Source organism: Argentina anserina, chromosome 6, assembly GCF_933775445.1.
Source record: "Argentina anserina chromosome 6, drPotAnse1.1, whole genome shotgun sequence".
Classification (NCBI taxonomy): Eukaryota; Viridiplantae; Streptophyta; class Magnoliopsida; order Rosales; family Rosaceae; genus Argentina; species Argentina anserina.
The window spans coordinates 6,702,658-6,753,633 of record NC_065877.1 but is presented as its reverse complement, the minus strand read 5'-3'; the positions used below and the strand labels follow the sequence as shown (position 1 = coordinate 6,753,633).

The 50,976-nt window shown below is 37.3% G+C and overlaps 7 protein-coding genes, 1 non-coding gene and 3 pseudogenes across 8 annotated transcripts; 4 read left to right on the top strand and 7 right to left on the bottom strand.

The window, feature by feature from the left end:
- The first annotated feature begins 8,852 nt into the window (after positions 1–8,852).
- On the top strand, positions 8,853–11,597 carry LOC126799780 (uncharacterized). The gene is made up of 6 exons (XM_050527045.1): positions 8,853–9,327; positions 9,804–9,888; positions 10,116–10,291; positions 10,429–10,486; positions 10,587–10,628; positions 11,235–11,597. Exons 1-5 carry the CDS (start codon positions 9,199–9,201, stop codon positions 10,601–10,603), a joined length of 465 nt encoding a protein of 154 aa, XP_050383002.1. The 5' UTR covers positions 8,853–9,198; the 3' UTR covers positions 10,604–10,628; positions 11,235–11,597.
- An 842-nt stretch (positions 11,598–12,439) lies between these two features.
- LOC126799781 (uncharacterized) lies at positions 12,440–13,106 on the bottom strand. The gene is made up of 2 exons (XM_050527046.1): positions 12,715–13,106; positions 12,440–12,611 (listed from the first exon to the last, which is right to left on the bottom strand). Exons 1-2 carry the CDS (start codon positions 13,034–13,036, stop codon positions 12,595–12,597), a joined length of 339 nt encoding a protein of 112 aa, XP_050383003.1. The 5' UTR covers positions 13,037–13,106; the 3' UTR covers positions 12,440–12,594.
- A 576-nt stretch (positions 13,107–13,682) lies between these two features.
- TRNAP-AGG (transfer RNA proline (anticodon AGG)) lies at positions 13,683–13,754 on the top strand. Its single transcript has one exon. It is a non-coding gene; the product is annotated as a tRNA-Pro (tRNA).
- A 1,185-nt stretch (positions 13,755–14,939) lies between these two features.
- On the bottom strand, positions 14,940–15,797 carry LOC126799777 (putative receptor protein kinase ZmPK1). The gene is given in 3 exon segments (XM_050527042.1): positions 14,940–15,359; positions 15,361–15,593; positions 15,595–15,797. Coding segments are annotated over 3 exon segments (810 nt in total). The 5' UTR covers positions 15,787–15,797; the 3' UTR covers positions 14,940–14,974.
- On the bottom strand, positions 15,788–17,715 carry LOC126799773 (putative receptor protein kinase ZmPK1; annotated as a pseudogene).
- Positions 17,716–18,221: 506 nt separating this feature from the next.
- LOC126799770 (rop guanine nucleotide exchange factor 7-like) lies at positions 18,222–21,498 on the bottom strand. The gene is made up of 7 exons (XM_050527036.1): positions 20,706–21,498; positions 20,478–20,594; positions 20,233–20,387; positions 19,901–19,975; positions 19,530–19,820; positions 19,071–19,430; positions 18,222–18,975 (listed from the first exon to the last, which is right to left on the bottom strand). The coding sequence occupies exons 1-7, from the start codon at positions 21,280–21,282 to the stop codon at positions 18,427–18,429; spliced, it is 2,124 nt and encodes a 707-aa protein (XP_050382993.1). The 5' UTR covers positions 21,283–21,498; the 3' UTR covers positions 18,222–18,426.
- Positions 21,499–26,731: 5,233 nt separating this feature from the next.
- LOC126796756 (uncharacterized) lies at positions 26,732–29,318 on the bottom strand. Its single transcript, XM_050523491.1, has 4 exons — positions 29,286–29,318; positions 28,414–29,209; positions 27,253–28,292; positions 26,732–26,992 (listed from the first exon to the last, which is right to left on the bottom strand). Exons 1-4 carry the CDS (start codon positions 29,316–29,318, stop codon positions 26,732–26,734), a joined length of 2,130 nt encoding a protein of 709 aa, XP_050379448.1.
- Positions 29,319–31,351: 2,033 nt separating this feature from the next.
- Positions 31,352–32,188, top strand: LOC126796755 (glutathione S-transferase U8-like; annotated as a pseudogene).
- A 6,092-nt stretch (positions 32,189–38,280) lies between these two features.
- Positions 38,281–39,339, bottom strand: LOC126799779 (universal stress protein PHOS32). The gene is made up of 4 exons (XM_050527044.1): positions 39,064–39,339; positions 38,823–38,932; positions 38,593–38,711; positions 38,281–38,516 (listed from the first exon to the last, which is right to left on the bottom strand). The coding sequence occupies exons 1-4, from the start codon at positions 39,236–39,238 to the stop codon at positions 38,435–38,437; spliced, it is 486 nt and encodes a 161-aa protein (XP_050383001.1). The 5' UTR covers positions 39,239–39,339; the 3' UTR covers positions 38,281–38,434.
- Positions 39,340–42,157: 2,818 nt separating this feature from the next.
- Positions 42,158–43,438, bottom strand: LOC126796754 (DNA repair protein XRCC4-like; annotated as a pseudogene).
- Positions 43,439–44,708: 1,270 nt separating this feature from the next.
- Positions 44,709–45,692, top strand: LOC126796753 (uncharacterized). The gene is made up of 2 exons (XM_050523490.1): positions 44,709–45,185; positions 45,351–45,692. The coding sequence occupies exons 1-2, from the start codon at positions 44,709–44,711 to the stop codon at positions 45,690–45,692; spliced, it is 819 nt and encodes a 272-aa protein (XP_050379447.1).
- The last annotated feature ends 5,284 nt before the right edge of the window (positions 45,693–50,976 follow it).

The following is a 50,976-nucleotide window of genomic DNA, read 5'->3' as shown; positions in this document are numbered from 1 at the left end:
AAGGCCATGATAATAATGCAAATATGAACTGGCTGCAAACACACAAAGATCCAAAGGTTTCATGGACTTGTGTTCAACGGGTTAAATTAAGAGGGCCCCAAATTGACTAACCGCCTCAAAGACTGGGATTAAGAGAGAGAAGCTTCTATGAAATTATAGGGCATCCCACCCCGTGCCCCGTGGAGACGTAAGAAACTTGAGAAGCGTGTGGTGCATAATTTTACGAGTGTTCCGACCCTCTACTACTCTAGAAGCCCATCATTTCATTACTAATCAATTCAATTCACCAGAAAAAGGCCACTGTTAATCAATATGAACAGAAAAGGCCAACCTCTCCTTCTAGATTGATAAAGACATGTAAATATTTCTTATATAATTAAGGTATACCATCTTTGTTTATCTTTGTATATATTTTCTGTGGTCTCATATTAATATAGTTCTATATCATATATATCTACGTACACCTAAGTAACTCAGATCGAGATCAGATATGGCTGTGTCCAATTCCAGTAGCTCTTTGCTAGCTTTGGTGCTTCTTCTAGTTGCTTGTGCTTCAGAGAAGTCTTTAGCTGTTGATGCTAGGCCACTGTCCCTCTTTTCACAAGAAGGTAAGAGCTTTGGCTCTGATTAAGCATCCTAAAATCTCTGTTTTTCGAAGATTGATTAGTGGAGAACTAATTAAGATCGTGATCTGTGCTGTAGGATATTCAAAGGTTTTTGGAACCCTTGGAATAGCTTGTGAGTGTTGTGATGGAGTTGGAGGTAAATGCAAAAGTAGCTGGACTGGTTCTTGCAGTAGCCTCAAATGTCTTCCTTGGAAGCAGCATAATATACAATTGTTGAATTAAGCAGATGGCCTTGATATTTTCCCTTCTCTTCTGCTCTCAACTTTGTAAATACCTATATGCAGATTTATGTTGCATAGAGTTTTTGCCTTCTTAATTTTTTTCCCTTACCTGGGTTTTACATGTCTTGTGTTAATTACTGTTATGCATATATATATATATATATATATGCAGATATATGTAGATATATGTTCTATTAATGAAGGTCCAGCAACTATAATCGAATTGATGCTGATGGAACTGGAATATATGTTCCCTGATTATCTGGTCTCAGTTTATCTAAACTTCAGTCATTTCTATACAATATCCTAGATTCATATACAAATTGATGCTGATCATGATTAAAAGAGAAGCTAATTTGTTATCTGATCATCAAACTTTGTTGCTACGTGCTAGTGATAAAACTATCTATGTAGAACCCAAGATAGACTACGGGAGTTTCCCATTGACAGAGAATGGAAATCTGAAAAAGACCAGGCTATGATTTCTTCAATGGAATGACTTGGTAGTTGGTCTCCTTTCTTTGTGAAACTAGGACCTTTATACAGTCTCCTTATCATAAGTTGCCATTTGCTAATGCTTCTATGAACTCATAAAGAGTTTGGCTTACACACAAAAGCAGGATCTCCACTCGATTAAAACAAAAAATTGTCTGTAGAATTCTGAATTTGCTGATTCCATATCCAGACTATTCCATAGAATGTATACCAGTTAGGTTAACATTATTTCATATTAAATGACAACATTTTGATACAATTTATGTTATATTTCTTTTTATGATCAGTAAATAACTTAATATCAAACTGATTCGAACCAAGTTATGTTAAATTGGGTAAAAAATACTCAGAATCATATACAAGTAATGTAACCTGGTTACATGTCACTTAGTTGAATAAATATATGTTGACTCCATTTTTTATAACCCAAAAATAAAGGACTACTTTAAAGTTTAGAAGCTCAGGGCAGTGAGCTCCATTCTTTTTCTTTGCACCTTGATGTCAAGTTAATTAAAACATTTTTCAAAGAGATCTGGAGAATTGGACTCAAATCATGATAGTTTACAACAGCCTATGCAGTTTACATCTACAACTTCATAAACTCATATGAGTATTGTTAATCTGCTATGTTTAAGATTTTCTAATCTGCAATGTTTCCGGTTTAAATTAGCCTTTAAATTATACTCATCAAGCTTTTCTTCCCTTAAATCTGTGACGACCGAAAGTCATTTCGTAGGCCCAAGCATTTTAGGTGTTTTGGTATGTTCTAGTCTACTAGGCCCAAGTTCAAAGTAGTTTCAGATGTTCCGCGGCTCGCTGTGCTTTCATTTCCTCTCCTTTTCTACATTATTTGAGCCTTTTGAGTCATTCATTCCTGTTCTTGGCAAAACATACTGAAAAGTCTCAAATTATTGTCTATCTAAATTTTTGCTACGAGCAAATATAAAGAGAAACCAGTGGCATAAAATGACCTGGAGTTGAGTCATGAATGCACAAACTAAGGACTATTAACTGAACGATGACAAAAAATGTTGATATTAATGTTCATAATTCATATGTGAATGTGACACATTCAAGTGGCAGATATGACTTATACAATGTAATCAACCAGGCATTACAGGGTTTTCAAAAGTACCATTACTTTCGGTATATTTGATTTTTTTTAATAAAGGGTTTGTGCGGCTACCCTTAACTTTTAATTGAATTTGATGTTAATAATCTATCTAGTTTTCGCTTTAGGAACAATCGATCATCCATGTTTCTATAAGTTAACAAAAAGATTGACTGTTAAGAAAATATGTAGAATGATTGATCGAGAAAGAAACAAAACTGTAATCAAGTTGGAACCAAACTCACTTTATGGTAAATGATTGATATATAACTTCACACAAAAGCGTCATCAACGTACATAAGATTCTTTTGAAGAGTTTCGATGAATACAGCACAAAGAAATAGTGTTAAAGAATAATCCATAATTTTTTTTTTTACTTTTAGTAATGTATGCTATTATTGTTTCTTTCTTTTCCCCAGTTCCTCCCTCTCTCTCTCTCTCTCTCTTTTTTTTCTACCTGTGTTTTTCCCCTCTTCCATTCTATTTGTATCAGAACGTAATGAAAGCACAATAATACTAAACAATTCTTTGGTTTTATAATTTTGAATAAAACGTACAATTCCTTGTTTTTGTGTAGCAAAAGAAAATTTGCAATAACAAGAGCGTGGCCTGTCATTGTCTGGGTACGTAGAATACCAGCTTGGAATTGAGTCATGCGTTCATAAAAGTTATGACTCTTGATGAGAAATATGTTTCGATACAAATGCATGCTGGTAATTAAAAGAGTGGAATGCTTTAGGTGCCAATGAACATTACAAAGTGATGATGAGCAAGAACTTTGATAGTAAATCTTGCATTTCTCATGGCGGAGGGTGAAACTTCTCTTTCTAATGAGCAACGAACAACAAATGAGAAATATAATGAGCAACTCTTATAACTAAGATTCTACTATCTCAGCATGATAGTGTGGTTTTTTTTAAGTGAATCAAGTTGGTTCATATTCACTTGTGGGAATTTAACAAGAGTCTATACAAACGACACTTAGAAATAAGAATTTGACCGGTGAATAATCAAATCTTACTCAGGCATGCATAACTCATTATAACCCAATCAACTTACACAACAACCCGGCCAACTTTGGGTTATGACTGATGTAATAGACTAGGTTGGACTAATGCACGAAAAACGTGAATTTCCCCAATCTTCTCTTGAAACAATACAAGTTCCAAAGGGAACAAAATTTAACGCAAAAGCATAGCACAGAAACGACTTGCGTTGCGGAGCCATAGAAAAAAAATCGGAGGCAAAGTGAAAAAGTACACGCGGACCTCGCTAGGGGGACAAACTGATATCATGCATCGATCATCTTCATGTTGTTAACGTGGGTCTTTTGGATTCTTGCACTTTTTTCTCTGCTTTTAGGCTTCGGTTCTTATCCTTGGCATCGTAAACTGATAGGTTCAAAGAAAGGGCATGCGTTTTGCGATTGTTCTCCTCCTCATATCTAGTTGCTGCTCTTCTTCTTCTTCTTAATTCTGGTCTGTATATTAATCATAACTCATGAGTTGGTGGTGTTGTTAAGATCGGATCCACCATTGCTCCATCTCTTATCCCTAATTAGTTTATAAAAAGAACACAACCTTTCTGGCTTTTTGACTAGATTGCAGGACTGAGGGGCCCTGATTGATTAGATATCAATCGAAATTGCACAAGGAAGATTGTATTTTGTGATGGATATAAGCGAGAGGCTTGTGATAATCGATGCCCTGACGTTTATCACACCAGCTTAAGTATCTGTCAATGCTGTAGGGTTCTATGACTCATATCATGTATGGATAAATGGAATATATGATATAGATACATGGATAAGATGGATCAAGTGAAGTCACATGTGTAATTTATATCCTCAAGGAATCCACTAGTAGTTTGGTTGTCGATGATTGTTTTATGCTTACGATCATGAGATTACGAGATGTTTTTTATTTTTATCAAGATAAACTCATTAAAAAAATGAAGTTACCAACTGATTCAGAACCTTGAACAATTATTCCATACTAGCTAGGAGTGTCTAAACTCTCGGCCACAAACGAAATCGGTCTCAACACAAAGAATAGAAGCCTTCAATAGCTAGTTGATGAGCTGCTCTCATAAACTATAAGAAATGAAAAGATGACAATGTACATGCGGAACACAGTCAAGGCAGTCATGAGAGCCGAATAGGCAAATCAGCATGCCCTTCTTTGACGAGATATTTATTTGATCGTGATTCAAAATTACATTAGATTGATATGATTTTCTTTTCAAAATTTGGTCATTGTTCCTTGGAAAAATAGAGGATATATGTATCCTGTTTGTAATAGAATTCCTCCAAGAATGAGAAATTTTAAGTTACAACAAGCAGCAAAGGGAAACGATATTGGAATAGACGTTTCCTTTTCTATTATCTAGAGAATATTTTAGTCTTCCAATTTCATCTTGTCCAGGGAAAAGATGAACGTACTCATCGACGTATAAGTGAATTTGTTGTAAACACAGTGATTTACGTGGACAAGTAAGAAACCAAAAGAGAGAGATAAGCAATCCGCCAAAAAGAAACAAATTGTTTTTCAGTAAAATTGTATTTCTAAAGAATGTCTTTACGTGCAAATATGAACTCACCAGAACTGGAAATCTATGAGCTTTTATTTCTCCTTGGCACATTGAAGCCACAAATAGATAACCCTTCTACAAAACATGCCTAACCAGAGGACTGGAAATCTATGAACTTTTACTATCGAATCCAATATGAGGACTCGGTAAATCAATATATGATGCTTTTCCACTAAAAACATACTTGAGATTGATGCGGTTTTGGTCACCACCTCATTATCTCGTATAATGAGATGATGAGATGTATGTGTCGGTATGTCATTTTCTCATATGTTCCAGGGAGAGTTTTTTTTTTTTGGAGAAGTTCCGGGGAGAATTTATGTAGCTGAGATTTTGAGAGTGTGATACCTATAACATAACAAGTAATATCAAAGGTTAATATTAATTCTTTGATTATATTTTTTCAGATTACCTTCTCCGTCTAGATTGATTCCAAGTATCTTTCCTAATTAGATTGATTTCCTTATCTCTACACAGTAGTGACAGTACTGTGCATGTATTTTAACAAACACTAAATAACAAAAAACACTTCTATTAACATCGACTCTATTTGCCTTTTCATAATGACATAATAGAAATATCGCTAGATATGCAATAAGATTACGCATTCCTTGAAATGAAAATTTTCATGAATAGTCTACTGTGATCTGCTAATGTAGCAATGCTGCAATAAACTTTATGGGACTTTGGTGGTGTTTTTGGATGAAGAAATTCTAAATTTTATAGAATTTATAAATGATGGTATCTTAAAATTTATAAATCTGAAAATCCGTCAATTGTAAATTCTAGGGTTTTGATATATTTAAGTGAGATTTGAAATGAGTAATAGATTAAGAAAGTTTGAAACGAATTAAAAAGATGAAATATTAAAAGATGAAATAATGGAAAGGAATTTGCAAATAAAACATATTTTGTGGGGAATTTAATTGGGGAATTTGAACAACAAATTCATTCTTTTTATTTTTCACATAATTTTAAAATTTCCAAGTTATAGTTGCCAAACAAGATAATTGTATTTTAGAATTATAAAATCCCCACTTTCAATTAAATTCCATCTTTTTTTTCTTCATCAAAACACACCATGGAGATTTTTACTTCATAGGAATGAATTTTTGTCATGAATAGTCTGTTAAAGAAATGCGAGACAAAATGAAATTGAAGATTTTAAATTATATTAAGTTGTTTACTACCATATAAAATTTGAATTAGGAATATTCTGTCATTAGGAGATTAAGGCTATGTTTGTTACCCCGGATTAGTTGGGATTGGGTTATGGAGTGAAACGTGTTAGTCCGAAACTTATGTTTGGAAACACACGGGATTAGCTTTAATGAAATTAGCTAATCCGCGCGTCTCTTATTTTCCGGATTACAGAGAGGCCCCGATTTTGGGTGGACTCTCTAGCACACGTTTCGCCCTCCACCCCGCCTCCTCAGTCACTCTCACCTCACCTCTTTATTCTCTCCTCGTCTACTCACTGCCTCATCGCCTCCTCACTCTAGATCGCCCTCACCTCGCCTCGCCTCCTCACTCTGGATCACTCTCACGTCGCCTAGATCACTTTGCTCACCAGGTTCTCTCTCTCTCTCTGTATCATCTGGACCATCATAGAGATTGATTCATCTATTTCTTAGCAGATCCCCGAGCTCTTGTGGTCCTTCATCCCGTGCATCGTCGTCCGATCCAGTTGCTCGGTACCATCGTTGACTCATCTCTGGTTAGTTCTTAATCCTTATCTTCCATTGGAAATGTTTGATCTGTTTATGATTTGGGTTATAATTTGATTTTTGATTTGGGTTATCATTTGCTAAACTAACTGCTGGAGCATCCCAGACTGTAGAGGTTAATTGTTAACCAACTCTTAAATAAGCCAGAACTTTAAGAAAGTCAGTTTTGCTCTGTTTAATTTAGAAGAAGAAGAAGAGAAAGCATCAGAAGTTTGGTACCACAGTGAGATGATCTTCCTTGCCTTAGGGAGAATGTAAAACGAGATGAGGAAGTTAAAGCCTATTTATGTTTTCATAATGAAGGCTAAAATAAAATGTGTGCTCCTTAACATTAATGAAGTAGCATCACAGTAGACTGAAATTCAACTAAACGTGATATAAAACTCCCGATCGAGTCCATGAAATATTTGCTAAACAAAAAAGAGTCATTATAGTTTTGCTGCACAACTTGCGTTCTAGTTGTTACAAATTTACAAAGGTAAATCTAGCTCAACGGACCGTATGAAAACCACGCGGCATAAAATTGCACACACGTATGTACAGCGTACGGCGATCCTGAGTGGTATACCAAATACCTCTATATTGTCCGATGTAGGACGAATGAGTCGGGCACGCACTTTAGCGGACCCTTTTTGATTTTGCGTATCATCTAGTCTCGATTAGACATGCAAACCACTGAAATCCTTGTCCTTTGCACCGACGTACAAATTTGGATTCAAAGAAATTTGACTCAAAACCTTTGATCGAATCACATGCATGTAATGTTGTTTGTGAAGATATTGTTTCGATCCAAAAAGGTTTCCGTGAAATAAATTTGTGGTTAGATGTTCATTTTGTAAATTGATCCTCAAGATTTTCAACTAACATCATTGTATCTTTCTAATCATTGTTTTGATTAGTTCAGCAACTACAAATAGTTAGACAATGTAAAGAATAAGTAAAACCCTTTCAGATAATACATGTATGTAAGCACATAACATATATATCAACTAATATGAAGCATCTAATTATAATATATATATATATATCAACTTTACCAAATGTTGTGAACATAAATAAGTTTCTTTATCGAATTAATGTTTGTCTCTTTATTGAATGATTACATCAATATGTAATATGAGGTTGAATAAATAATGTTGTATTGTGTGATTCACGCAAAGTATAATTTAGAGAGGTGAAACACTTTTTACCAAAAATGTATGCCTTGATGTGTATCTGACACAATATAAAACGACAAACAGATAAAACAGCATAACACATGTGGCTTGTCAGTTCACATAACACACGCATGTGAAACATTATTTGTCGGGTATAAGTGTGTAACAATAAAAAAAAGTTACATGTGAACTATAATTTAGACATCGTAACTAATATCAACATAGTTAGACTAATAATTTTATTTCATTTCTTTTAATTATCCTTACTAACAACACGATAATGTGGACATGGGGTGATTATGACAATTGATCATGAGTCAGAGTTGACATTGGATAACAATTATGAAGCTGCCTATAAACACAATATTTTATGCAACTACATAACTTGTAACTCGTATTCCAAATTTAATCTTACGAAACAAGAATGATAACCTAACACTCTTAACTAGGCAAATTGTGTAGAGGCTCGTAAACTCATTTGCTTTGTCCTCTGAGTTTCTAACTTTCGAATGCCAGTCAAGTCGTAAAGGGGATGGGAAGGGTGGGAGAAGACCCATCTCTATTTTGGTCCGACAAGATGAAAAGATAAGGTTACCTAGGTTTGGCTCTCTCTCTGCCTCAATCAATAACCATATACCTTAGAGTTCATATGTTGTCCAAAAACCAAATGGAAAAAAGTCAGAAAAATAGGGTTTAAGCAGGGCGGGGCGGTTATTATCCACTAAGGTAATCGTGGCAGTGATGCATTGGTACATACTACGAGTCCACGTGGCGAGAACCTGTAACCCTCCGGACAGGTTGAAGAACCAGAAACAGAGACGTAATAAGCAGAGACGTAACAAAAACAGAGGAGAGATTGTAGGCGAGAAAGGAGAGAAAAGAGTATCAGAGTACGAGATTTTCAGACTGGGAAAGAGATTTTGAAATGGGGTAGGCGTCGTTTTTGGCTTATAAATTGGGTGGGAGCAACGGTTTCGTTTTTACTCGATACTCCTCTCTTTGATTTTTCACGTGTCCTTCCCCCTTGGCTCTCTCTCTCTCTCTCTCTCTCTCTCTCTCTCTCTCTCTCTCTCTGTCGCCGTTTCAGTTTCCTGGTTTTGTTTTTCAGCGTAAACCATTTTCAGGGCCCATTTTCTTATTCATTAAGCTTCTCTTTTCGTGACGGTGCTCTGTGCTTCTATATAAACCCAACACCACACTCTGTTCGGGGCACAACACACAAGAGAGACAGAGGGGTTTTCGGGATTGTGAGGATTATCAGATAGACAAGAAATGGAGGGAAATAAGCCAACTGACTCGTCTTCCACCTTCACTTCTGAACCGTTTGGTTCCAAAGACTCATCCACCTCTTCATCTGGGATTTTCGGGGCCATTTTCGCGCCTCCCATGAACTCACCTAAGGTATTGCTTTATGTTTTGATTGTGACGTTTGATTCTATTCAATTGATCGCGTGATTGTTATCTCCTGCATTAGAGGATGTGTAGAGGTGAGTTCTGTTTTGTTTTGTATTGGTAATGGGGTATGAATCTCATGCCTGTTTCAGATTGAATATAGTTGAAAGTCCCCGCCTTTGTTGGATTGTATGTCTTTTGGTATTCTAAAATCTTCATGAGGTTTATCCATGTTTTCTTCTCCCAAATCTAGTGAAGGTTTCAGTCTTGATATACAAGTCAGCCTTCGGTTTCTTGTACTTTTTACCTGAATTGGGATGGGGGCTTACATTGGGTTTTATTAGCAGAGGGTAAGGAATCATATAACGCAAAGGTGGTGCATCAGTGCATGTATGTTGTTTTTACCATTTTGTGTGAATTGTTTACATATATTTATTGTTTGTTGTACTAGATTCTGAGAAAGGTCTGTTTTGGCTTTAATTTAGGTGCTAAGCAGGGAATCTCTGCGTTCTGAGCTTACTAAGAAAAAAGTCATTGATCAGCCGATGAACTTCAACTCAGCACAGTCAGGTTTGCATGGCTTTCTCTGGCTCATTGTTACAAATCAGAATTCAGAGCCAGGTTAATTTACTAGGCTTGTCTGTCACTGCTCTGATGGTAGAAGAGTATCTATTTAGTTCTTGTTTTTTTTTTCTTTCAAATGGCTAGTGTGTTATATATACTTGGTCTTGCTTCTGATATGTAGATTTAGTAATTGTTGGCTTTATTTGTGTCTCTGAATCTTGTTATTTGTGCAGGTGATTACTCTAATGGAAAAGGTGAGGGTCAGAGCAAACAGAACAAGGACATGAGTTCCTACTATCATGATCAGAGAGTGCAACAACCATGTCATCTCAGTTCATCAATCTACTATGGTGGGCAAGACATCTATCATCATCCCCAGAATAGCCAGGACTCTGGAAGTAATTCATCGGTGAGTTCTTTAACTTCTTTTTACCCTATTCCTGTAAAATAACTTAATTATGGTTTGATGCAAATACAGAAGCTTCTTATTCAGTCATACTACAGAAATTCCATTATAACATGACGTTTATTTCGTGTTTGCTTCAGTACAAGAAAGATTGGACCGACGACGATGGCACTGCTTGCAGAGGAAACTGGTGGCAAGGTAAGGACCTGCAGTTGATTATTGTAAAGGTGTATGAACAAGCCCAATCAAGCTCTATTGTTTTGACATTGCATTTTCTGTCAACTTTCTCCATTTGTAGGGTCTCTCTATTATTAAGGAGTCTATCACCATCCTCATCCAGGTAAAGTTTTAACACTAGGAACTTCAGGTCATAATATCTTCTTCTTTGGCGTCTACTTTGTTATCTTTGGTTGTCTGTAAACTTGCCTGGACTACAAGTATGGTAATTCTTTATTATCAACTGAATGTTATTTGTATTAATTCTGTCCTTTATGGTAAGGAATATTGCTTTACAAAAATTATTCATTAGCTGTGGTTAGTTAAACACCGTGATACTCTGCTTTACCCAAACTCATGAATTTTCATAAAAAAAATTGAAAGATGCATAGCATGATGGATTCAGTCTTTGAATAAATTCATACCCTTCCTGCCAATGGAACATTGTTCCATGTTTTGGTGTCTTTCCTAGTTTGAAGTTGATGTAACAGAATAGTTTTCTGTTTGCAAGTATTCATCGGAAGGCATACTAGGAAAAAGAGTAGCATGAATTTTACCGAATCACATGAATTCAATAAGAAAATAAATGATGCTCAAGTAGCATGATGGATTCTGCTTTGAATAATTCTTTTAATTCCTGCTAATAGAAAATTGTTCATGTTTTTGTGTCCTTCCTAGTTCGGAGGTTGATGTATTGAATTAGTTTTCTGTTTGCATATATTCCTTGCAGGCATAATAGGAAATAGAGTAGTAGCAGCAAAAGATCGTTGTCGAAGCTGGTTTCTGATCTTTTGCTCCGGCCACACAGCGATCCGTATGAAATCACAGTTTATAACTATACATATGTATGCATCTTTTTTAGGGTCAATGTAAAGAAGGATGTAGTATTCTCCCTCCTTCCCTTTCTCTGTCTCTAAATGTAAAATGTTCCGTTTAGTATCCTCCATTTCTCATCAACTACTACATCAGTATCATGTACTGTAGTTGGAGGGATCTGGATATGTAGTAACTACAGTTTATGCTCATCTATGTACTGTTGAACTTCTAATGTCATTATGTCAAGGCTTGGATGAATGGTTTTCATCTTTCTTCACCGAGTTCTATTGTGTTAACTTTTCGTTTCTTTCCAGTTCTGATACCCTAACTAACGAGAAACTCCTGCACACTTCCAACTACAGTTTAGCACTACTGCATATTATGATGATTATCCCTACAGTTTCTTCTTCTTCTTCTTCTTCTTCACCTCAAAACTGAGATCCTAAAAAATTGAAGTGCCACGCACTACAAACTACCAAATCAGTCTTCAAAGTCGGTGTGGTCCAGAATCCAAAATGAACTTGGCAACCCGCCAACCTGTCAAGCTGCATGACCTCTAAACTGTCCTTTCAATTTTCTTATCCGACCTTGAGATTGTGAGTTGAGGTTATTCCCCTATCCATATATGACCTACAGTTCAAATCAGTCCTTATCCCATGTCTGGTGGAATATTCCTTTCTGTGGTAGTTAGTTTCAGTCGTTAAAAGAAGCACATTGGATGTGTCATGTGAGGAGCATAAAATTCATAGTCGGGTCTGATTTTCATGTTGCTATGATTTTCATGTTGCTATCGATCTTTGTCTGTAAATGGTTCTTGTTGTCATCCATGGGCTTTGCAATTCCACGATCTTTCCTAACAACTAGTTTCTTTGAATTTCTGACGTATAATACGCCAAAGAATCCCAATAGATGTAAAAGTATTCGATTAATCCCCTAATGCATCACCCTTTAAAATTAATCTGTTAGATTAGATGTACTCTTTAAACTAATCTAAATATCTAATGTTTCATGTTATCAATACTTTAATAATTAGTTTTAATAATTAATTTTAAAGATCAAGAGCAAATGAGGTAGATACCAAATAGAGGAGAAAATAATGATTTAAGCACACTGAGAGTCTGATACTGAGGTTCCATAATGTATTTATTGAAGGTACAGTAAAATTATACAAGCTACTAGCATTATTAAATCACAAGCAGTAAGCTCTACTTGGTGACACTAGTAGCCAACAGTTCCAATACAGGGCCTTCTAAATCCGTTTCTCTAGATCCAAATCATGGAAGGGTATAAGCTGCAAGATTAAGTAGCATTGTGTTAGTAGGGTTCAGTAATATAAAGTCTAAAATTGACAGTATTACATGCAACAATTTAGTAACATTATATGAGATAGTTACCTCCACACTTGTAACCGACTGGGCGGTTGGCAAAGTTGCAGCGTTTAGGAATGGTAATGGCGACTTCAGGCTTCACACCGGAGTATTTAGCAGTGTCGGAGAGCAGAACTGCGCAGAGACAGCTAGGGTTTGCCCCTATTCTCTTCACTTGCTTGCAACAACCATCAGAAACAGAAGCTTTTGCGTCTTGTGCAGCAATTGCACAAGGGGCAAGGTTCATTGCCTCCTCATCTGGAGTCGACTTTCCACACGGACTCGCCCCATTAACCTTGTTGAAGCTAATAGCCACTGCAAGCAATCCCAGAATGCAAATGAACTTCATTGGAGTCTCTCTCTTTTTTCAGAATGCTTAAGTTTTAATACTCTAAATGATCCCACAATATTGTTATTTTACAATGAGACAGGGTTTTTATAGCTAAAATCGGAGCATAATATGTGGTTTCTCAATCACCCACTGAGTACTAATGGAGCTAGCACTAGAAGCAGGCAGCTTGTTTACTCAGCACTTTTGAGTGCCAAAATTGGTGCGAGGGTTGTGTTTTACTTTACTGAAACTTGGGTTGGCATCTTCAGTGTAGACATCATTAAGGTGTGGCCATTAGTGATAGTGAAGACCTGGAAGCTCTCATGTTATGGAGACACCTCACTCCAACTGCCCAAAATCTATTACCGACCTTTGGAGGACCTCTTCCTTGTCACAACGTGTAATCAACTAGCAAACTAGGTTCATCTTCCAGAACCATTTTTGATCCACCTAAACCCGAAAGCTCTGTTGTTGCAATCAAACCTAAGACTACAAAATGTAAGAGATTTGCGATGCAGTTCTTGGCTCTGATTTTTACCGATCAGAAATTTGTTCTAGATTTACTCTAAATTCTTCACTGGATCAGCCTTGTTGTGTGGTAAAAATGCAGAAGAAAAAGTGGATGTGGTGTTTTTAGGTTTTGCTTGGAGGATTTACCAAACGTGGGCATTTGGTCTAGTGGTATGATTCTCGCTTAGGGTGCGAGAGGTCCCGAGTTCAATTCTCGGAATGCCCCCTTTAAAGTTTTTTGGGTAACATTTCTCGATTTTTTTTTTCAGAACTTGCAGGAGACCAAGCTTCACTTGATAACACTAAAAGTTGCATGTATCTTACTGTGGAATAACTGGAATTCTTGCGTGAATCATACAAGAACAGAAATACAAGGTTTATTAATTCTTCACACTGTTTTAGCCATTAACTAGGAATGTCGACAATCAATTGAGATAATGTAGAGATGATGATTAGAAAGGGGCAGTTTCTGATACCATGCGGGAGCTCTGGATTGCTCGGAGCTATCACGCTTGGAAACCTAGTGTTTCATGGCAGCGGAACTTTTCTATTTTGAAGAGTGTCGATCGTGCAGACAAATGGGCGGCGGCATTGAGTCCTCTTGGCGCAGACCGTTTGGTGATGGCGAGAAACACCTTTGGCGGTGGCTTGCAGCCGATGAAGAAAATTGGATCTCTGACCTATTACGTTTTGTCGAGGCACTCCTTGTATGCGGGGCTAGGCTGCAAGGCTTTGCTGTCAAATCTAAGGGTGCAGGGATTGGTTTCAAGGAGGCTCCGATCGTTGGGTCGGCATCGTGGTCTGAATGTATCGCTGGATTTTGGGCGATTCAGCGCAAATCTGGTAGATCTGGCGGCAAGGACGGTGGTGGCGTGAGTTTTTTCTACGGAGTATTCGTTGATCGTGTTAGCTGAGGATGGTTTCACATGGAAAGCAGACTGTTGCTCAGATCTGCATTGGTCTGGGGCTATGGTGGTGGTCGTCTGCGATCTGTTGTCGGCGTTGATGGCATTCTTCGGTGGAAGGAAGAAAGAGGCCATTCATGGCCGAGTTTGGGCTTGGGCTGATCAACTTGAGTGTGGGTCTGCTATTTGGGTTTGGATTCTTTGGATTTGCCTGATTTGAGTCTACGGGCTTGGGTCTTGGCTGATTATTTATTTTATTGTATTTAACTCTATAATATTCTTTATGTTATAGGGTTCCTTAAATAAGTGTGCATCATTTAGAATAAGTAGTCATATGCTATGTATCAGAGTATGCTCACAAACTTTTTGCCAATCTGGAGATGACATCATAGAGATATGTAATAGTTATTCTAGCATTTGTTTATATTTTTTATAAACCAAATAGTTTCTTTAAAAAAAAAGATAATATAGAGTAATTATAATTACTTTTCTATCTGCATGTATTATCTAATAGTTAAGAGAATGCATGTGAATACAATCTTCACATTCTAGCAAAGTCTGTGGTATGTATCACTGTATCCATTGTTGGTCTTTTGTTCCTATCTTCCTCCACACAGGCAATGCCAATCTCAACCATCTTTGCTGCTTGTTTTCTGCTGAACTGCCCTTCTAGCCTTGGATCAGCAACATCATCTATCCACGACTCTTTCCCATGTTGAACTTAATTTTTGGCTTCCCTCACAAACCTAGTGATCTCTGCTTCTTGCTCCTCTTCATTGTCCTCCAGCACCCAACTTGTAAGTCGAATGCCCTCCACTATCTCCAGGATCACAACGCCGTAACTGTAAACATCTACCTTTGCAGTGATTCGAAGGTTCATAGCCCACTCCGGGGCCATATACCCCTTTGTTCCTCGAATCTGAGAGTATTGAAGCAAGTCTATCTCTCTGAGTTAGCTTCGATAACCCAAAATCGGCGATCTTTTGGCTCAAATCACTGTCTAGGAGTATGTTTTCAGGCTTCACGTCACAATGTATCAACCTTTCTAGACATTCATGGTGAAGATAGGCTAAACCCTTCGCTACCCCTAGTGCAACTTTAAACCTTTCTTTCCATCCAAGTAAGTTTGAGGCAAACAAGTGCTTGTCCAAACTCCAAAGATCCATTTTCAACAAATTCAGAAACCAGTAATTTGTGCTCATCTTCTGAGCAAAATCCCCAAATTCTCACTAGGTTCATGTGATTGACTTTGCCAATTGTGCTTACTTCTGCCCAAAATACATCTTCTCCTTGATGAATGTCCACCAATTTCTTGACAGCTACTACTCTTTTTTTTTTTTTAAACAACTTCATCAGATAACTCAAAATGAAATTCTCCACAGTTCCGAAAGTAAATTCGAAAAACAAACTCTAAATAGTCTCAAACACTAAACAAACTCGAAACGAAAGCGAAAAAAACAGATTCGACCTAGGTGTTGGTGGCCCTGGTGTAAATCTGCTGGCTGGCGTTAGCCGAGACCATCCTGATGGATCCCCTGGCCATCAAGTCCCTGATTGCCCTCCTGGCCAGAGAGCCGTTGATCCTGAGACGATCGGAGAGAATGGACGGCGTGATGAGCTTGAACTTGGGAGCCTCAGAGAGCAGCTTATCATAAGTAGCCTGGTCGAAAAGCACCATGTTGTTGACCTTCTCCTTCTGCTTGTCTTTGCTCCACTTCTTCTTCTTCTTCTTCTTCTTCTGCTTTCCTCCGCCGGACTTGGCCTCCAGAACACCCTTATAGACACACCCTGAAGCCCCTCTTCCGAGCTCTTACTTGAAGTTTTTGGTTGCATTCTTGAGCTCATGGAAGTGAAATCTTCTAAATCACACGGTATCCGTCTTTTAAAGGAGTTGCTGCACTTCCATCAGTTCCATGTCTTCTAAAAAGCAGCCACCAAGCGGGGACTATAATGAGGAACTCAATAGCACCAACAGCAAAAGCAAAACTATAGAGATATATCCATCTGAACCTTTTAATGGTTGTGCACACTGAAAAGTGGGGATTTGGTGACTCCACAGTCCACACTGAAACTCTTGGGCATTTTCAAGTATATACCAACAAAATCTGGAGACTTGTAGGAATTGAAAAGAGCACTTTTGGTGTAAGTGGTGTAACACCTCCCTTCCCCATCTACCCTATAGCTAAATGCCTCACAGCGGCAATCTTCCAAACAGAGCTATCTGCAATCATCAAGTTCTACTTGTGGAATCTGCACGAATTTCTCTTCTGGAGATTTCGAGCAAGTACGCTTGAACTTTGCATTGCAGCACAAGTTCAAGTTACTTGCATCGGCTATTTCATAGCCAGGAGGACATGAACACTTTGGTGTTGGAGTATAGATGCAAATCCCATTTCTTCCACAAATCCCATGAACCTTACAGAGCTGCACCATGGCTTGCCATGTGATCATCCACGATCCTGTTGAGCTATTAAGACTATAAAGTCTTAGATTTCCATCATAATCCATCGTCAACCGCCTTTTCACTCTCAAATCCATGTCAAAAGCACCTAAATTGCAGTTCATCACTAGACAAAAAGCTATCTAGATCATCTAGAACAGCAACTCTACTACTATTGGAAGCAATTCACCATTCTGAAACACACTATAATCAGGGTCAGGCCAGTACAGGCTTGAAGTGTCAGGACCATTATACATTAACTTCAAAACATTATCACTATCAAAATAGAAGTTAAAATATCCAGAACCAAAATTTCCTCTTCCTAAATTTGATACCAGGCTGCTGTTCTTTGTAAATGGTTTGTTTGGGAGGAGAGTATCAGTGGGGAAATCAAAGCTTTGCCAAAGAATTGTACCATGTTGATCTCTTAGAACAAGGTTGCCAGAATTCATAAGCTCCGCTCTGTCAACACCAGTGAAGCCGGTGCTCCTCTCCCAGATACTTATGTTTGTGTGACTTGTGTCATCCTCATGTTCAGTCAAGACCATGGAACCATCTGGACGCAAAGAAACTCTAGAGTCCGCACCAACGGGTCTGTCTCTGTTAGCCGTCCAAACAGCGGTTTTGTCTCTGGAATCTGTAAACCATATGGAGAACCAATACGCATTTCTTTCCGGCACCCCATGGAATCCACATGTGAAAGATTTGTCTGGGGATGTTAGGAAGTGTGAACCTGCAGCATTTTTCACTGAAATGGATGAAAAACTCAAAACTAGAAGCATAAAAGAACAAGTCATCACTGCAACAACAACGGTTTGCTGGGCCATAATGATTTCAGGTCTTCTGGGAAACTGGTTCTAGAGGGAAGTTAAAAGTTTATAATGGTGCAGTGCTCTTTAAAACAGGTTGACTAGTCTGATGAGTTTACGTGGACTTCCAAGTCTAACCTGCGTTCAAGTCTTTAAAGAGAAAGCTCCTTCATGTTTTTATTGAGAAACATAACAAGCCACGACACACATAGAGGTGACTATCAATGAGCAACTTGAACTCACCTTCCACCAAAATGGTTCGAGATGTGAGACGATACATATGCTCCAAACCTTAGATGAGAGCAACGGGTTCAGCTAAGAAAATATCCATCTAGCCAATACAGAGAGCAAGAAAAGTCTTTGTCAACCTATGGGGAAGGTTCAACGATGTGAGTAAGGGTTTTTCTTGACAGGAGCTTCACTTTTCCTGGGTTTATCACAACGTATATATATTATATAGGGCATAGCTTTGCATGAGAAGCTAGTATACGGTTATATGCATTCAGTTTTATCAAATCCACAGGCCACAGCTGAATGAGAAATCAACAGAACATATATTCTATCCAAAGTAATAGTGTAGGAATTAGTTCTCTCTTTACAATCACTGACCCACGTCAATCAGTGACTCGGGAACAAACTCAAAACTGGAAAACACAGAATGCACATTAGAAACATGAACCTTCTCGTTGCCATTACAAACAACTCCTGACAAGACTCAAACAATCTAAATGAAAAGTGTCACTTTCAAATGTGGATTCTTTCTTGTGTATCTGAGTCCTGAGTCACCGGGCTGCTTGATGCGCTTGAAGATTCAAAAGAACCTAGTCCCATATGAGATGCAAGAGTTGCTTGCATTGTGTCTGAAGCTGAATCCGGCATCTCAGTTGGGTTGCTGTAGGTCTTTCCTTTTGTATCAATGCTAAGATAATCAGTCAGAACTTTCTTCACGCCTAATCCGCGTTGAGGAGAAATCTTGGCGTTGGTCATAAATGGTGATCTTTCTACCCTGAGAGGGCTAGCTCGCTGTGCAGGTGAAAAATTTGGTGTGGCATAAGCTGTTTTATATGGAGTGCTTGAGATGGGCACTGATGTATATGGAATAGGAGTTGCCTTGTGTGAAATCACACTAACTTTGGAGATTGATGGGAATTGATCTGAATGCCTTGATGGGAACTGATCTGAATGTGTTGTCAAGTCATCTACATAAAGCAGATCATCAATGCGTGCCACGATGTTGAATGCCAGGCTCTCAAGAACCCTTGAATAGCTCTCCAAGATTGATTTCCCTACATCCTACACCAAATTAAAGTTAATCGATTAAGTAAAAAGGAATAAATAATCGAAGGACTAAATCAGAAGAAATTTTGGATTGAGAAGTAGTTGGGAACCTTATTGCACTGAATCTTGCTCATATCAAGGGATGTCTGTGGAAGACGGGGGAAGCGTTGCTTCAATGAAATTAAGAGACTTTCGGCTCTTTCTGCAAGTAACTCCCCTTTATCTGCATCAACAACCATCATTTCCTTAACCATTTCCCATGATGACTTTGAACTATTTCTGGTATTGTTATTTTTTGGTTTTGAGTTTGTCTTTTGGCGCCACAAGTAGATTGACGACTCGACTCTGTTGGCAATTTCTATAGCTTGATGTTCAGAGGACAGATCAAGGCAATCAAGTAGACACTCAGCTGAGAATTGATCTGATGAAATGTATCGATAGATAACATCACCTAAGCTTGCTCTTGCATTCTGAAACCAAGTTATAGCAAAAGCTCAACAACCATGTCTAAGTAAGTATATATATTTGCCAAATAACAGATATCACTGAATCTTGAGAATGTTTCAAACCTTTGGAAGAGCTTCCAGATATGATTCAGGGACTGCAATATCAGCTAAAGTGATACTATTGATCGCCATCGCAGCTTTAAGAATTTGATTCGTGCAATCACGCTTGTGCTGCAATTGCTTTCTTGTAGTTTCATGGAGTCCACCAGGAGGAACTCGGGGCACAGGAAGCCACCACTTCTCTTCTTGGCGCTGAAATGCTCTTCGGAAGGAGGTTGACCCATCAGCATCTGGAGCCAGAATGCCTTGGTCAACATACCAGAACTCTGTATCATTAAAACCATCTAATATTTCCTGCAAGAAGTGGCTAAATTCAGAACTAATCACATGAAACTGGATCTATATAGAAAAAGATAAGTACTTGAGAAGCTTACAAGAAGCATGTTATCCAATTTGCGAAGGGCGGGGAGATTAACATAAAGATCCGAGCGAGGTCTGCAACTCATGACCTGAATTCAGGTGCAAGCGAGTCAAAATAAGTTCAGGGAACTTTGTACCCCGTAACCAAAGGGTGGTTGTTGGACACTTCACACACTATTATCAGCTTATCACCAGTTATAAGCATAAAGTATGAGCATGCTTTTCATTTCAAATCTACCTTTTTAAAGTTTAGCAAAATGATATACATTGCTACATTTTAGCAAAAGGTATGCAGAAGGTAAGAAATTCAAATGTTCTGACAACTCATGCTGGAATCAGGTTGTACCTCCAATTTGCTTCCATCTGGGAATGTCTGCCAAGATGGTACCAACTCAACAATGTGATCACTCACACAAAGAAGCCATTCCATCTCTCTTCGCCACATTAATTTCTTCTCCCGCGGTAGAGGTTCTAGTCTCCAAAGTTGCCCAAATAGGGTTGCTACAGAATCAAACAAATCATACAAACATCAAAACCAACACTACAAGCTAGAATTTCAGGACATTGTGATAATGCATTACAATTCCATACCACAAAGATTAGTAATGGCATTTGATAAAGCCAATGCTGTAGAAACCCCATTTCCACAGCCTGACATATCTTCTCCAAGCAGCAATTTCGCAAACCTCTCCTTCATCAACTCGGTCTCTACAATACGATAAACCAAAATCAATAAATCATGCTCTGTATCTAATCAAACAAAACAACATGTACTCTATGAGTTTATGTGGCTTACTATGATTGAAATAGAGACAATACCTGATATCGTAGACCCTTGTTTCTGTAATTTCCTATCATCCAAATGGGCTTCAGTCCCATTCTCTTTAATACAATCTGGTGACTCAGATTTCTGAACAGGCCAACCCAATGAGGGTGGAGAAGATGACTCCTCAGAGCTACTGTGACTCTGCTCCTCATGCCCTGTAGTCTCAGATGTCAAAAAATCAGAACTTGAACAGCTCTCACGGCCCTTCTCCTCAATCTCGTTCAACTCCTCAGAGGTCTCAACTTTACCCACAATTTCATCAAGCCCCTCACTTTTCTCAACGAAACCCTCCATTGCAGCTTCTCCTTCTTCAATTGAATCACAAAACACAGAGTTGTTCACCACCATACCATTATAACTCAGCCTCCCTAAGCAACACGAATTAGAGATTCTAGCTCTGGAATAGAGGCTTCTTATGTACTTGGACAAGCAAAACCCAAAGATGGAAAATGGGTTCTGGGTATTGTCTCCTCTGTACCTCACCAATGGAAGACAAAGCTTGAGTTGTTGGTGATGGTTTTGTAGATGGGCTCCTTCTCTTTCCTCTTGGTGAGTGAAAGTTGCTTCCATGAGGCCTCAACCATGTCTGACAGTGAAAGGTAGCTGGTGAAATATGAGGGAAAATCTGGTAAACATTGGTGCTTTATTTATAACAACCAAAACGTGAAGCTAAGCATGAATCATGATAACTCAAACTTGCTCAAACACATGAACAAGGAGAGAGTGAGAGACCCCTATTTGAACTTCGAAGAGCGTATTCTTGTCCTTTCCAACATATTTAATCAAACAGTAAACTTTGAGTGACTCTGCCTCTCTGTTACTCTCTGCTTTGCTTAAACAAGATTTCAAAAATGATGACGGGATTAATAATTCTAAGTTGGGTTTGAATTACATGATAAAGAAAAGTCATGGGAGTCGTGTAATCAACGGATCAAACTCAATGATGTCTCCACCAGTTTATCCTTGATTATGTTGTTTTTGGGGGGGTTTTAAGCTCTGAGGGCAGTACTGGTTTTGGTGTTAAGTGACTGCTTTGCCCTTCTCCTCCTAAATTTACTGATCTTGTTCATTGATCAAGATTAATGGACTTTTTTGACCCAAAAAATGGACTTTCAATGAAAATATAAAACAAAGTTACGGTCATATGGTAGACAAGGTTTTGTAAACTAACTAATTAAACTTCGATCGGTATGATCTCGCTGACAAATTTTATTTACAAAACTACTAGTAAAAATCATAATTCCAGTTAATAAAATAAGTGATTAATGTTTTTTTTAGTACAAAAGTCAATAAGATTTAATTCAGTAATAGTACAAAGATAACCGACCCGTACAGCCCGACTATAAGAGTCATCTTATCTGGTCATTAAAACCTAGAAAACTAAGCTTACAGAGCCAAAAACATGCACATACAATGAATACCGTTTATAGCACCATTATTTCATTGTGTAGTAAAACTTAGAAGATAAAATAAATGGTTGCAACCAAGCCTTCTAAACACAGTGACTAGACTCAATTAATCTAAATTAGTAGTGGAGGATGCGAACTTCTCCACGACTAGTGTTGTCTGATATTGGGTCATAAACACCCAAACTACCCAAGCCCACCACGAGAGACAAACCCAATCCATTCAGTGAAAATGATAAGCCCTAGCAGGCCCACCACAACAGAGGCCCAAATCTCGATCCGAGTCTCCCCAACAAGCAAATCTACTGGCAAACCAACACTAACACCCTCCGACGCCAAGTCACCAACCTCTCTGCCAACCACCAAGGATTCCAGCATCCAACCAGAACCATCGAAAGGACAAAAGTCACCAGCTCCGCCGGTATCCAAAGTAGAATCACCAAAGCCCCCGGAAGACATCCAATCGCTGCTCTGCTCCAGCCACCATTGGAAGCTTGAATGCTCAGCCCAGTAGGCATAATCAAAACCGACACACCTGATTCTAACCTCAAGACTGGGTCAAATCCCGAAGTTGCCCACCGCCCTTAGACTTCCAACCAATGTTCTAAAACTCGGTCAACTCGGCCGAGTACTCGGCACTCGGCTAGTTACTGAGTCGATTTTGACCTACTCAGTACCTTTACTCGACGGGAAGAAAATCGGCCGAGTACTCGGTCCAACTCGGTCAATTCGGTCAGAAAAAAAAAAGCAAGATTTTAGAGTTGTTTCGGATCTTACTAGTGAAAGGGTTGGAGAGGAATCAGAGTGGATGGTAGCTAACCTAGGAGAGGTCCTAGAATCAAAGAAATTAGAGAACTTGATGAGGATGATTTTATATCCGATGATGAAGAGGAAATAGATGACTTGAGTTTTTATTTTGAGTCGGATTCGGAGGGAGTACAAGATAGATATAGAGAAGAAGAATTTGAGGCATAGTTACATATGCTTGGGATTGTTTGCAAGAATTGAATTTGGTATGCTTTTATTACTTATGTTATTGTAATGGACTAATGGTTGTTTTTTATTTTTTTGATATTATTATCTCTTAAATATTGTAATATTTTATGGACTATTTTTATTATTTTGGACATTATATATTAGATTATATGTTTTAAAAATAAAAAAAAATCCAGAAATTAGAATCCGAGTACTCCCCAAGTACTCGGCCGAGTACTCCTCTACTCGCTACTCACCGGCCGACCGACCGACTACCGAGTAGCGAGTTTTAAAACCTTGCTTCCAACAGGTCGAGCCAATCTGTTCACATCACCCTCGCCAAGGAGGGGAGGCAGAGAAAGGTTCCCTGACACCTAATTCATTTCACCAGTGAAACCAATCACAAATTACAAGCCAAGAATCAAGCCGAAGACGATAAGAACCTTGAGATTTGGGAGATTTGTCAATAAAATTGACGATACTTTTTTTTTCTTTGATTTTCCAACTAATTTGGTTAAGAAAAAAAATTGCTTCTTTTATACTTTTGTAACTAAATTTGAAGTTCGCATTATTTGTAGATGTAATGGCCAAATTGTTATCAAAGTGCCGATTATATTATCTAAATTATAATGAAGTTTTTGTCTTTGTGACTAATTAGGCATACAAATGTCATTTCCACTTGCAATTTACCTTGGGAACTTCAATATGTGCTTAAACAAAGATTTACTATTACAGTGCCTTTCATTATACTAATGACAGATCTTATTGGATCAGTTTAAACAGTGTAGACATCCATATGGATCAAGTATTAAAAGCATTTTTCATGAAGATGACCAAATTTGTTTGCAAGGAGTTGGGATCCATAATTTTGCAATAAATCTTAATAATAAATATGTAATGACTTTGTCTATTCTGCCTCTACCATCATCTTATATTATGAACTCATTATGATGATTGTGCCGGTTGTTCTAACAGATCGATCAGATCGAAATATTTACAAAGAAAGGCTCCTGTCAACCACAATACAGTTTGCACCTTGGTTGATATTGACAGATAATTTGAAAAGACGTAGAGGGAAAGACTGATGCTTCAATTACAAGCTCATATATATTGATTCAAAAGATATATATTTGAAAGAAGAGAATAGCTGGATCTACATGTTTATAATGCTGTGCTTTCTTTTTTCCGCTTTTAAATTGTTGATTTATGGATCCTTGTTAAAGCTTGTGTTTCCATTAAAGCTTGGCTTGTGATATCTATAGTCCTAGTTCAAGATTCTATCACTTCGATCTACAAGTGTGAATAATGAAAATGACGCAAGCATAACGGAACCAAGTTCCCGCTTTCAAATTTCATAATCGAAGTGACACTGGAAGATATACGTACTACATTGCCACGACGGCATAATTGATAGTTTGATACCCTAGCCTGAATGCCTGAATCGGACATCACTGATATACCAAAAAGATTTAGGATTTTCGATCAAGTAATCAAGCTTTAAAATTAATCTTAACCGGCTAATTAAACTCAACTTTAGCCAGTACCAATTCTAGGTCTCTATCTCGTTGAAGTTGCCGAGAGAATTAGTATAGCTAGACAACTGCAAACAGAATCCAATTTCGATGCTTGTTGTTGTAGATCCGCACCAACTATGATCATATGTATATCTTGGGTTAAGTACGAGCTTAGTAACATAAAATAAATTGGCCGGAGTTTCACTAATTAATAATAATTTATGATAAAAACCTAATAAGAATAACAAGAACGAAAAATAGAAGCTTACATGCATGAAGATAAATTGACTACGTACGTACTCAGAAGAGTATCAATTGCTTGCAGCTAATTAGGTTCTCAATGGCAGACAATGAGATTATCCCGTTGGGAAATTAATTAAGTAGCAACTTTAGTCCAAATTGGATGATTTTAATAACGACACCAACTAATTAGTCATTTAACTTTAGTTGAATATCTTCATGCAACTGATCGATGCAAATCCCAGCTAACTGTACGTGAGTATAATCAGTCCAATTAATTTGGTGAAATAGTTGTTATCATACCATACAAGGTTTATATTAAGTTATAAGCTGATAAAGTTTTATATTGATACAATCCATATATTAGTGAAGTTAATTAGAGAGGATTATTGCTTCCAATGGTCTATTGGTTATGTAGATGAGAATCAATAATAAAAACAAATAGCAATAAGGTGTCTATAAATTAATCTATATATTTCTTTGTTGTTAACTTGACTCCTAACGATTACGAAGCTATAGTGAACTTATCGTTCCTAATTTGTTTGCAAATGGTTCCTAATTTGAATAAGCGAAGAGGTAAAGACTAAAACTTGTGTATGAAGCTGCTCGTAAAGATGTGTATATTTCATGGTTAAAGTCTGTTTTTCTTTTTCTTTTTTATTATGAGCCTCAGCTCCCTTCCTGCCCAGTTTCTTTCCAAAAAGAGCAATGTCCACAAGTTCAGAACTTCGAAAATTTGATCTACCACAATTCATTTAGCATATACATATTGCATGGTTTGAAATAATAAAATGGTTGATCGACATCAACTAGCATTTTGTATAGTGATTTGGCACAATGGTGCATATCTCATTCTCGCTAACAAAGTCTTGGTATCAATTAAGTTTGACTGTCCAAACCCTTTTGATCAAACAAACGATAATTTAACTACCTATATATTTGAAACATATTATATACCAAGAGACTTATAGTAATACGTTATAGACTTATAGTTGATCATCAACTTTCACAGTTTGTAATGTAGATCTATCAGAGTTATTAGTTATTACTCTCATTTTATAGAGGCACTGAGGATCGGTATACTTCAGTTGTCCTACTGCATTGAATTGGGAGTGCCGAGATGGTGCCGGACCTTAACGGCCGAGTCAATACATCCAATTTTGGGGTTCCTGACAAACTCATCCTTGCGAGGCCCAGTTCATCTTGTTGATATGAACATGTAACCCAGAATTAAGGGCCTAATTGCTAAGCCTTAATCAAAAACATCATGTACTATTCACGCATACATCATAATAGGAAAAATGCATAATTGACAATTTGCTACCTTAGGATTCATAGTAGTGTCAATTTGCTACCCTAGGAATTTTTTCTGCCATTTTGCTACTCTAGGATTCCTAATTGGCCAAATTGCTACCCAAACACAATTTCTGTTACTTTTTTCGTCAAAGGCTAATCCGTGCATAGCACGTACGGGTATTTTTTTTATAATTTTACTTTTTATATTGTCTAAGTTTCCAAAACCAAACTGTTGTTACTGATGATTTATAGAGAGTTCCATTCAAATTCTATTCTAGAGAATCACAGCAAAAACGGAAGCTCACATAATCGAAAAAGTAAAGCATTAGACATTCAATTCACTGCATGCTTGTACTTAAATCCAATTGACCCTACAAAACATAATATACAAGTTCAATATAAGTTTTATCCCATGTCTGGGAATTTGATCATTAAATCAAAATCTCATAGTTTTATCTCGTGTATGAGAATGAGATCAAATGACCTAACCAAAATTGGTCCATAAAAAAACTACTAGTCAGGACTTCAACCCAACTAAATATCACAAAAATTGTCACCCTACTCTTAAGGTCTGATGTTTTAAAACCTCTATAGTCTCCAAGTTCTTCCTGGAACAGAAGAGTCACACGAAGCTTGCCTTGCGTGGCCTCCTTGATTTATCACTCTGCTGCTACTTGCTGCTGATGGCACAAGACTTCCTTGTTGATTTGGTGTCCCCCTCCCTCCTCTGCCAGCTCTACCTCCTTCCGCACCTCCTCTCCCAACTTTACCTCCTCTACCAATTCGACCTCCTCTGCCAACTCTACCTCCATGTACACCTCCTATGCCAACTCTACCTCCGCGTAGGCCCTGCCAACAAATGTACTTTTTAATCAAATAAATTTTCTAAAAATATAAAAAGTAAATGTGTCAGCTTAATTCTTATTGTACTTGAGTTGGCATATGTGAGATCACATTTGCTTGAATTGGTGTGTTGGCTTGAGGTGGTGTGTTTGAGGTGCAACTAGCTTGAGCATGTCCAACCTTATTCTGAACATATATTAAATTTATAATCCAATCATAAGGTGACATCAAAAAAATATATATAACAACAAGTGCAAATGACTAACTTGAAGGCAGCTTGTTCTATTGTGGCCTTCACCCCCACAAACCCGGCAAATGACAATAACATCGTATCTGGGCAACTTAGTTGCACCTTTTAGGATCTCACCTTGCTCTTTTATCCTACTTTTCTTTGGTCTTCCTGCTTGTTTACGAATTTTCAGAGGTCTAATGGCAGTCTGTCCAGTTTTAGGCCACAAATCTTGACTGGACATAGGGCAAATATAGTGAGCATATGCTCTATCATATGATGCTCTCTTGTAATAGCTATGAACGTAATACAATGGATTTCTTTGCATCCAACATATTGATGCTATTGCATGATAACAAGGAATGCCACAAAGATTCCATTTCCTACATGAACAAGTTTTCCTCTCTAAGTCTACATAAAACTTCCTTCCATGAAGATGAGTGACTTCATAATGTCCTCTAATTGAAATATCAACAATGCATAAGTCACCATCCTTCTTATTTTTCTCAACAATATCAAATATTCTTGGGCCAGCCTCTTGTGTCCACCTTTTCTCTCTTTGTTTTGCCATCCTTAGCATCAAGTAAATCCTTAACCTCTCCAGCATGATTAATATAGGCTGATCCCTGGCAGGTATGATTGCTGAATTGAATGCTTCATATAAATTATTAAGAAGAATATCACATTTAGGGGCAATTGTAAAATGTGATATACTCCAATGATTTGGTGACCTACCAGGTTCTTGGAACCAATCACATGCCTCTTTTGATTGCTTAAATAACATGTCCATTTCTGCTTCAAACCAAGGAATAGTTGTTGATTTTGCAGCACCCCACATTGTTTGCTTCAATCCAAGCCCAGCATGACCAGCTCCCTTGAAATTGTTATAGAAGTGTTTGACACAATGTCTATGTTCGGCACTTGACACCAAGTCTTTGATTGCTGCCTCTAAGCCCTTATGTTTATCACTTATGAACACCCAATTAGTTCCATCATTTTGAATTCCCATATCAACAACAAAAATATCAAGAAACCATGTCCAACTATCTCGATTTTCCAATTCAGCAATAGCAAATGCTATTGGAAACATGCCATTTGTTAGCATCAATACCAACAACACTTAAAAGATGTCCTTTATGTGGACCCTTAATGTGACACCCATCAAGACCAACAACAGTTCTACACCCTTCAAGAAAACCTGTCTTAAGAGCTCCATAACACACATACATCCTCAAAAAAATAGGTTCTTCATTCCTCACCTCAGTTTTGATTATCACAGTAGTTCCTGGATTAACTCTCATTAGTTCTTCTCCATAATCTCGAAGCATACCGTACTGCTCTTCGATGCTCCCTTTAATACTGTTTGCAGCCTTTTGTCTTGCTTTGTATACTTGATCTTTTGTCACTATAATGCCATACGTATTCTTCACAGTAGTAATAAAATCACCTATCTTTATCTTGGGGTTCAATCTAATCTCTTGATCAAACCTTGCAGCCAACCAAGTAGAAGTGTCAAAGCAGTTGCTAGTGAGTCTACCACACGAATGCTCTTGTACATACTGTTTCACCCTAATGGTAGGGCCTTTTTCCCCCACAAAGCCTGCACATAGTAAAAATTGACATTTTGTTGCTTCAACCCCTTTACATTCTACCTTTACCCTATGTGGCTGGTTTACTTTAAATGCTAATGGTTTCCCAGTGCATATGCTAAACTCTCTTATAGCTTCTCTACATTCCTTCATACTAGAAAATTTTAATCCCAATGTCATATCGGGATGTCTCAAATCAGTTTCCCTCCTATATGTTTTGAACTTTGGAGTTTTTCTCTTGGGTTTTGGCACATGAGCCTCATCATCAGTATAGGAGCTTTCAACACTTCCCATTTCATCACTACCTCCATAATCAGATGAATCTTCTCCAAATTCAACTTGATGATCAAATGGTCTTTCATCTACAACAATCTTTTCAAACTGTTGTAGATCTTCTTCTACATTCTGAACATAATGCTTATCAATCCAAATTCTTTATCATTAGCATCTTCATCTAGCTCATCATCACTTTCATATTCACTTGATTCAGTATCAGTGCATTCAATATATTCATTATAGTCAACATGGTAATCACCAAAATCTTCCATAACACCAACATACACATCATGAAGAGCTGTAAAGATAATATTATTCCGACATGAGGATAAAAAAGGATTATAATGCATTTTAATCAACCTAAACCAACTACTGCAGCCCTAAAATATACAAAAGAGTAGGGTGGGCACGGGACAGGATGGGACGGGACGAGGCTCATCCCATGTCCCGTCCTACTCTTTTGAATCGGGACGGGATGAGGGTTTTTAAGAATGTATCACACTCGGGATTAATCTCAGTTGGGACGGGACGGGACGGGACAAATCCCACCTTTCTATGAAGTTGAATAAAAACCTATATTTTTACTTTTTCATAACAAAGTAACATTCAATAATGAAATTTTAACAAAAAAAATGCATATTATGTTCAAAATATTATAATTTACCATTATTATTTGAGTGGATATAATTTTGGAGTTATTAAGAACATAAATTAGTTTCATTTTGATACAAATATATAAGAATTTTTAAGTTTTCATTAATGGTGGGACGGGACGGGACGAAGCGGGATAGAAATTATTCGTCCCACGTCTCATCCCACTATTATGAAACGGGACGGGATCGGGACGGGACGAACGTTTTTAGACCTCCGTCCCGTCCCGTCCCTATGAATTTCGGAACAGGATCGGGACGAGATCAGGATTTCCGTTTTTTATGTCCACCCCTACAAAAGAGAAATAAATTGAACTAAGCTTTGAAGTTATAAACAATACATCTATAAGAATAAACAATGAATCAACATGCACTAAGTATACTAACATATTCTAATTTCATGGAATCTAGTTCAAACAACACTAACAATTCGGGACCACCCTAATTGAAACAAGAATTTACACAAACTTAGATACATACCCTAATTTAAAAAATTTAGAATTGGGAGGAAATTGTAGAAATAGAGATCGAAAATCAGAGCACTTATGCTGAGTAGGAAAATTTCCAACATCCTCCATATTGACAGAAATCTTCAATAGCTCCCAAATATTCGAATTGAGATTGAAACCCAGACTTCCAAAATTGTTTTGGGATTTGATTTTCGAGGTCGGAGTACCTAAGAACCTTCCTAACTATTTGCGGGTCGCTAGATTTTCAAATTTTGTTTGAATTCTTTCATTGATCTAAAAGATGAAGAACATTAAATTGGAAAGGCATGTCGACTGAAGTGAGTGAAGTCGAAGGGGATGCGAGGGTTTAAAGATAATCTGACTAAAATTACAAAAATACCCGCACGTGTTATGCACGGTTAGCCTTTGACGGAAAAAGTAACAGAAATTGTGTTTGGGTAGCAATTTGGCCAATTTAGGAATCCTAGAGTAGCAAAATGGCAGAAAAATTCATAGGGTAGCAAATTGACACTACTATGAATCCTAAGGTAGTAAATTGGCAATTATACCTAGGGAAAATGAGAATCTAGATACAGTTGACATCTCATGATTTGATGAGCTATGCTTTCTTATACTTGAAATCTCTATCTGGGTTTGTGTGTTAATTTTTACTTGACTTCTAGATAAGTATGGATGGTGTTTACATTATACAGAGGGATTATCTGATTAATTGTATAGTTAACGACGACTCATTCCAAAGTCCAAACATGTTTTTGATACCAACTTGCCTTCTCTCGTTTTAGTGAAATATTCGTATATGTTTGGCTCCGAGTATTGTCCAATTGCATTCATTAAAGTTCGGAGGAAGATTGTATTCCATAGATAAAACCTGGTTGTCTCCTTAATATTTGTTTAGGGTACGTTACGCACTAAATTTAAAGTATTTGTAATGAAAATTGTAAAGTATGTGTACGGTTGTAGGACAAGATACTCAAACTCCACCAACAGCACAATTTAAATGATTTGTTGACTACTGAACAAACTTAGAGCTCAATGAGGAAACTGCTTCCCCTGGGTAAGTTCAGACAATACTGCATGAAAAACAAGCCGATTACCAATAACAACTAAACTAATTAAGAGTAGTTCGAGACTAGTTACTAATACTATCAGAGATGGCCGAGGAGGAAATGAAGTTGTATGGAACTTGGAGGAGCCCATATATAGTCGCAGGGTTGAAATAGCTCTGAAGCTCAAAGGAAGAAGACCTGACCAACAAGAGCCCCTTGCTCCTCAAGTACAACCCATCCTCAAGTACAACCCGGTTCACAAGAAGATCCATGTGCTCGTTCATGGTGAGAAAGTAATTGCATAGTCCCATGTCATTCTGGAGTACATCGATGAGACCTGGAAGGGATATGACATACTGCCTAAAGATTCTTGTGAAAATGCTAAGGCGCGCTTCTGGGCTAGGTTCATGGATGAGAAGGTATTGGTACTCATCTGTACTTTCCTAAATATAACGTTTCCTTACCCTATACCTGATCGATGTTTATATAGAAAGATAGTGAATCTGGCGTAAAGATTGATCGACAAATATTTGATGACATACCATGCTAACTAACGTGCTACTGTATTTTATCTGTTTATAGTGTATTCCTGCGCTAAAGAAAGCTTGCGCGAGCTTTGCTGAGGAGCGCGAGAAGGCCGTGGAAGAAGCATGTGAGCTTCTGGAACTACTTGAAAATGAGCTCAAGCATAAGTACTTTGGAGGAGACTGCATTGGACTGGTGGACATTGTTGCCAACTTCATAGGCCATTGGCTTAAAGTAGTTCAAGAAGTCGTGGGAGTGGAACTGCTAACCATAAAGAAATTTCCCAAGCTATGTGAATGGAGTGAGCACTCTGTCTGCCACCATGCTGTTAAGGAATGTCTGCCTCCTAAAGACAAGCTTCTCGCTGTGTACCATTCTCAGTTTTCGCACTTTGGAAGCGCTACTACTTCTAAGTAAATGGTTCGATCAAAAATGCCCTTATAAGCATTTCATGGATCATAAACACATATCAAATCAAATGAATATGGAATGTACATAAATAAAGTCATGGTGAAGCTTCTTTTACATAAATATGGAAAATAGGCTCAAGACGGGAAAAAATTACAAGCTCCCAAACATAAATTTAAATACAAAAGTCAAAATATTATGAAAAAAATTCATTGTATCACTTAAATATGACTCATCTTACATTTTTAGGGGTTTTATATCTATAGTTTTGCATGTGTGGGTGTACATATGCCGGAATGAGCTTTTGTTTATCCTCTTTGTTTGAGTTTATCAGACATAGAATGTCATATTCTTTTGTCCCCCTCCTTTGTTAAAAAAAAAAAAAAGGTTTCACAAAAAAAAAATCTTACATTTTTAGATGCAAAAGTACTAATTTAAATATGAATAATCAAGTTGTTCAACAATATCAAATTCTTTGGATATCATAGCTAAACCATGAACAACTCAAAGCCAATTACCAATCCAACAATTTCAAAAGATAAATCTTAGATAATATCATATACAAAGTCTTAGACAAATAACTTTATGAAATAGAAAAATAATACTGAAACATGGAGAATTTTAAATGGAAAAAGCTTGCGTACAACATAGTTTATACGTATGCGTCAAAACTCTCTCTCATTAGCACATTTCGGGAATACAAATATATGATTTCAACCGTTCAAAAGTTTAATTTATCACTAAAAATCAATTCTGTAAAAAATAAATATAAACAAAAATCATTTACTTGGTCCATTGCAACAAACACGTGAACAGTCATGGTGAAAGTAAGTAGTATCATGATTAACCGTCAATTTGTTTGATGCAATCGACTATAAAATTTATTTTTGTTTATATCAATTTTTTGCAAATATGATCTTTATTAATTTATTAAACTTTTGAATGGTTTAAATTTTTTATTTACATTTTAAAAAGTGTACAAATGAGAGAGAGTTTGGACGCATATGTACATACTAGGTTGTACACAAGTTTTTTCCATCTTAAACAGTAAAACCCTAAAACCAAAAGTGGAAACAAATTCAGAAAGAAAAAAATCTTGAATAATAGATAAAGATTAAACGATCTATATTCATATCTCTTATGATTACGTTGAAAATAATTGCATGTCTTCAAATCTGGATTTTTTTTCATTAAAGTGAAGAAGAGAGAGAGAGAGAGAGAGAGAGAGAGAGAGAGAGAGAGAGAGAGAGAGAGAGAGAGAGAGAGAGAGAGAGAGTGTGTGTGTGTGTGTAAGAGAGAAAATAAAATGAAGGAAACGGCAATTCATTAGGAAGAATAGCAACATACATGCTAATCTCCCCTTTAATAAGTTTTAAATTTTTTATTTTAGTAAGGAGCTGAAATTTTTTTTTGAGGCCCTAAAATTTTTGGGACCCTAGACTTGTGCTCCCGCTGCTCAAGAAATTGTTCAAAATGGGGAACAAGGCTAGCTCCTTGTGTGCATTGTTATTTTATATATAGATCATCAGTTTTATTAGTTTCTTTCAAATTTTTGTGCGCATTTTATGGATTATCTTTGTATAGATAACTCCATATCGTAGTTTGTACAATCTCAACCCAGTGGAGCATTTTACTTTCATTTAAGAAAAACAGCTTTCTAGTTATAAAATGCATTGAGATACTTCGATATCGCCGCATCTCCGGGGACTCCACCAAACACAACCTTGCTTTTCTCCTTAATGGCCAAAATCGTCGCGAAGAAAGCAGAAATTATGGGCACGAAGGACCATGAGAAGGTTGTGGAAGAGGCTTGTGAGAATCTGAAACTGCTTGAAAACGAGCTCATGGGTAAAAAGTTCTTTGGGGAATAAGACGTTGGATATGTAGCGATCCTAAATTTTAAACAGTATAATTTTAAAATTTAGAACATTAACATTCTAAAATAATCTCAATATAATTGAAATTACAATATAGTTGTTGAATATTAATTTTGAGTTCAAACAAATAACTCAGCTACAACTTGAATCCAAACTCACTGTTTACACTTAAGTAAATAAATACAGTTGTAAGATTTCACTCGAGCCTCACCAAACTAAAAGAACTGAAGTCAAAATAGCAAACTGCTCGACTCTCCTATTGTAACTACGTACTACTTGCAACACTTCCCCCTGCACCATTGGTTGGTACACCGGGATTGCAAACACAAACTCGGTCAGCTTCACAGCTGGTATGAGTAAACTGAATATAACTACTCAACAGATAAACAACAACAATATCATGTAACAACGGCAATAGATAATGCATCAGATGTAAATCAAAGTTAAGTTCTCAACTTAACATCATCATCTCAACAACAATAACACTACGCCCATCACACATTCTATAACACTCTCTCTACCTCTTACTCAAGGTCCAACTCACACCACTAAAACAAGAAAACAATTACTGAATCATGCAGGAAAACGTAGTTCAGAAATTCATGTATAACAAAAAGAAAAGCACAAAAGAAAATAATTGATTCCTGCATAATATCTTAGTTTAGAAATCACTTAATAAACAATAAGATACAAGAGATAAGTAAACAAACAACAAACACAACAAAACACAAACATAAAGAAAACACGAACTTCACTCAACACCACTAGCATCATCCTAGACGATACTTAACAAGACATGAAATATATCAATCCACGCATGATATACACACCACAAATAACACGTACAATCTATATCAATTCACGCATGATATATATACATACCACAACCAACACGTACAATATATATCAATCCAAGCATGATTTATATATAGCACCACGACTACGGCAACCACTTCCCACACACGCAACTCTACTCCTGAGGTTAAGGCAACCCAAAGTCACTCCTCAAAACAGACCAACGACCAATCCACTTACTCTAATCTATACATGAGGTTACGGCATCCCGAAGTCACTCCCCAATGTAGACAACACTCAAGCAACACACACAAAGCTATTCACGAGGTTACGACAACCCGAAGTCACTCCCCAGAATAGTCAACACAAAACTCACACACAACTCTACTCCTGAGGTTACAGCAACCCAAACTCACTACTCGTAATAGTCATCACAAGACTTGCACACACAACGCCAACCCACAACACTCACTCATACCAAAAATAACATACAAGAAAACAAATAGTGAATCCTGCATGAAATCGTAGTTCAGGAATTCACGTCACACGAAATAAGATAAGAAAAGTGAAATCCATGCAATAAGTTTAGTTCAGGAGATTACATAGCACACAAGAACAAGTAGTGATTCCTGCAGAGTAGCGTAGTTCAGAAAATCACTTAACATACAGACAAGTCTAAGAAATAAGAAACCAGACTCCTACATCACAGCATTTAACATAGTCCTTAACCATTAACCTTTTTTCAAAACCATATCAATAAAATCATGTTTTACTTACCCATGGACCGCAGTTGATCAACTCCATATATTTTGAAAATAAAACATATTTATCAAGATTTAGTAGGTTAATGGCCCAGAGACTATGTCAACACCTTCACTATCACAAATAACAAATAATATAAAACAACTCACATTTAACATGACCCTCCTATCCAGCAACCTTTCAAATCATTTTACTAAAATTCTATTTTTACTTACCCATGGACCGTTGACGATCAAGTCCATATATTTTCAAAACAAATATATTTTTAGAATGATTTTAAGGTTGATCGATCAAGAATCACGCTAACAGGCACATCATCACGAAATCTCACAACAATGTCAAACATCCACAAACCATTCCATTTTCGCCCCTTGAGCCGCCACTAACCAAAACACACACACTCAAACAATTTGCCAACAAGGCCTCCACCAATGCACATCACATTCTCATATTCATTTGCCAAAAAGACCGCCACTCAAGGAAAAACACACACTCACACTTTTCATATGCCAACATAGCCGCCACTAAAGCAAACAACTCAAATCCAATCACATCACATCAATCGTACCAGAATATACATTTCATTTCCTTCCGGTCAAACAAAGCAACCAACACTTCAACTATACAATTATCCTCCACAACCTCCAATATACCAAGAGATACATTTTATTCTATCTCGGTCTCATCCACTACAATCAATATAAACCAACAAAATGCGCACAATATCTAAAAGCGAGAAATAAAATATAACAACATATAAACAATGAAATTATACACACGTTCTCATTATCACTTAGAGGTATATATATATATATATATATATATATATACTAATCTCACAACATACAAATAATCAACGCATACTAAATACGCCATGGATAACTAGCTTAACGTGAGGTTTACTCACATTTTCGCTCCCACTAGCACCTTTGCAACCTCAAGTGAGATTCACTCACTTGGTTCCACTATCACCTAAGTGACAAGAAAGAATCACTTAGTAACCAAACAAACCAAATAATAAGCACTTCATAATTTTCGGCAAAAATGTTGAAATTACTAAGGTCACCCATGCTACACACTAGTGGCATTTACTCCAACCTCTTCACCCTCTTCTTCTCTTATTTCCCCAAACCAACATTTCTAAAATGCCAGAACTTAACTAAACAACTTCCCCAAACAATATCATGTCACTCCCAAACTGCCCCCTCAAACCTCCCTTGTTTTCCAAAAGAACAATTTCACTACCCAAAACACCAAAACAATGGCCTAACTACTTCCACTATATCAAAATCTCTCACATGAATTTCTTCCAACACTTTTCGTGCATTCCCTTAAACTCTTTCACTTCTCACAACCAATATCCCAAAACTTACAACACCTCTTGACCTTCAAATAACTCACCATTACCACTAAGAACACCACCAAACAACAAGATAACATAACTATCAAGGAACGAAATACACCAAGGTTGAGCTCCTTAAGTCATTGCCCAAAATCAGCAGCAACCAACCAGCAGCTTTACTAGTGCCTCAAGGCCTCCTCCCACCGGCTACAGCTGCATCAGCATTCCACAGGGGCAGCAGCAACAACTTTCTCTGGAGAAGAAGAAAAGCAACTCGGGAGGGAGAGAGATAAAATAGCTTCTTCTGAAAGAAGAAGAAAAAAAGAAGAAGAAGAAGAATAAACAAGGAAAGAAGAAGAAGGCGAAAACAGAGAAAAAGAGTCGGTTAGAGAAAAAGATATTTCCTCAAATAGTTTTCAATTTTCACCCCTCCTCTTCAATTATAAAAACTCTCATATGACCTCCGATTAAATCGTGTTACGTGTCTACGAACTCGTATTGACGAGCTCTATAACTTTCGTGAATGAAGTTTTCTGGAAATAGCGACAGATTTAAAAGTCAACTTTTGAGTCAATTGAATTTAATCAAATAACGACTTATTGGTTCTCGAACCAATTTCTACTTGAATAAATGCTATTTAAAGACGTATAACAAGATTATAACTACTTTATCCATTCCATTAAACTCCGAGAATTACAAAAAATGAAAACAAATATTCGGGTTATTACAAGATATGTGGACATTGAAGTCAGCTTCATAGGAAGCTACGGGCTCAGAGATCTTCAAGAAATTGTAGGACTGGAGCTCTTAACAAAAGAGAAATTTCCGAAGCTATGTGAATGGAGTGATGAGTTTATCAACCATGCTGTTATTAAGGAAATTCTGCCTCCTAGAGATAAGCTTATTGCTTTCTTCCGCACCCGCTTTGGTCCAAAGCCATAGATGACCGATATGCATCTTTCGTCTGTTGATAGACAATAATAAATGTGGTATTCTATGTGCCAAATTCTGTTGGTGAGTTTTGGATAGATACGCCTTACAGTAACATAAGGTTAAAGATAGTTGTGAACTTATGATGAATAAATTTTAAGCGTTACATCTCCTTTGTTGTAATGTTCAAATTTAAATAATAATATTTGGTAATTCCGTAATTTACATGAATCACCTGAAAGACTGTCAAGATTCTGGTATTTGGTGATTTTCTTGTGTAACTTTTACATGGATCTTATTCTGCAAGGATTATAGATGCTTGTCTCACAAAGAAATTGTAATAGGTAGTCATAAGTGCGCATAACGACAAAAATGTTACCACATAAAAGCAGATCTAAATGGGAGCCAGGTACATGAATTATTCTTCAAAACAGAGACTACAATATCTGGGGATTGAGCAATATGAAACCAAGATCAAGTAAAACATAGAGATGTTTGTTGATGATAGGTAGCTCGATCATGAGAGCCCAAGATCCAAGATTACAATCATCAATTGGTAAGATCCTTGACGATGGTCACAGGAATTGGAGCATTTGTCATCACGTAGTTGCTCACACTTCCAAGCACAATCCTATAATGAACAATTACAAGAAACTTAAATCCGAAAAATCAAAAGAACAAAATATAAAAGACAGGCAGGGCATTACCTCTTAATAGTACCAAGTCCTCTGCTTCCCATTACCAAAGAGTGTAATTTCAGATCCTCAACTGCTTCAAGAAGCTTCTCCCTTGCGTCTCCCCAGTATAGCTTTGTAACAACGCTCACCTATCACAACCAAAGAGAAAAAATAAGATCATGATCAAAACCCAGATGACGGATTGGATTAGACTAAATAGGGCACAAGAAAAAACAGAGGATTGATCAAAGAAAATAAACCTCTTTCTGCCTAGAAGCAGTGTCGAGCGTGTCGAGCACCTCCATATCAGTTGGTATAGCATACTTTTTCATAATCTCAGGCTCTCTAAACTCGGACAACGGAATCAGAGCTGCAATAAAACCCTGATCAGATACAATCTTCAAGCATCGAGAGTTAGAAATTGGGATTAGGCGATATCAGCCTCTCAATTACACATAGAAATTAGAAGAGTTTAGGGGTTTAGCTACGATATGAACTTACGAGCACCAGATTTGCCCCAGAGGATGTGGCGAGACTCGTCGAGTTTGTTGCTGTTGATGTGGATGATGATGACGGTGTCACCTTTGTCGACCAAGTTGTCAATAGCCCATTGAAGAGCGTTTTTGCTGCTCTTTGAGAAGTCCATGGCCACACCAATCCTCCTATCCTTCACCATTGTTTCTGATGATCTTGATCCTTCTCTGCCCTTCCTTAAGCTTCTTCTTTCCTGCTCCTTATGTAACAGTTGGGTCTCTATCGGAGAATGAGACACGAGTGTAGCGTGTGGGGTTGTGAACGTTAAAAAACAACTTATAAAGAAGAAACAGCTTTTAGAGAGGAAGCAGAGTATAAAGAACTGGAAAGATGGAGAAAACGGAATGTTTTTAACTGTGTGCTGGTTTACTTTTTCGGGACAGATCATAAACCATGGGATTGTCGCCTTAAAATAAATGAAGTACAGAGTTACGGAATAATTAACTATATATGAATTTTTTTAATTTCTTTTTTTTATTCTGATTTGTATTTTATATTTTTATCTTTGAATTATATAATTTCATTTTCAAATATGTTAATGTAATTTCACAGTCATTTTAGTTGACAAAACATGTTTGAGTTATTAATAGTATAGATTAGATAGTAAATAATCAAAACATGTTTGAGTTATTAATAATATAGATTAGATGGTAAATAATTGTGCTTGAATCATTCTTGCACGCAAGGGTGTTCAAACTTTATTTGTTTAAGTGAAAATTTGGCTTCTTTTTAATCTTTGTTTTTGTTCTATTTTGTGTAGTAGTTATATCTTGATCTATTATAATTGAATTGACTTAAAAATTATGAACTAATTTTGGTTATCCCTTAAAATCATTTCGAGCCGAATATAATTTACAAACCGAAGAATCATTTAGTAATGTTTTCAGTTAACGTATATGATAATTAAGACTTCGATTGAGATTTCAAATTTGCTTAGTTTTGCATACCTTATTATTGAGTGGCACCCTCTGATTAAAATGCTACAGGTACTGTGCTTGCTCTCTCGGTCATGAAATACGAAAATTCTGACATCTATCCTGTGAACATTTACCTGCTATTAAAATTGATGACATGGCATAACATGAGCCACAATTTGAGTAATTTGACTATGTTGTGCAAATGTGTAACACTCACCGTTAGCAGATATGAGGTGAACTTTCACATGGTGGATGGAAGAACCTCCGCATGAAATAGGCTAGAGCTGATCTTTTCAAACTAATTATAGTTTTTCAATGTGAAATTGGTGGATACTTCCGGAGTTCTAGGAAGAACAAGAGAGCTTGATTTGTTTGAACTACCAAATTTACCTTTCAGCTGAGACAATTAGTCAAACCTCATAAGCTCACAGACGATGGAGGCAGAGGAGATACTGAAGGAAGCTGCTTTGAAGTTTCCTTTGTCCTTATCATATGACTGAAGCTTATCTTGCCATCCTTTTGCTTCATTGCCAGTTCAATACACACACCAAAATTGGAAATTCAATAAGTCTGGGTCCATTACTCAATTAATTATATTCATTGTTTCTTCATAAAAGAAAATTCTCTACTTTGATTGTGTGAGTCATGAGTGCGATCCAATGTGAGCACATCTGTAAAACATGTACAAATAGTAATGAGGACATTCAAACATTTTATGAGTTTTAAGCCCTGAGTTCTTATTAATTTCTGAAAATAACTGGCTGATAATTAAAACAGTTAAGTGTTTGGTAAATTGACTTTTATAAGTGACTGTTAGTGGCAGAAGCAGTGACAAAACGTTTGGTAAACTGAAACTGACTTATATTTTTAATTTGTCAAATGACCAACTTAGACATTTTAGAAATTTTACATGAATTATTTGGTGATATAACGTACTCAAGTGTATTATTTCTGTATTATTTTTTCTTAAATTTTAAAACTTAAATGATATTATGATTACTATGTGACATTTGAAAACAAACATATACATATAAGACCAGTAAGTACAAGTAGTTAATTTATGATATTGATCCAATACAGCTATTTGAATATGAATATGAATATGTACAATGAATCTTCTCATTAATAGACAACCACTCTTCTGCTGTTATATATCCATGTTATATGACTAACAATGGTGACAATTTATTTTTCAGAAGATTGCCCTTGATACCTTCGAGTTCGCCCCTGGTACCTCTAACCTCCATCTTCAAGTCTAGGACAAATAATCATATATTTTTCTGCTACAAAGCATTAATGATCACACATGAACTGCCTAGAGTTAACATAACTTGATGAATGTGCTTTTTCTGCTTGCTCAATAATTTGTTCACTGATTGCAAAGCATATCCACAGTTGTAACATAAGGCATATTCACATCTATAACAATTCCAAACACAAAACATTACCAAAGAACTAGCATGAAGAAAATCCACATCTGCAACTTTTTCCCCTGTAGAAAAGTTGGGAGTTTTATTGCAATCTGGTTTAAAAGGTCTTGCCTTTTTTTTAAGTTTGTGTTTTGGAGTGAAGTTAGAAATTTTGGGGTTTGATTGTTGGGTTTGGAGGAAATAGTTCATCACTTCACGTCTTCATCTTAGTTGTAGGATTCTCTTCATTTTGATATGGTTCAAGTTTTGAGTTCGAATTGGAAAGATTATACATGTTATGAATTTTCTTGCTCTTCTGGTAATTTGATTGTGTCATTGCTACTGTATCGCGATCATACTATGATTTTTTGAAACGATTGTACTATGATTTTTATTTTCATTAAAATTGAAAAAAAAAAATAAAAAAAACTGAAAAAATCCGAACCAAAATGGTTAATTCAGTTTTTAGTTCTAGGTATTACAAAAGCGCAAACCGAACTGAATTTTTTTTCAGTTCAGTTTTCAGTTTTAGGTAAAAACCAAACCGAATTAACCGAGTGCCACCCCTATTACACTGGGCGCAAAACAATGTCCTACAATTAGGGCACTAAGATTGTCATACAATCTTTTTCCCATCATATAAATATAAAAAAAATTATTGCCTAGTGAAGGATCACATATCAGTAAGAAACTCATGCTTTTGCAAAAAAAAAAAAAAAAAGATTTGCTTATATGCTATGTGTAGGGCATCTGTGCTACACACTTCTTAGCTTCTACTTTTAACCTTTTCAAATGAGTGAGTTTTTCTCACAACTTCTTCATATACAAACATACATATACTAGTATGAACAAGACAAAGAAAAATAGTTGACACTCTCAAATATACCACAGACAACAAAACTTAAATAAATATGATCCTCTCAAAACAAAAGAAGATTCAATTAGAAGTTTGTCACTTTTCAAGAGTTTGCCACCCCAGAAGCCAACTAAGTATATTGATTTTTATCACTATCCCCACGACTGGTGAGAGATATTCTCCAAAGTATCATGTCACATGAATAGGAGTCATCAATAGCTAAAGGTGAAATTTCAAAAAAAAAATTCCTAAAACTCCTTAATGATTGATCATGCTACCTCTTCCTATGAAAATTGGGAGTCTATGTTCAATTTTTTGTTGAAACATCTCCTAGGCAATACAAATCAGCTTTATGATGTAAGCAAACTCATTCTAACGTAGTATCCTAACATTAACTTCTCCCCTAAACCCTTCCCATCATAAGTAACGTTAGATAGGCACAACTTCATGTCTTTATAACAATGTATGCGGAATTAGCAGTTTCCACACACATACACACATAAAATCATGATGGTGGTGGATCACATGGTGGGGACCCAAATGGGTTTCTTCATAACCAAAAAACTCTTTGCAATCTTCAACCAGACATCAAAATCGAAACTTACACTTAAAACATAATGAAAAACAAGCATTAAGCAAAACACTTACACTAAACCCAACATTAGCATCAGTCAGAAAATCCAACACAACAATTTAAGTTTTCTTACTATTGGGTGACGACTGACACTTCCACCTCCACTCCAGCTACGTCCCTTGCTTGTCAAAACTCCATGAGAACTGCCACACAAACAATCACCACCCCAAAAAAATCATAACATTAGAACAAAAAATATCAAAGACTCAACCTTTATTGATTCGTTTTGTGACAACTCACTCTCTTGTGGCCATTGCCAGCATCAACGAACCCATAGACGGCTCGGAGTACTGAAACCCTAAATAACGTCAACCAATGAGACGTACTCGGGCACTGGCTGGTCCCACTGGGCGGCTCGGTCTCAAACGGTGTCTTCGGAAGCGCGACATACCCAAGCGTTGAGGTTGTCGATGATGGAGAGGTCGAAGCAGGAGGCAAACTATGTGCCCTTGATGAAGATGGGCTGAGAGTCTATGGGTTGGAGTTTCAAGCACGAGTGCCTGGGGAATGAGGCATCGTCCTCCATTTGTGTTGCAGAAGGCAAAACAAGAAACAAGGAACTAGGGAGTTTTGGAGGATGATTGATAGAGAGATCAGAGAACAGTCGATGGAGAAGACAGAGGTTGGATCGTGTAATTCCTTTAACTACATGAATGTTTCATTAATTGTCGCTACAAGGATATGTTTAGTATTTATAACTTTATATTCCTAAAAGACCCAAAGCAAATTACAACTCATTTTCTGTGTTGCTCATGAAGCCCAAGTCTGAGAATGAACATTTCATATTCCACTTGGTATTGGCTTTTCTTTCATGTAACATTTCCTAGTGCTACAAGGTTTTGGATTTAGGCTCTGTATTAAACCAATATCATAGGCCTTATATCTTATTCAAATCTTTACTTGATCATAGACTCCATTCCATTAACCTTCTTGATAATTATAAATTCTTAGGATGGGCAACAACAAGAATCGTGGGACAAGATCAAACAAAAAGAAGAAGATTGATATATCTTCTACTAAAGGAGAAAACATCACTGCATCTCAAGAAGAGAGCAGCGTTGGTTCTCAAGGACAAACTCGAAGTATTGCATCTGAGGGAGAACCAACCAAGCGTCTTATTGGACCTCAGTTGCCAAATCTTGCAGAAACTAAGATAGAGACCAGTAAACAACTTGCAGATGATATGTTAAGTCTTTTAGGTTCTGTTTGGTTTATTATGTTAATAATTTCTAGTTATTAGGGAAGTAGAAGTAGAAGTAGGTTTTAATGTTTCCTCTCCATTATCCACGTTGTTTAGATAGTGCTAAACGTGGGGTGCTTTGTTTTTCAGTTCCCTTTCCTGTAAGGCTTATAAAGCCACCAAATTGCAGTTGAATTCAATAAGACATTCTCCCAACTCTATTGTATATGTGTGTTCTTACTGGTATTCAACGAATCTGGTATCAGAGCCCCATCACGGGGCCTGATTGAGAGAGTGAGAGATCATTCTCATAAGAGTGAAACAGGTGAGATTAGTGATTGCGAGATCGAGAGGTGGCAACAGAGGGGAGTGATTGTGTGCAGCCTTCCATACCTGTGTTCAAGGATTATTAGTTATTACAACCACTGGGCTGGTCATGGAGAACTTCATTCGATCCAAAGAGTGCTGGGATCTTGTTGCGATTGGGATCCCGATGGAGACGCAAGTGATGGAGACGCAAGAAGTGTTTACACCCGCAAGTTTCTCTTCAATAGTGTCAGGAGGAGGGCAGCAATCTGAGACACAGCGGAAAGTGAGAGAGGATTAGCGAAAAGAAATGGAGGATCAGTGCAAGGTGTTGCACGAGATGAAATTAAAGGACTTGAAGGCCAAAGGCTATCTGTTTCAGGCGATTGATAGATCGATCATGGACACAATCATGAACAAGCAGACGGCAAAAGGAATTTGGGACTCCATGAGACAGAAGTATCATGGTACAACAAAGGTGAAAAGGGCTCAGTTACAAGCTCTTAGAAGGGAGTTTGAGCTTTTGGGAATGAAAGAAGGAGAAAAGGTAGATGATTACTTTGCCAGAACTCTTACAGTTGTTAACAAAATGAAAGCTCATGATGAGAAGATGGAGGATTTGATGATTATTGAAAAGATCTTGAGGTCGATGACTGCCAAATTCGACTATGTTGTGTGTTCTATCGAAGAATCTAATAATCTCACGACCATGAGCATTGCTGAATTGCAAAGTAGTCTACTAGTTCATGAGCAGCGAATGTTTAACCGTGCAGGTGGAGAAGAACAAGTGTTGAAGGCTGCCCTTGAAGACATCTAATTTTTCAAAGGCAGAGGCCGTTGTGGTTTTAGAGGTGCTTTTAGAGGCCGAGGTAGAGGTAGAGGTCGAGGCAGGTAAGTGTTTAAGAAAGCATTGATTGAGTGCTATAAATGTCACAATTTGGGGCACTTTCAGAATGAATGCCCGGATTGGGAGAAGTATGCACACTGTGCAGAGTTGATGACACATGTTGAGCTCAACAATGCCAGAAGGGAAGAGGTTTGGTTTCTGCACTCCGGTTTTAGCAATCATATGACTGGCAATAAGGAGTGGTTCACTCTGATAGATGAGCAGTTTCGACAATCTGTGAAGCTCGATAACAATTCAAAGATGACCGTGTTTGGAAGAGGTAATGTCAGATTACATGTTGATGGAATTACACAAGTGATCACTGATGTTTACTATATGCCAGAATTGAAGAATAACTTGCTCAGCATCGGACAATTACAAGAGAAAGGAGGAGCAATATTGATCTGAGATGGAATGTGTCGAGTTTATCACCAAATGAAAGGGTTGATCATGCAAACCAGAATGTCGGCTAACAGAATGTTTGTTATTCTAGCAACTATGATGCCAAAGGTTTCAACTTGTTTTAAGGCTGCCTCTGAAGATAACACACACCTATGACATTGTTGCTATGGTCACCTCAGCTTCAAGAGTTTGAGAACTTTTCAGTACAAGAAGATGGTGAAAGGGTTACCAGAAATGAAGACACTGAGCAAGTTATGCATAGACTGCATGGTAGGCAAGTAGTACATGGAGCCTATATCAAAGAAAAGCTTGTGGAGACCATAGGCTGCCAGCTTGTGCATTCAGATATTTGTGGGCCTATTACGCCTATATCAAGCAATGGAAAGAGGTATCTGATTACTTTCATTGATGATTATAGTCGCAAAGTTTGGGTGTCATTTTTATCTGAGAAGTCTCAAGCACTTGCATCATTAAGAATTTTAAGAATTTAGTGGAGAAAGAAATAGGAGCATTCATTCAATGTCTTTGAACTGATAGGGGAGGAGAGTTCACCTCTAAAGAATTCAATACATTATGTAGCTCACAGGGTATAAGTAGACAGTTGACAGCAGCTTACACCCCTCAGCAAAACGGTGTAGCTGAGAGAAAGAATCAAACCATCATGAACATGGTTCGAAGCATGTTGTCTGAGAAGCTTGTTCCGATGGAGTTTTGGCCTGAAGCTATTAACTGGACCATTCATGTTCTTAATCGGAGTCCTACCTTGGCAGTAAAGGAAATGACACCTGAGGAAGCATGGAGTGGCATCAAACCAATTGTTCATTATTTCAGGGTTTTCGGTTGTGTTGCACATGTTCTTGTACCAGAGGCTAAGAGGAAGAAACTTGATGATAAAAGCATGCAGTGTGTGATGTTGGGAATGAGTGAAGAATCAAAAGCTTATTGGCTTTATAATCCGAAAACCAATCGAATTGTGATCAGCAAAGATGTGGTATTTGAGGAGGATGAATGTTGGGACTGGGGGAAACGTGCAAAAGAAATGAAGCTAGATGTGTTAGATTGGGGAGAAATTGCAAAAGAAGCAACTGAGGCTGAAGTAACGAAGGGTGATGTAACGAAGGGTGAAGTAACTAAGGCTGCAACAACTGAGGATGTTTCACAAAATGAAGAAGAGGGAAGTGAAGAAAAAACTGAAGATAATGTGAATACAAGTGTTCAAACTCCAAAAACTGGTTACCAAAGTCAGACTATTGATGAGGATCAAGAAGAAGGGAGGAACATAAGAGTACCTTATTAGATGAAAGATTATGTCACTGGAGAAGGTTTGTCAGGTGAGAAAAGTTCAAACAATCTTGCCATGTTTACATCTGCATCTGATCCAACTACATTTGAAGAAGCTAACATAAGTGTGACATGGAGAGATGCAATGGATGAAGAGATGGGTACTATAGAAAAGAATGGTACTTGAAAGTTACTGATTTACCTGAGGGAGCAAGAAAGTGGATTTTCAAAACAAAGACGAATGAGAAAGGTGAGGTTGAAAAGTACAAGGCCAGGCTTCTGGCAAAATGATACTCTCAATAGTATGGTATTGACTATCAAGAAGTTTTTACTCCTGTGGCTCGCTGGGACACCATTCGAATGGTAATTGCTCTTGCTGCTCAAATGGGATGGAGTGTGTATCAGCTAGATGTCAAGAGTGCATTTTTGCACGGGGAACTTAATGAAGCTGTTTATGTGGATTAGCCGCTACCAGGGGTATGTGAAGAAAGGAGAAGAGTTGAAGGTGAATAACTTAAAGAAGGCTTTATACGGCCCTAAATAGGCTCCACGAGCATGGTACAGTCGCATTGAAGCTTACTTTGTCAGGGAAGGCTTTGAGAGATGTCCACATGATCATACCTTGTTTGTGAAGCTAAGTGAAGGAGGTAACATTCTCATTGTTAGCTTGTATGTTGATGATCTTATGTTTATTGGTAATGATGAGAAAATGTTTGAAGAGTTTAAATAATCTATGAAGAGGGAATTTGATATGTCTGACCTTAGTAAGATGCATTATTTTCTTGGGGTTGAAGTAGTTCAAATTGAGGAAGGGATTTACCTTGGTCAGAAGAAGTATGCAGAGGAGGTGTTGGAGAGATTTGGCCTGGCAGGGAGCAATTCAACAAAGAATCCTATTGTTCCTGGTAGTAGGTTGATGAAAGATGAGAATGGAGTGAAAGTTGATGATACTTTGTATAAGCAAGTTGTTGGTTATTTGATGTATCTGACAGCTACAAGACTAGACCTTATGTATGTGATAAGCTTGGTTAGCCAATTCATGGGGTGCCCAACTGAGTTACATATGCAGGCAATTAAAATAGTGTTCAGATATCTCAAGGGAACAGTGGATTTGGGAACTGAGAAGCTTGAGACATTTACTGATAGTGACTATGCAGGGGACTTAGATGATCGAGGGAGCACATCTGGTTATGTGTTTATGTTCAGTTCAGGTGCAGTTTCATGGTCCTCTAAGAAGCAACCAGTTGTTACTTTATCCACTACAGAAGCTGAATTCATTATTGCAGCTTCCTGTGCTTGTCAAGGAGTTTGGATGCGAAAAATAATGGAGAAACTTGGGGATCCTCAAGTTGGAAGCACTACTGTGTATTGTGACAATAGTTCAACTATAAAGTTGTCCAAGAATCCTATGCTTCATGGTCGCAGTAAACATATATATATTCGCTTTCACTTTCTTGTGATCTTACCAGAGATGGAATAGTGGAGCTTGTGCATTGCAGCACTCAAAACCAAGCAACTGACATTAGGAGTACTCCATTGAAACTCAAGTGTTTGAAAGGCTTCGTGGGTTACTGAGAATATGCAAGTTACCAGATGTAAACTAATTGCATAAGTGCAAATGCAATTAGTTTAAGGGAGGATATGTTAAGTCTTTTAGGTTTTGTTTGGTTTATTATGTTAATAATCCCTAGTTATTAGGGAAGTAGAAGTGAATTTGAATGTTTCCTCTCCATTTTCCACGTGTTTAGATAGTGCTAAAAACGTGGGGTGCTTTGTTTTTCAGTTCCCTTTCCTGTAAGGCTTATAAAACCACCAAGTTGCAGTTGAATTCAATAAGACATTCTCCATTTCTCCCAACTCTATTGTCTGTGTTCTTACTGGTATTGAACAGATCGAATGTCTAAGATTCTACAGAAATATGGTGATGCTTCTGCAGATCGTGAAGAAGATTCGTCTTCTAGGCTAATACGACTTTACGGAGTCGAGTCAGCAATCATTAAAGCGAGGAGGCCAATGAAGAGATGCCTCCACTACTCCCGGATGACTTCGTTTTGGAGGGTATGCCTCCGCCTGCAGCTTTTGAAAAAACAAGGAAACGAAAGGCCAAGGATGAGGATTGAATATATTAATTATAAAGAAAGAACATGGTCAATTACTGGTGTTTGATGTATTGGGCATCTTTCATGCTTTAGTTCCTATACATACTATCCACAAATTGACCAACTAAATCAGAGAGATGATCGATGTCACGTAGGTATCGATCAACATGGAAGGAAATGGGCTCACCGGCTCAGTTATATATATATATATATATATATATATATATATATATATATAACCTTGTTACTATTAGATTTATTCCTTCTTTTTTAAGTCAGTGTGATACAAGCCTTGGAGCTTGCATCCTCACCGAAGTTATTTGTATTAATACTTTGCCCAACCCGAGGGGACATATCACTAATACCCGGATTAGGAATAACATAACAATTATCTTCCGAGAAAACATCCTGATTAGACAATGGAGCCTCATCTAAAATAAGGCCGATAGACCGATCTCTACTAGCAAAGTGGGTTAATCCCCGAGTTCACGTTGAATTTCAAGCGGAAAGTCTAAACCGACACTGTTAGCGCCAGCACCCCCGAACCTGAAAAATATGTAAAAACTAACAACAAGGCATCTTTAATGAATTACCCTCATGTCTTGCAAATTTCTCACTGCGAGCTTGCCACAATCAATCCTATTACAAATTTCTCACTATTGGTTTTCAACAAAAGAAATCTAATGATTGTATGCAGATAGGGCCAGAACCCACCACCGATTAGTTTATTGATGGACAATTAGAATGAAATTATTAGTTTTTACTGTAGTTAAGGGTTGATAATTAGAGTAATTACAACAGTCTCCACTGAGCGACAGTGGCATGCAGATCTGCAGGGGGTGGTGGGGTTTAATTAATCTAGGGTTTATTGGTGAACTGGTGCGGATAACTGGATACACCTATGACCTATCTATATATATATACACACACGGATAATTATTTATAGCTGCTAGTGCAGATCGCAAAAACAAAAAAACAGATCGACAGATGGTCAAACTGAGTGGAAGAAGAATCTCACAAACACTTCTATACTCGCTCACAGAGTCACAGTGAGTTTCAAAAGAGAATGAGACACAGATCGCATACAAACACAAAAACGCAAATCAAAAGGGCAAACGACTTTTGACCCCAAAAAAAAAAGGGAAAACGACAAGGTTAAGACAGAAGCCCCATACTTAAGCGCTAATCAAGGTGACATGTTCCTCGATATTCTCTTTCACTCTCACCCGCCTCCATCTTCATCGAGACTTTTCCACATTCACGACACACTTCACAGTTTACATGCATGATTTCCTAAACACAGCTGGACTTCCACACTAGCACACTTAGGTCCTTAATTTCTGTTAATGTAGTTAATTACTGGGAGTTTAATATTGGATTACACAGACCATGGCTTTGTGGGAACTCTCTCAGCATTCTAGTGGTCACTAGCTCACTGCTATACGACACCAGTCAACCTAATTAAGCAATAATGCACATGATGAACAGCTAGTCTCAGTTTTTCAGATTCTCAGAAATACTGATCTGGAAATGTAGGACGTATCGACCAGGATAAACAAATAGTGAAAGTTGAAAGAGTTCGATGTACGTGTAGTGGTTTATATATTTATGAAGGAAATGATATAGCTTTACGCTCTACCAAAAGCAAATCATTGTACTTAATTATGTATGTGATTTAATACAATCCTTGATCGTGTGGTAGTAGTAGTTATATAACTTATTCTGCAATAAACAGTGTCCTGCGCTACTCCGGCCCTTTTGCATATGATTCTGCATATACGTACCAACAAACCCTGTGATGATTCACGATAGAGTTTTTTTCACAAACAGTCCTTCAACTATGATGTACATACTAATGTGATAACTCAACTATTAATCGTACCAATGTGATACCCAGACTCTAGTATTGC

What these genes read in the sequence shown, in the direction of transcription:
- LOC126799780 (XM_050527045.1), top strand. Translation starts at nt 9,199, where the DNA reads ATGGAGGGAAATAAGCCAACTGACTCGTCTTCCACCTTCACTTCTGAA. An exon ending in CTCCCATGAACTCACCTAAG is followed by an intron (nt 9,328 to 9,803) that starts GTATTGCTTTAT and finishes GCTTTAATTTAG; the next exon opens with GTGCTAAGCAGGGAATCTCT. An exon ending in ACTCTGGAAGTAATTCATCG is followed by an intron (nt 10,292 to 10,428) that starts GTGAGTTCTTTA and finishes TGTTTGCTTCAG; the next exon opens with TACAAGAAAGATTGGACCGA.
- LOC126799781 (XM_050527046.1), bottom strand. Translation starts at nt 13,036, where the DNA reads ATGAAGTTCATTTGCATTCTGGGATTGCTTGCAGTGGCTATTAGCTTC.
- LOC126799770 (XM_050527036.1), bottom strand. Translation starts at nt 21,282, where the DNA reads ATGGAAGCAACTTTCACTCACCAAGAGGAAAGAGAAGGAGCCCATCTA. An exon ending in TGCCATTACTAATCTTTGTG is followed by an intron (nt 20,388 to 20,477) that starts GTATGGAATTGT and finishes TTGATTCTGTAG; the next exon opens with CAACCCTATTTGGGCAACTT. An exon ending in GCAAGATTCAGTGCAATAAG is followed by an intron (nt 18,976 to 19,070) that starts GTTCCCAACTAC and finishes AATTTGGTGTAG; the next exon opens with GATGTAGGGAAATCAATCTT.
- LOC126796756 (XM_050523491.1), bottom strand. Translation starts at nt 29,318, where the DNA reads ATGAATATATTGAATGCACTGATACTGAATCAA. An exon ending in ATGCACTGATACTGAATCAA is followed by an intron (nt 29,210 to 29,285) that starts GTGAATATGAAA and finishes CATTATGTTCAG; the next exon opens with AATGTAGAAGAAGATCTACA. An exon ending in ATAGAACAAGCTGCCTTCAA is followed by an intron (nt 26,993 to 27,252) that starts GTTAGTCATTTG and finishes ATTTGTTGGCAG; the next exon opens with GGCCTACGCGGAGGTAGAGT.
- LOC126799779 (XM_050527044.1), bottom strand. Translation starts at nt 39,238, where the DNA reads ATGGTGAAGGATAGGAGGATTGGTGTGGCCATGGACTTCTCAAAGAGC. An exon ending in CTGGGGCAAATCTGGTGCTC is followed by an intron (nt 38,933 to 39,063) that starts GTAAGTTCATAT and finishes GTTTTATTGCAG; the next exon opens with CTCTGATTCCGTTGTCCGAG. An exon ending in CTGCTTCTAGGCAGAAAGAG is followed by an intron (nt 38,712 to 38,822) that starts GTTTATTTTCTT and finishes TGGTTGTGATAG; the next exon opens with GTGAGCGTTGTTACAAAGCT.
- LOC126796753 (XM_050523490.1), top strand. Translation starts at nt 44,709, where the DNA reads ATGGAGGATCAGTGCAAGGTGTTGCACGAGATGAAATTAAAGGACTTG. An exon ending in GTGCAGGTGGAGAAGAACAA is followed by an intron (nt 45,186 to 45,350) that starts GTGTTGAAGGCT and finishes GGGCACTTTCAG; the next exon opens with AATGAATGCCCGGATTGGGA.